Below are 72,089 nucleotides of genomic sequence, written 5' to 3'. Positions count from 1 at the left end.
CTGTTGAAAAAAGACAAGATGGCGAATCGGGACTCCGGTGACCTCCTTCGAGACGACGGTGAGTGGGGACTCCATGTAATTACCCAAGGGGCCCATAATCTCTGGAGGTGGACTGGACTTGCCCCTGTTACCATAAGGCTTTCTCCTTTCTCTAAACAATTACTGATTCCCGGCCGCGCCTGACCCCAACATGGCACCCAGGCTGCTTTTGCTTAGGGCAGGACCTTACGGCTCTTTCCTATCTGGTGACCTCCGCCCTGGATCATCTTGTAGTCTCCTGGTTAACCATAATCTCTATCCAGGGAACTGGCCTATCTTTTAACAACAAAAGACTTGCACAACACTCCCAGCCTCAGAGCTACAGTGATCAACAACCTCGACCTATCCCTGTTCATCACCCTATGCCGGCGGAGTCCGAACCGCATGGCCGATTCCCGGTGGAGCTGCTCTGACAGTTATAGGGGAGACTGGCTCTGGCACACCGCTTTGGCCATCACCTACCCAGCCGGTTTTCGGACATTTGTCTTGTCTTCTCCTCCGCTGCTGTCTCCTTCCTTTGGACTCCCAACTCTCCCTGATCTGTTTGGATCCTGCTTCTCGTTTTCGCTAATAACTCCTGTACTGAATTATTATTCCTCTTACCCCTTTACTCCACCCCCTTTCTCCTTTACGCTCCATTTATCCCTCCTCTTTACTCCTTTCCAATTGAGACCTAGCTGTTTGGCTGATGCCTGGTGATAGCTAAAGAGGAGATGGGCTGTAGACTTCCTCCTCGGCCGTCACCTACCCAGCCGGACTTTGAGCAGACTCTCCTTCATCTCTCCATCCTATCTACCTCCTACCCCTTTTCCCCACCCCTTTTCCCTTCTAAGCTCCATGTATTGTGTCTTCTACTCTCTTGAAATGTTTTTCTAGTAACTGATGTAACGTGTAACTGATGTAATTTTGTAATTTCTGTGGAACCTTATGTAAAGCGCTCTGATACCACCGGGTCTAGCCAGCGCTATATAAAACTCTCAAAATTAAAAAAATCTATATCTATATCTCTATCTATCTATCTATCTATCTATCTATCTATCTATCTATATATATATATATATATATATATATATATATATATATATATATACATACATATATATATTATCTACTGGCGGTCGCCAGTAGATAGTTATAGTTAGGACCGTGTTTCCATAGGAAATCCGCATCATTCTATTTGGAATAACTTTGGCGCCGGTTGACGAATCCTCGCAAAATTTTCAAAATAGGTGGGGCGCTCCGCTCCGCTCCGCTCGTACCCTAAAAGTCTCGGGGGGATTCGTAAAGTGGGGGCTGAGAAAAAAGGGGGGTCCCAAAACACATTTTTCCCATGCATTTTTCCATAGGAACCTTTAGTCCAAGGTACAGCCCAAACGGCTAAACAGAATTATTTGAAATTTGGCAAAGAGAAAGTCCTCAGGTCAGGGATGTGCCTTTTGCATATCTGGAGTCAATCTGTTCAGTAGTTCCTGAGAAAATAGCAGTTAAAAGTACATAGTACCGTACGCGCACCGTACGCATACCGTACGCGCACGCTGCCGTGCGCAAGCGTAATTCTGATTGGTGGTTACATGACAGTAAACATTCCAGTCGGTCGAAATCAGGAAGTGTCGGCCGCCATTTTGTGTGTCTCGCACTGAAAAACAAAGGTGAAGAACGTGAAAAAGGGGCAAGGTAGAGAGTTGCAGACCCCCTAGCCTTTGTCAGGGGGTCCAAGAAGGACCCAGAAGTGTGAAAAATACATTTTTTTTTTTTTTTTTTTAAATCGCGGGGTACACATACTGTGCGCGTACGGAACGCGTACGGCGGTAAAAAAATTTTTTAAAAAATAGAATTAAAAATCAAAATTAAAGGTTTAGATATTAGGTGGCTCTAAAAAGAGCCGTTGTGTTTATGAAGTGTTTTTTTGGTACCTACAAGGGATGTATGATGGTACAACGCGTACCATCACAACGCGGTATGTTACATCGGGGTTTTGACAAAGCAAGTCGTTACATCGACTTGCGTTGGAGGGCGCTGGATTTAGGAATAGTGTGAATTACTATTCCAACTCCAGTCCAAGTACAGTAGGGAAGGTGTTGGAATAGTAATTCACACTATTCCTTAGTCTAGATCGCCCTCCAGTGCAAGTCGGTGTAACGACTTTCGTTGTAAAAACCACGATGTAACCATACCGCGTTGTAATGGTTGCGTGGTAAAGGATGTTTCCCACCTACAAGTAAGTACCGATGCAGAGTCTAAAGTTCAAGAGGAAGACTCTGTTCCCTTCATCATTGAAATGTACACCGTCTCCTCTATAAATGTCTTGCATGTTGTAACGCAAGTTGTTGTGGTATATAGAACCCATACCATAGTCTCTGAGGAAAGCAGAAACAGACTTATTGACGTGCTTTCTTGCTTTGTCAATCTGCGGACAAAATTGGTTGGACCAGTTCCACTTTTGCCTTTGGCATATATTAGAATATACAAAGGCAGTTTGTGGAAAAAGTGACATCAATTGCACAAAGGTGTCCTTAATAAGCATTTCCAGACCTACCCCAGTTAAAGTGCCTAGGTCATTTCCACCACAGTGCACAATAATAAGGTTAGGCTGTGGGAGATGTAGAAAGGTTTTCACTAAAGGCATTAATTGGTGCCACTTTAACCCACTCTGACCAATCCATTTAATGTCTACATTTGGCAAAGCAAGGTCTTTCACAATACCACTTTTTTCTGCAAACTTTTCACTCCAGAAGACATGGCTATGACCTACAATCCACACTGTGAACATCTTTCAAGGAGATCTGGATGCACTCAGAAGGTGTCTTTCAGTAGAATGGCAATATGAAAAAAAAGATAGTTGTAAAATGGAGGCTAACATACTTTTTTTTAAAAAAAAAAGAACTGATTGGCTGATTCAAACCATTTTACAGTTAAAACTAGGCTGTATGTTTAGATTTTTACAAGCATGTTTTGGATTGGTTCAGAAAAATGTGTACCCACAGAACATTACTTTGGATTTGCTGTTAGGTTTGAAAAGTCAAGCACTCTTGCTCTAAGGATTAGAAACATTGTGTGTTGAACTTATGACCTCTCTGCTCACACCAGTGTTCCATGACCTGTTGCTATGGTAGCAGGCAGAAGTCATGTTGGGGGAAGGGATCATTTGGAAAGGGTTGAAATTTCCAACCAATAGAAATGTGTGTTTCCATTTGAAAAAAATGTGGCAAGCACTGTGATTTGGAGTTAACATGTATATGTGTGAAAAAAGAGAGGGAAACATTGCCATTAAATGGTTCTGGTGAGAGGAGAGAGGTGTACAGCTCAGAGATTGTTGCTGTGATAATCTGCTGCTTGAGTGCCACATTTCTTTCTGAACTAACTACTTTTAAAGGTGAGTTATGAATATGAGAGGGGATGTATGTGGTGCATTTTGATATAAATAATAGAAATGTGATTCTTCTTTAAAAGTTGTGTTTCACATTTTGTGTTTTGGGAGATATTTAACTGTCTTGAACTGTAAGATATTATTGAGTATGTCTTCACCATAAGTTAAGGTGTACTGGTATCACCCAGGAATACTGTTTTCTGCCTAGAATCACACCATGAGTCTGTGTGCACACAGGAATTGTTATCAGAGATTTAATTTGTGTTGCTCTTGCTCTGTTAGCCTTGCACTCGCAGGAAAGGGGCAGTTTGTTTTCTTAAAGTGTGATGGTTAGCATTCAGCAGAAATCACTTTCTCACAAATGAGAGGCAAATGCAAACACATTTGAAAATAGCATGGTACATTTTCCTACCACTTTAAAAGTTGTGTTTTACATTTTATGTTAAGGAAGATATTTAAGTGCCTTGAACTTGTAAGATATTATGGAGTATGTCTTCTCTAGAAGTTAAGGTGTTCTGGTATCACCCAGGAATACTGTTTTCTGCCTAGAATCACACCATGAGTCTGTGTGCACAAAGGAATTGTTGTCAGAGATTTAATTTGTGTTGGTCTGGTTCTGTAAGAATGGCATTCGTAGGAAAGGGGCAGCTTGTTTTTTAGAACTGTGATGGTTTGTATTCAGCATAAAGCAGTATTCACTAAAAAAAACATAGGTTTCACACACGTTATAGTTAGGAATTAGCATTTAAAAAACCTTGCAAATTCACTGAAAAAACCATAGGTTTCACACACGTTATAGTTAGGAATTAGCATTTAATAAACCTTTGAAATTCACTGAAAAAACCATAGGTTTCACACACATTATAGTTAGCAATTAGCATTTAAAAAACCTTGCAAATTCACTGAAAAAACCATAGGTTTCACACGTTATAGTTAGCTGGACATTTCACTCGTAAAAAACCAATGAAATTCCCCCGTTATAGTTAGTTCAGCTAACTATAACTCGCGCTCCCGCAATCCACTGCTGACGACGTCACATATTACATCACTCATGACATGGTCAGTGACATCACTCATGACATCACCGATGACATCTCAAATGACATCACTGATGACCTCACTGATGACGTTATCCATGTGATAAATTACCACATCTTCTCACACCCTAATATAACCTTTGATACACCGACTCAAAATTTAAGAGTTCCATTCTCAAAACCATACATACTACAATACCAATAACTACATACCCACTTATTAACTCTTAGGTCTACATACACCTCCACTCATTCACCTGTACAGTCACTCATACTTACAGTCACTCCATACAAAACTATCATATGCATTTATACACCTATATAGACACTCACACACTACCAATCATCCATAGAGGTACTCTCACACCTACTCAGTCATGCAAATAATCACACTCCCATTTACTCACCTATGCGGTTATACACACTCAAGTTCACTTACTCATAAAAATAGAATCACATTCTTACGCTCTTATAGAATCATTGATACATATCATATCATATATAGTCTTTATTATCGATTATATTCATCATAAAAGACAATACAATATAAAAAAGGTATTCCATACAGGAAAAAAGTGAAACATTTCAAGGATAAAAACTAAATAGTAAAACTAAGTAAAACACATTGCTGGGTGCCTATTGTGTCCTATTTCTAATGATCCAAACCCATCCCAGGAATTTGGCCACGGCAATTACAGTACATTCACTAGTATCAAATCTTAATATTCTTAACGCCTCAAGCCCCACTCTGGTGCCCAAATTGCGACATATGGGTTTGAGCCATTTTCCCCATGGGGCTGCATAGGCCGGGCAAACAAAAAATATGTGACCAACGGATTCAACACAGTCGGAACACCAGCGAAATGAATCACTCACCTCTCCCTTCCAACTTTTGGTGAACAATCTGGTGGGTAAGGAACCAACCCTTAATTGGTGATAAAGTTTCCTGTCACTGGGCCTACAAATAATGTCCCAATAATCTTCTAAGGATGGGACATTTTTTCGCTCTAGGAACCTGCCAGTCAAAGACTCTGCTGATGTTTGTGTTAACTGCTTCTGGTGAACCTGGGACCAGTAAAGATCTTTGAATAATTTTTTGGGGGGAAAGGGGTTATTGACGGGGTCGGACCATAAATTTCCCAAACCCATGGATTCCAATAGCAAACTAACTTGCTTAAACCAAACTATATTGCCAGAACCCAAAATGGAACGAACATCCAAAAATACCTTAGCATATGGAGCTAATTCCGGGGTGGTCCATAATCTTCTCCGGGCGATGTCTTCAAAAGAGCGACACCCAAGATCCAGTAAGAGTGGTTTCACTGGGCTTGAACTAGGAAGGCCCGTGAGGTTCCTCAGAAATTTATTTTGCGCCTTGACCAAAGGGGATAGATCCGTAAAACCCCAGAGTTCTGCACCATAAATAATCGCAGAACTAATCCTGGAGTTGTAAATCTTAATTGCTGGACCTATCCTTTTTATCTGGGACTGTTTCTGTTCTTTTACCAAACACCCTGAAAGCTGAGCGAATTTAAGAGTTAGAATGTCGATTTGCGGCTTCCAGCTCAGTTTGTTCTTGAGAACAACCCCCAGATAGGTCATGATGTTTGTACGTTCAAGTATTTCGTTGTTCATTGTAACTTGACCTGCCATGCTTCTTCCTTTGTTAAAAACCATATATTTGGTTTTGGAAACGTTTACTTGCAGATCGTGGTCAAGGCAAAATTTGTCGAATTCATTCAGGGCCCCCTGTAACCCCATCTGTGTCTGTGACAATAATAGGGTGTCATCGGCGAACATGAGCAGTGGGATCTTAATACCACCCAAGGAGGGGGCGTCAGTTGAAATAGATGAAAAATACTGCACAACTCTAATGATGAATAACAGAAAGAGAGTTGACGCTAGGACGCACCCTTGCCTGACACCCCTATTTACTTTAAATTTGTCAGTGACCTGCCCTTGGTTCCCCCAGCGAACTTGAGCAAAGTTTTCATCGTGCAGCCTGATGACGATGTTCAAAAGGTCAACGGGCATCCCTTACCCGGCTAACACCCCCCATAATTTTGTCCTGGGAACTAAGTCAAAGGCTGACCGAAGATCAACAAAAGCGGCATATAAAGTGCCGCCGCAAAGGTAGACCGTTTTCCAGACGATTAGTTGAAACCTGAAAACCTGGTCGATGGTACTAATGCATGATCTAAACCCAGCCTGCAATGGCGATATGATGTCCTCCTGCTCGATCCAAGACTGGATTCTTGCCAGGATCATCCTGGCAATGATTTTTTAAATCGAGTCGATTAAGCTAATCGGGCGATAATTCCCTGGGCACGAGCGATCACCCTTCTTAAAGATGGGCAATATCTCGGCACCTTTCCATGATTCGGGAATAGCCGCCCCCTTAGCTAAGGCAGTGGCCAAGAAAGCAATATATGGCACCCAGTTGCTATGGTCAAATTTAAAAAGGTCCGCCGGGACACAGTCGATACCCGGGGCCTTTCCACTGGGGATCTTACTTAAAGCCATCTCGACTTCTTTACAATCGAACGAAAAGTTTTGGAGGATAGACAGATCCCGAAAAATTGGGGGAATAGTCTCTTCAGCCAAATTGGTGTCGGAGAACTGTGACTCGAAATGCAACACCCAGGTTTCAGGAAGAACATGGTTTGAGGGGACCTGCGAACTCATGGAGTTGCCCCACTTCACAATGTGCCAAAACTTGGTCAAATTTTTTTGTTTACTGGCAGCCATGAGATCATGCCAGTGTTAGTTATCCCAATCTTGTTTAGCCAAAACTTTGGCCTTACTATAGTTACTCCTGGCTGATCTAATATTAGCCAGGTTTTTAGATTTAATAGCGGATTTTAATTTGCCATAGAATTCACGGCACACTTTATTGTACCAGTGGTTACGCTTGGGTTGGATAGATTTCTTAGCCTTACCCGGCTTTGAAAAAAGAGCCTTAAGACCCAAAAACAGATTTTCATGGATACGCGTAGTCTCCCCAATGACAGTTTCATAATTTTGGAGAGAGTGAAAAGCTTCCAACGCACCTGAGACTTGCGAGCCAATTTCAGTAAGTACAGCACTATCAATGACGAACTTTTCCCAACGCACTCTCCGTAAATTATTAGTTAGGAAGGCGTCTGCAGTAACTAGCTTAGTGGGTTCATTTCTGCTGACTGTACAGAGCAAGAAGCTCAGTACTAGGGGATTGCCCTATGTACACGAAATCTAGGAATAAATGAATTGCTCCCATCTGTAGGAGCTGGGGATTCAGACGACATTTAGATGCCTATAGGCTGCTGAAAAGTGATTTATCTCCCTGTACTGTCTTTGCTATTAGCAAGTATCTGGCAGCAGTATGGCATATTAGAAGAATCCATCTCACGGAATGAAATGTAATTGTCTATCATTGACTAGGTCTATGTTCCAATCCATTTATTTATTTATTTGCAACTGTATTCTCCCTAGTTTTTGTGTATCCCTTACTTATGAATGATTTTCTTTTTTTTTTTAAGATAATCTTTGTGACTTCAATGTATTTGTATGTTCTTTTATGATTTACATAATCGAAATAATCTTCTGCTGATGACATATGTGTCTTTATGAAAAAAAAATATTTGTAATATATGTAAAGCTAAAACTTAATGGAAGAAGACATGGGCAAATAAGTGTCTAAATACAGTATTAGCATCAGCAGAGGATTGCGGTCGCGTGAGTTATAGTTGCCTGCAGTAACTATAACGGTGGAATTTCATTGGTTTTTTATCAGTAAAATGTCCAGCTAACTATAACATGTGTGAAACCTATGGTTTTTTCAGTGAATATATATATATATATATATATATATATCCAAGAAAAAAGCACCCAACTTGGAGAGCCTGCATGCGTTGTGTTATTCTTTATTTCTGTAAGGCAGCCCTGCTCGACAAACTTCAAGGCCACAGCATTCATCTCGCCAACAGTACCTTACGCGTTTCGGGCGTCCTCGCGCCCTTGCTCACAGGTGCTGGAAATGAGGACAGGCAGCATACCGCGTCTCTTATACCCGGCATTCTCCGTTCCGTAATGGGTGTATCTCTGCATGGTGCATGCTGGTATAATGAGTTATGCATTTGTGATTCATTTGTAATTGCGGCCGCCATAGACACATCGTTGTCAATGGGGTCTATGGCGGCCGCAATTACAAATGAATTACAAATGCACAACTCATTATACCAGCATGCACCATCTAAGGATAATCTAGTTCCTTATTACAATGTGTACTTCTATTCGTTAGAGCCGCCGTATCTCATTTCTTGTTAGAGAATTAGTATACAAGTTATTGGTCTCTTTTCTTCTAAAGGGGAGACATAAACATACAAATATACGTCTTTGTTTCTATCCCTTAATTCTTAAATAGAAATATGACAGTTACTTCTGCTACACTCCCATACGTAATAGTCAGCTCTGAGTGGTGTTTCAGATAGTAGTGTGTAACGCAAACAGATTCAACGTCACCGAGGCTCATTTCCTTTGCTCTAGTCTAATCAGTCACCCTCTAACACATGGTTATGGTCTCAAGGAGCTGTTAGGACATGTGCTCCTTTCTGCCTGTCTAAACTAGAAGGAACATGTGTCAGGCTGTTACAGTAATTATCACTTGCTCTACCACAGTACTAAATGTGCTTTCAAATTGCCAAAGGAAATATCGCTTTCTGCCTAGAATCACACCATGACTCTGTGTGCACACAGGAATTGTTGTCAGCGATCCAATTTGTGTTGCTGTTGTTCTGTAAAACTTGCATATTCAGGAAAGGGCCAGCTTGTTTTCTTCAAATGTGTTGGTTAGCACTCAGCAGAAATCAGTATCTCAAAAATGTGAGACAAATGCAAACACATTTGAAAATAGGATGGTAGATTTTTCATCAATTCTTGCAATGGCTGAGGTGGTTCCTACATGATGAAAACTCCAATTAACCCTTATCACACATGTACTCTTACACACATGTCTGTACTCTTCATGCAGTTGTGGGAGTCTCCATGCAGATGTCTCTTGCAGCTGACAATACACAGTCTCCAGAAACATACTCTTTGCACACACGCAGCAGCTTCTGCTACACTCCCATGTGTATTAGTCAGCTCTGTGTGCTGTTTCAGATAGCAGTGTGTAACGCAAACAGATTCTAAATCACCAAGGCTCATTTCCTTTGCTCTAGTCTAATCAGTCACCCTCTAACACATGGTCATGGTCTCAAGGAGCTGTTAGGACATGTGCTCCTTTCTGCCTGTGTAAACTAGAATGAACATGTGTCAGTCTGTTACAGTAATTATCACTTGCTCTACCCCAGTAGTAAATGTGCTTTCAAATTGCCAAAGGAAATATTGCTTTCTGCCTAGAATGTGATCATGAGTCTGTGTGCATACAGGAATTGTTGTTAGCGTTTTAATTTGTGTTGCTGTTGTTCTGTAAAACTTGCACATTCAGGAAAGGCTCAGCTTGTTTTCTTCCAATGTGTTGGTTAGCAATCAGCAGAAATCAGTATCTCAAAAATGTGATGCAAATGCAAACACATTTGAAAATAGCATGGTAGATTTTTCATCAATTCTTGCAATGGCTGAGGTGGTTCCTACATGTTGAAAACTCCAATTAACCCTTATCACACATGTACTCTTACACACATGTCTGTACTCTTCATGCAGTTGTGGGAGTCTCCATGCAGATCTCTCTTGCAGTTGACAATACACTGTCTCCAGAAACACACTCTTTGCACACACGCAGCAGCTTCTGCTACACTCCCATGTGTAATAGTCAGCTCCGTGTGGTGTTTCAGATAGCAGTGTATAACGCAAACAGATTCTAAATCACCAGGGCTCACTTCCTTTGCTCTAGTCTAATCAGTCACCCTCTAACACATGGTCATGGTCTCAAGGAGCTGTTAGGACATGTGCTCTTTTCTGCCTGTCTAAACTAGAAGGAACATGTGTAAGGCTGTTACAGTAATGATCACTTGGTCTACCCCAGTAGTAAATGTGCTTTCAAATTGCCAAAAGAAATATCGCTTTCTGCCTAGTATCAGACCATGAGTCTGTGTGCACACAGGAATTGTTGTCAGAAATTTAACCCCTTCAGCGCTGCGCGCATTCCCCCGCGGTGCTGAAGGGTTCTAGCGCGGGCGGGGCCATGACGGAACGGTTCCGTCATGAGCACAGCTCAACCGATGCTCATGACGGAACCGTTCCGTCATGAGCATCGAAGGGGTTAATTGATGTTTCTTCTATTTTGTAAGAGTTTGACTCGTAGGAAAGGATCAGCTCATGTGATAGGATTTGAAAAGTTTTTAAAAAGAAAATGTAATGAATTTAAATTACATAAAGGTATTTTTTTTTTTTAGTTTTTTGCAGGTATTGGTGAGCAACAGTGAAAAAATATAAAGATGCCTATAAAGTCAAGAAAAAGAAAAGAAAAGAAACAACAACTATATTTGAAGACGACTGATAAAAAAAAAATAGGAGGCGAAGCACGTGTTGGAAAACAGAAAAAGTCTTCTGGTAAGCAAACTAAAGAATTTTTAAAAAATATCTTCAAAAAAAAAAAATGATCGAAAGATACATTCAAACAGTGTTACAAGTACAAAACTACAACAGAGTCGACAGCAAAAACAAAATGCTAATATAGACTCAGAAGTTAGGAAGAGTGACTTAACACGGAAAATAGATTTTAAAAACATTCGTCGAAAAATGTTTCAGAGAAGAGTGATGTTAAATTTGCTGAAGGATGTGAAAAAATATAACAAAAAAACAAAATTTTATAAGAAAAAGAAATTTATTGAAAGTATTGCTATCAAGGCTTCAGAAATAAAAAAAACCTATTCATTTTAATTTTGAACAGGATGCGTAGATTAGATAAATTAGTGAATGCAATGAAGTCACAAAGCAAAAGGAAAAGAGAAGTAAAAAAAAAAAACTTTTGTAAAGTGTTCTTAGGAGAATGGAAACATAGTTCAAGTACTGAACCATTTTTTAATGAAGAGAGTTATTTTCAAAGTAATAGTTTGTTGCATGCAGTTGACACCAATGGTAGAGCTTATGAAGTTAAGGATGGTTGTGTAATGGAAAAGGAGAAAATGGTTCCAAGAAATGAGGAACAAGTGATGGCTGATGAGGTTATGGGAAGACGTCCTAAAGCCCCAGTGTACACTTGGAATTGTAGTAGTATTTGTACTGTGCGTCAGGAATCTATTGATAAATTACGTGACTTCCTAAGAGAATATAGTAAAAAGAGTGTTAAACAGAAAATTAAGGTGCTTCAAAGACTAGATCCATGCAAAGTGAGAGAGAATACTGGTTTGCAAGGACATTCTCTGGCTCGTCTATCTAGGAAAGTGTGTCAAAGTGTTTTTCACCATTTTAGGATGCTGGCTGTTCATCATACTGAAATGAGAAAGTTTGTGAGAACATTGTATTTTGCTAAAAGTCCAGCACTAAAGTTAAATGAGTTGAATAATGCTCTGTTCCGTGGATCTGTATCAGATGTAGTGAAGGTTACTGATGAGATTCAGTTTTGTTACTTTGGTCCAGAACAAGAAAGTGCAGAAAATGACACAGTTATTGATGAAAATGTGGAAGAGAATGTAGAACTCACTGTTAGTAAAAATTTTGATGATGAAATGACAAAATTTGCTATCATCTCTAATGAAAGACCAAATATTACTTGTATATGTTGCCGGAGAAGCCATTACAAAAATCAAACAAGGAATGTTGATCTGTATAAAAAAAGTGAAATTGAAGATAATTATAAGTGGAAAGATTTTGCCACATATATATTTCTGGAAAATTGTTTTGATTTGGGTGAAGATCAGCGTATTTGTAAATACTGTTATAACAAGTTAGAAGAAAATAGAATGCCAGCTAGAGCTGTACATAATAATTTAGAATTGGTTGATATTCCTCCAGAACTTTCTGATTTAAATACGTATGAGTCTATACTCATTCAATGTGTCCATCCTTTTCAGACCATAGTGCGTATGGAGCCAAAAACTGGTAAATTACCTCCTTCGGATTTACAAAGAGGTTTAAAAGGAAGAGTTGTGTATTTGCCATTGGATTTGAAAAAAAACATGGAAACAATTGATGCAGATACTTTGGAAACTGAACCATTAGTTATTCTGGTTAATGGTGTACCTACAAAGAATAAGAAAATTTGGCAGGAGCTGGTGGATGTACGCAAAATACAAAGAGCAAATTTGTATTTGAAAAAGAATAATAAATGGTATGAAGCCATTTATAAGGATGAAGATGAAGAAGAAATACTAGAAGACACAGGAATACCAACTGGGCAACTTGAAAAAGTGGATAAGTCAAAAGAAGAAGAAATTTATGAACATTTCAGCATACATCCTCTACATTCTAAAGAAGTTATGGGAAACGCTATTGATCTGTTTCAGATGAAGAAAGCACAAGGAACTCCCGTGAGTGTATGGGAGGAGAGCTTGGAAGCTCGTTGTTTTCCCCAGCTGTTTCCTACAGGAAAAGGAGGACGATATGATGAACGTCCAGTACAGATTCCTGCTTCTGAGTATCGGACTACAAAACTATATGCAGAAGATCCGAGATTTCGTCAAAGTATTCCTTATTTGTTCCATCTTTTATTTGAAAGTGACTTGTCAGCACTATCTTATGCAGTACATCACATTTTGAAAACTGGAGTACATCTACGTAATGTGACTGCAAAGGATTTTATGAACAAAGTGCAACAGCGAGATGATCATTTGGAATCTCAATTGATCAATTTGATGGCTTGTCAGTGTGGGACGAATGAATATTGGTACCGACGCCATGGAGAATTGAAATGTATGTTACGGAATTTAGGAACTCCTACATGGTTCCTTACCCTAAGCTGTGCTGAGTACGCTTGGGATGATCTTCTGGATTTTCTTCGAGAGGCAAATTCAAATATTGAAAACATCCAATACAAGACAGCAGGAGAATTGTGCTCATTGGATCCGGTTAATGTTTGCAGATATTTCAATCATAGATTTGAGGCTATGATGTCCTTCATCTGCAATAAAAAAAATCCACCTCTTGGAGAAGCTGTGTATTTCTTTTGGAGAAAAGACTACCAAGCCAGAGGTGCTCCTCATATTCATATGCTGTTGTGGATCAAGGATGCTCCAAAATTTGGAACAGATTCTGATGATGCAGTTTTAAGTTTCATCGAAGGATATGCAACATGTGCTATACCTAAAAGCACAGAAGAGAAAAATTTAAAAGAGCAAGTTTTACGTTTCCAAAGTCATCGGTGTGGAAAATACTGTCGACGGAAGTACAAGAGTAAAGATAAATTCTACACAAAATGTCGATTTGGATTTCCACGACCTGTTCTTTCAAAAGGAAGAGTAAACAGTTTTATGTCAGCTGTGCGACATACCATTACAAGAAAATCGCCTAAAAATACCTACAACCTAAGAAGAAAAGAAGAGTCAAAATATATAAATGACTACAACCCAGTCATTTTATCCATGTGGAATGCTAACATGGATATTCAGTATGTAGCTGACAATTCTATTGCTGTTGCTCGGTATGTCACATCTTACATCACTAAATCTGAGAAAACGGAATTGAAGGAAATGTGGGAAGAGATTTCTCACGAGAAGACTGTCAGTAAGAAGCTATACAGTTTCAGTTTAAAGATGTTATCGCATCGAGAAATTGGATTCTACGAATGCTCAGATAGGTTATCATCTGCAAGTCTGTACTCCAAATCCAGAAGAATAATTTGGGCAAGTTTAGGCCTTGCAGGAATGCGAAATCGGGTACTGAAATCTATTCGAGAAATTGAATATTTAGCAGAGTTCGAACCAGAAAGTACAGACATTTTAAGAACAAACATGTTGGATACATATTATCCACAAAGAAGTCATTACCTTGAGAACATGTGTCTCTATGAAGTGCTGCAGAACTTTATTTTTAAACGGAATGTAACAATGGAAAATATAAAGTCATTGGTGAGGAAGGATGTTTGGTGAAGCAAACAAAAGGAAGTTTGATAAATCACCGGAAGCTGAGTTGCGACACCCCTAATAAAAAGGAATTTTACTACTTGGCACTTTTGCAGCTTTTTAAACCATGACGTTCAGAGGAGGAACTACTTGGAGAATTTCAGAGCTATGAAGATTCCTTCAATGCTAGCAAAGACAGCATCGAATGCAGTACTTTCACAACTTATGTTCAAATGTTAAATGAAGAAATTGAACAAGAAGCAACAATTGCAGCTGAAGTAGCTAGAGACAGTTCTCAAGACAGTCAAAGTTCTGGGACATTCAGTCAAGATCCTCTAGGACAACCGATCATCGAAAATGAAGCAGCAATAGCTATGAACGGAGTGGATACAGCTATGAATCAAGCTCAGGAAGATTTAGTAGAGTTAACATATTTGGAGGAGCAACTGAATGAAGAACAAAAACAAATTTATGAAGAAGTCAGAGAAAAAATTGATAACGGATTACTACATGAAAATAAAGAGTGCTCATGCACATCTTTTGAACCAATGAGAATGTATGTAAGTGGACAAGCAGGAACTGAAAAAAGTTTCTTAATTAATGTAATTAGAAGCTACCTACAGAAGAAAATGGATTCCATTTTGTCTTGTGTTGTTACTGCTCCAACTGGGTTAGCAGTGTATAACATCAAAGGAGTTACCTTACATCGTTTGCTAATGTTACCAGTAGAGCATGAGAACAAAATACAGTACCACAAACTAGCAGGAGAAGCATGCTTGGAAGTTTCAAGAGTATTGAAGAAAATGAAAGTACTGATTATTGATGAGGTAAGCATGGTATCAAACTTAATGCTTGCATTTAAGAATGCAGCAAATTCTGAAGACAAACTTTGACGTCCTATTTGGAGGAAAACACGTCATAGTTTTTGGAGATCTTTTGCAACTTACTCCAGTTAAAGGCAACCGGTATTCCATACACTTACACATGAAGACACAAAAAAGTCATTAGGAAGTATAGGTAATGTAAATATTTGGACATATTTTGAGTATAAGGAACTCATTACCAATATGAGGCAAGCCAATGATGAGGACTATGCAAGTATTCTGAAAGATATAAGAATTGGACTACTCACAAAACATGGCAGAAAAGCATTACAGAGTTGATTGCTGAGTAATTTGCTTCCAACAGAACAAATAGTTCCAGAGAAAATATACAAGGAAATTGCAGAAAAAAATACTGTAATCTGCTTAATGCCAACACTACATGAATGCTCTGTATTCAATCAAGAACTTTTGAAATTGGAAAATGAAGAGATCATAAAACTGGAAGCTGTGGATACAATAGAACATGAACGAATAACTGTTATATTGACAGGCAAATTGGGTACTAAATTGGATTCTCTGGAGAAAAACATTTAAAAAACAGCTGGTTTGGAAAAGAATCTTTATGTGTGTATGAACTGTAGAGTAATTTTAAGACGGAATTTGGATGTAGAGAAAGGTTTAGTGAATGGAGCTATGGGAAGAGTTGTGGGTTTTATTAATTACCAGAAAAAAGTTGGAATTGAATGTTTAAAAATAAAATGTGATCAGATACAAGAGGTTAAAGACATTTGTCGTTGTTCAGTTCGTTTCTTGCTTGTGAAAGACTTATATGTGCGTAGGAAGCAGTTTCTGTTTTCTCTAGCATATGCTGTAACTATTCACAAGTCTCAAGGATTAACTGTTGATAGTGCTTTTGTAAACATTGGATCTAGTGTGTTTAAAGAAGGTATGGCATATGTTGCTTTGTCACGCGTGAAAAAATTATCTGGTTATTTCAGGATAGACTTTGATGACTCAAAAGTAAGTGCTGATGCAAACTGTGTAAAGGAGTATAATAGATTAAGAAGAAGCTATGCTCCTCATTTAGGTCAGTATCCTGTGTTTAAAAAACGTGTTGTTTGTCGGAAAAGGAGATTTGAGGATTTCTGTAATGAGGGTGTACAGAAGAGAAAACAAAAAGATAGTGATGTGACTGCAAGCAAAAAGAAAAAGGACAATCCTGAAGAGGTTGTTGGTTGTCATTTTGAAAATAGCTCTGGTGTCAACTGCTACGCAAATGTAGTGCTGAATGTTGTATTTTATCTTGAATTTTTGCAAGAGCAGATAACACTAAATCATGAAAAAAGATTCCGTTCTTTGCTGAGTCTCCTCTATGAGAAGCTGAGTAATGATAAAACTAAAATAGAAAGTGCTTCTGATGTTAGAAATCTTTTAGATGTATGTTCTGGACGTACACAGTTTACACAAAATGTCCAGAAAGATGCACAGGAATTCTTGATGTATATCCTGATGGTACTGGAAGATGAAGGGGTAGAAGTAGAAAATGTATTTGGTGTCTCTGATAAATGGGAACATTGTTGTGATAACTGTATGAACACAAGCAGTAGTAATGTTGATTCTGAAAGGTTCATATATTTACCATTACCAGAGAGTAAAACAGTGACTTTAGTAAATTAGTTAAAGATGCTAATCACAACATGGAATGTTCTCAATGTAAATCAGACATGTTGTCAACGTTATTTTTAAAGAAATATGGACAGTATGTAATTTTAATGATGCAATGTTGTAGAGCTGATGGTTCAAAATTGGACACTTTAATAAAGAAGTTTACAGGACAACAATTATCAATATCTGGAAAAACTTTTGTTGCAGTTGCAATAATTTTTCATGATGGACCTTCTATAACTTCTGGTCATTACAAAGTTTATCTTAAATGTGAAAAAGGATGGACACTGTGTAATGATTCTCAATTGATTTTCAAGCAACGTTTGCCTTATGATTTACCCAATTATTACCTAATTTTTCTGAAACCCAAATTTTATATACTAACATCATCATTGGAAGAAAGCATTATTAAAATTTAAAAGGATTTAAATTGGATATTTCACTCAAAAGGGATTTTAAACTTATCATTTGGCCGTAAGGAAAGGTAAAACAAACAATTGTGGACTTCTTTGACAGATATTATTTTGGAAAATGTTCTTTTGCAACAAGGTTTACAGACGTTATTTTTTAGAAATTGTTATTCTTCTTAAAAGGTATTTTTAACATTTCTATTAAGGCATGTTTTAGTGAGGATACATTTGGGCCTTTTTGAAACAATCTTTCAGATTGTTTGTTTTTTTGCCCGCTGTTAAATGATGAATACAATTGATTTCACTATTTTCAGTGAAAATCAAAACATTCTGAAAACAGCAAAAAAAGGGCAAAAAATTGCTTTGCTAAATATGAAAAAACATGTACTGTTTAATACAATGTATTGTTGAATATTAATACTTTTTTCTTTTTTTCAGAACTAGAAAGAAAATTTAGAAGATGTTATTCAGTTATCTTTGCAATTGAATAAAAACATTTAAATCTAAATTATTTATTTTGATGGTCAGGTTAAGTTTAACATATCTGTATGTGTCACTGGTTTCGTTTCATGCTTCCTTTTCTTCACCTCTCCTTACTCTACTTTTCTCATTTCTCTTCTCACTCTCTCTTCCTGCTTTACTACTCTTTTGTAACTTCCTCACTCCTTCTATACTACTCCCCTACCTTTACTACCTCCATCACTAATTTTTCATCCATGTTTCTTTTTCTGTATCCATATGTCTTAGTCTTTTTAACTGCCTTACTCCTTGTCAGTTGTTTGCTCTCTGTGTCTGTATCTGTCACTCTTGGTTTGTCTGTTTCACCCTTAATTTCCTTAACATCTCTGGGGCACATTTACAAGCCACCTGCGCCACCACTACGTCAATTTTGTTGACGAACTAGTGGCGCAGGGTGCTCCTCCATATTTACAAGGAGAGGATAAGCCTCTCTGTGTGTCTCTTCCTCTCCTTGTAAATACACCCAATTCAAATGCAGCACTAAAATGAGCTATTATGTTTTTTGGGTACCTATACATAAATACTGATGCAGAGTTTAAAGTTTAATAGGAAGACTGTCTTACGTTCATCTGTGAAATGTACACCATCTCTTTTTTAATTATTTTGCCACTCCCTTCTCTTTCTCAAGGAGTTCCTGAAGGTTTCTAAAGGTGAAAATTCTTTTTTTTTTTTTTTTTTTTAAAAACCCATTGGGTGCGCGCACTCTAAAAAAAAAAAAAGAAATAGATTGTAAAAAACAAGTTGTGGTGTTTTGATTTTAGGTGGCTCTAAAAAGAGCCCTTGAGTTAATGTAGGGACAGAGGAAGAGAAAAACGAAAAAAAAAATAAGAAAATTATGGCCTCTCGCAAGGATGCTCCTCAAATTTTCTTTGAATGAGATCAATACTGCTCTCACCCAAGTAATAAGACGACCACAATCCATGCAGTGAGTACTCATCCTCAAAAAACAAGGACAAATATCCAGAGGTGTGGTAGAAGGTGAAGGCACCACTGCAGAAGAAGTGCTTGCCTGAGCTGCCGAAGATGTGCTCGGCTGAGCTGCTGCAGATGTCGTCGGCTGAGAAGGTGGAGGGTTTGCTCCAGAAGCTCGACGAAAAGTCACTGGATGCATTTTCTCAACGTGCCTCGTCATAGTATGAATACTAAAAGAATACTTCTTGTTAGGATTCCCACGTGACAAGACGCACTGACACAGTTTGCAGGTGACCTTTGGTGCATTCACCTTCTTTTGTCCCTCTGGAAAAGTGAAAAACTGCCATATAAAGGAGTCTTTCTGCTTCCTCTGCCTCTGTCTCTCAAGAGTGTCCTGCTCACTCTCAGAAGATGGCTGCTGCTCTGCCATTGTATCTCAACACACAGATTAGCTCCTTCTCCTAGGGAATCAGAACTAACAATGAGGGGGGTGGGTGTGATTTTGGAAGAATCTGGAAATGAAAGTACTTTGAACCAATGAAAAGTGATGTTTCTGGATCACATGACTTGCCATGAAGGGATTGGGTTTGGTGTTGAAACAATCTGAAACTGAAAGTAATGAAAACCAATTAGAAGTGTTGTTTTATTCATCACATACCCCGAGGTGCGCGCACCGAGCAAGCTCCCTGCACGCACGGTACAATTACAAATGCGCGAACGCGTATGCGCGCATGCGCTTACGTACTATGCGCGTACGTAACGCGCATACACAGCACGCGCGTATGCGTAAACGTCAGCGCGCGTACTCTACGCGTATACGGAAGTGTACCGCGTGGAGTACGTACGACGCACGTAAGCATGCGTACGTACGCGCAGTAAAACGTATGTATGCGTACGTAAATAACGTACACCGGAATTCATGAAAAATGTACGCAAACGTACTAGGTGCGCGCTCTGAGCGCGCACCCCAAGAATTTATATAAAAAAAAAAGTGGACATAACTTAATAGAAGATATTAACTATGCTGTTCAACTTTAAATTAAATAAAACTTTTAAAAAAAATGAGCCACACCAAATTAAAGGATACAGATAATATATAAATGTATACATAGGGAAGTTTTTAAAAAAGAAATATTTCAAAAATATAATAAAAAAATAAAAAAAATTAGCATTTACAAAACCTTTGAAATTCACTGAAAAAACCATAGGTTTCACACACGTTATAGTTAGGAATTAGCATTTAAAAAACCTTGCAAATTCACTGAAAAACCCATAGGTTTCACACACGTTATAGTTAGGAATTAGCATTTAAAAAACCTTCCAAATTCACTGAAAAAACCAGAGGTTTCACACACGTTATAGCTAGCTGGACATTTTACTCGTAAAAAACCAATGAAATTCCCCGTTATAGTTAGTTCAGCTAACTATAACTCACGCGCCCGCAATCCACTGCTGATGACGTCACATATTACATCACTCATGACATGGTCAGTGACATCCCGACGAAACGCGTCGGGATGGACTTCACTATTCGAGCTTAGCAATTTTGTATCACCTATGCTGCAACCTTCATTAAAATTTTGGACAAAAAACCTCCTGTGGTGGCCTCTCCTCTTCGGGCAACCTTTACGATGATGTGTAGCGGCCATGCCTGGGCCGCGGTGAGAGCCCCGCTGTGTTAGCAGCCCCTTTGTTGCGGCAAACACGTGACAGCTGGGGGACAGGAGCCGGCAAATGGAGGTGGTAGAAATGCAGCAGGGGTAAAGACTTTGGCCTCGCAACCCACTGGGGATCATTGTGAACTTTGAAACGAGGGCACAGCAACTCACCTGAGAAAGAAGGCACTACAGTTACCATCAGGCCAGAGTGTTGGCCACGCTCACTGAGGCGGAGACTGTGATGTATTTCAAATGCCGGAAATCGCTGTTGCCTACCTGCAGTTCAGAAGCCATGAGCCCATGATTAAGTGCTGGAAGCACGAAACGCGTCGGGATGGACTTCACTATTCGAGCTTGGCAATTTTTTATCACCTATGCTGCAACCTTCATTAAAATTTTGGACAAAAAACCTCCTGTGGTGGCCTCTCCTCTTCGGGCAACCTTTACGATGATGTGTAGCGGCCATGCCTGGGCCGCGGTGAGAGCCCCGCTGTGTTAGCAGCCCCTTTGTTGCGGCAAACACGTGACAGCTGGGGGACAGGAGCCGGCAAATGGAGGTGGTAGAAATGCAGCAGCGGTAAAGACTTTGGCCTCGCAACCCACTGGGGATCATTGTGAACTTTGAAACGAGGGCACAGCAACTCACCTGAGAAAGAAGGCACTACAGTTACCATCAGGCCAGAGTGTTGGCCACGCCCACTGAGGCGGAGACTGTGATGTATTTCAAATGCCGGAAATCGCTGTTGCCTACCTGCAGTTCAGAAGCCATGAGCCCATGATTAAGTGCTGGAAGCACGAAACGCGTCGGGATGGACTTCACTATTCGAGCTTGGCAATTTTGTATCACCTATGCTGCAACCTTCATTAAAATTTTGGACAAAAAACCTCCTGTGGTGGCCTCTCCTCTTCGGGCAACCTTTACGATGATGTGTAGCGGCCATGCCTGGGCCGCGGTGAGAGCCCCGCTGTGTTAGCAGCCCCTTTGTTGCGGCAAACACGTGACAGCTGGGGGACAGGAGCCGGCAAATGGAGGTGGTAGAAATGCAGCAGGGGTAAAGACTTTGGCCTCGCAACCCACTGGGGATCATTGTGAACTTTGAAACGAGGGCACAGCAACTCACCTGAGAAAGAAGGCACTACAGTTACCATCAGGCCAGAGTGTTGGCCACGCCCACTGAGGCGGAGACTGTGATGTATTTCAAATGCCGGAAATCGCTGTTGCCTACCTGCAGTTCAGAAGCCATGAGCCCATGATTAAGTGCTGGAAGCACGAAACGCGTCGGGATGGACTTCACTATTCGAGCTTGGCAATTTTGTATCACCTATGCTGCAACCTTCATTAAAATTTTGGACAAAAAACCTCCTGTGGTGGCCTCTCCTCTTCGGGCAACCTTTACGATGATATATATATATATATATATATATATATATATATATATATATATATATATATATATATATATATATATATATATATATATATATATATATAATATTACGCTGGGGAGTCCAAAGCAGTGTACTGCACACAAGTCACAGATCTGCTTTCCCCAAAGCCATGAAAGGTAAGAGCAGCAGAGCTTGCCATGTGATGAAGCATCTGACTGGAACCTGACACATTTCGAGGGCTTTCTCTTCTTCAGAGGCAAACAGTCAGTGAGAGCATATCGGGTGCCGCCTCCCTTTTAACCCAGCAATCATGTGCCGTGAATCGGCAGCTCTGAATGAGACAACACGTAGGGCTTATGGGAGGTGTAGTCCTCAATGTTTCTTTTAATGGAGGCTCTCTTGTAGTATTGCATTTGAGGTTCACCCCGAGCCCCCGGAGACGGTGCTGCTCAGAATCCTTGATCCGTGCTCCACATTAGCTCCACAAATCAGGAACCTGTGGCCCTCCTATATTTGCGGGGTGGTGCTAGCTCTGCGGCAGGATGGCCGCAAATAATGGCAATACGCTGGGGAGTCCAAAGCAGTGAGCCGCACACGAGTCACAGATCTGCTTTCCCCAAAGCCATGAAAGGTAAGAGCAGCAGCTCTTGCCATTTGATGAAGCATCTGAGTGGAACCTGACGCGTTTCGAGGGTTTTCTCTTCTTCAGAGGCAAACAGTCAGTAAGAGCATGTCGGGTGCCGCCTCCCTTTTAACCCAGCAATCATATATATATATATATACCCTTAATTTCTGCAATAACACGCGCTCTCAGAGTCCCGTATAAAGGAAGATTTATTACAGGTTCAGGTTACGCGTTTCAGAAGCAGACTTCCTTGATCACACAGTGAACCAAGTGAAGGCATACTCATTACATAGTCTTAGTACTGGATATCGAGAACGGACTAAACTTTGTACAATTACGGAAATTATGGCGGCCATTTTTAAGTGTCAAAATGAACAAATAATTACAAACTAAATGTTCAAAATCAGCACATTTCCACACATGGTACGTCCGTATTCATAGGTACTGTATTATTATCTTCATAATACATATATGCAGGACATGATCGTGACACTATTAGTTTACTGACCGTGTTTACTCTAAGTAGCCATGCAACAAAGTGTGTTTTACAGTAAGAGCACAACCGGCCATCTTAGAGTATCTAAAGGTGTCCGGTATGTATATGGGTACTGAAACATACCATACTGTAAGAAACCTAATAGGCATGGCGAGGTTGGAATTCACTAGTTGTGTAAATTCAAGAGCTACATGCAGTGAAAACTACTTGTACAGGCGAGTACATTGCACAAGTAGTACCTGGCCCCGGTAGTTGCCATTGTAAGCATGCCCCTATCTGACAGGCATGTGTCAAAGATCATATTGCCTACAGCTCAACAATACTAGCTCCTAGTGGCGGTTTCTGCTGTTGCAGAGAAGGGTTAAATGCCCATTCTAAACCATATTATGCTCAATACTAGCCCCAAGTGGCTCTGTCTCGTTATACCCCAGTACATTTCAGAGACAAGTGACAATAACAGTGACTGTATGTGAGATAACTAGATTTCAGAAACAAGAAAGAAAAGTCTTATCTATACATCCGTAGTGCACTCATCAAAGAGGTGAAGAAAAGGGTAGGTAGCCCGTGAAGTGCCCGCAAGTGTTCGGTGGGCCCCTTCCTTTCCTCCTGTGAATAGGAAAATAAAATAAAATACAAAGTATTAGATTAAAAACCATTTCAAATATAACCCAATATTCTCATATTGCAAGTATGTAAAAATGCAATTTTAAACATAAGCATTTAGAAAAGATACGTATATACATCAAGCATCATATATATATTTATTAGGAAGTACAGACATAAATGGTTATCCATTATTCATCAATCAAATGTGTGGCCAATTCTTCGTCCACATTGTGTCCATTGGGGTACCGGGTCTCGAGCTTAAGGATCCATTTGGATTCTTTTTTCCTAATTATAAGCTCCCTGTTCCCCCCTCTTGGACTCCCTAGTACCTGTTCGATGACACAATACCTGAGGAGCGAGCTATTGGATAGGTGATATTTTGCAAAATGCCTTGCAACAGGGTAGTGAGGGTATTTGTTGTTTATAGCCCTGTGGTGTTCAAGGACCCTTTTCTTAGCCATGTGTGTTGTGCTCCCTACATAGCGTTTGCCGCAAGGCCATGTCAGAATGTAAATGACATATGTCGAGCTGCATGTTAGAAATTGGGAGATGACGTTTTTCTTATCCGAGTGTGGTACATTAAAATTTTTCACCATGTGGCTTGCCTTACACACCTTGCAATGACCGCAGGGGTAGAAACCCTTGAGGTTATGCATAGATGTTTTTTGACGTTCTCTAATGTCCCCGTGCATGAGAATATCTCTGAGACTGCGACTTTTACGGTATGTAATTTTAGGTCTGTCGCTAATAGTGGGTCCCACAATGTGATCGCTTTTGAGGATATTCCAATTCTCGATCAGAATTTTTTGTATTTTCCGTGAGCTGTTGTTATATGTTAGAATGACCCGTGTCTCATGAGAGTCAGTGTTCTTATCTTTTTCTCTCAATGTGCTCTGTCTATCGATGTTTTTTAGTTTAGAGACAGCTCTCTCAGTACCCACTCCGGATAACCTCGTTCTTTAAATCATTTAATCATGATTTCCTCTTCTGCCTGGTAGTTTTCTTCTGTACTATAGTTTCTTCTCGCTCTCAGTAACTCCCCATATGGAATGCTCCATTTAAGCCTATCTGGGTGGTGACTGAGAGCATGAAGAGTGCTGTTCCCAGCTGTTTCATTGCAAAATAATCTGGTTACCAGAGTATTGTTACCCCGCTTTGACTTTAACGTCAAGGAATTCTATTTCCTCTCTATCAATGTTTTGAGTCAGTACTATGTTGTGTGCATTGGTGTTAAGTTTGAGGACAAATTCATTAGCTTCCTCCTCGCTACCCTCCCATATTACAAAAAGGTCGTTGATGTAACGCAACCAGGTTTTTACTTTTTTGAAGTACTGGGATAGGCATATATCATTCCTGATCTCTTCCTCCCATAGGCCCAAGAAAAGGCAGGTAAAACTGGGGGCAAAACATGTGCCAATGTCAGTCCCCAATATTTGTTTATATAGTTCCCCATTGAACAAAAAGATGTTGTTTTGTAAACATAGGAACATCATGTCAATCAACATTTTTGTGTGTTCTAAATACATAATGTTTCTCTCATTTAAAAAATGTGTACATGCATAAATGCCTTGATCATGAGCAATGATAGTATAGAGACTTGAAACATCCTTGGTGATGAATAAATAGTTTGTTTCCCATTGAATTCCATCAATTTTACATAAAAAGTCTTTCGTATCTTTGACATACGAGGGGAGTGTGGTGACATAGTTCTGGAAAAAATAATCTACATACTTCGAAATGTTTTCAAATACACTCCCCAGTGATGAAACGATAGGTCTCCCAGGGGGCACTAGGGGGTTTTTGTGAACCTTGGGGAGAAAGTAGATGATAGGTAATTTAGGGTTGTCCTTTTTCATAAATAAGTATTCCTCCCAAGTAATGATCCCCTCTTGTTGCCATTTAGACAATTTATTCCATGTTGTAACAATGCTGTCATTGTATGTCTTGGAGTCAGTTTTCTCGTAAAATCTACTGTTTTCCAGCTGCCTAAGTGCTTCTGTAATGTACATGGTTTTGCTGAGAAGTACAATGTTCCCTCCTTTATCGGGGGGGCGAATGACAATGTCTCTCTCATTGGCCAATGATGAGATAATTGATCTTTGTTTCGGTGTCAGATTCCCTGTCACAAAAGTATGGGTAGATCTTGCATGTTTATATTCCATAAGAGCCTTGGTGACGGCCTCATGGAAAGTATCTACATTATCATGCGGGAGATTAGGATAGAAGATAGAGTGAGGTTTAAACAGAGTTTCAGCAGCTCTGTCTGTGGCAATAGCTTCAATTTCATTTGTATAATTTGAGCTGTTGTTTGTATGTTCATTGTTGCATGCCAGTTCTTGCATGGTACAGAGTGTGTTGGTATCTCCAATTTTAAGGTTCGTCGGATCACTGTTTGTCATTGTTGGTGGGTAGTGTGTGGTATTACCCTTCAAAGTATGCCATTTGGTAAGTTTCAGTTTTCTAACAAACTTAAAAATGTCTATTATTGTGTTAGAGTAATCAAATATTTCTGTTGGACAAAATGAAAGACCTAGGCAAAGTGTTTTCTTTTCGAGAAAAGATAAAGTACGGATGGTAAAATTAATTATTGTTTTGTTTACCATGCTATTGTCCATCATAGTTACTTCTTTCTCATGCCCCCACGTCCGGTTCCCACTGGCTTTGTTCCGTTTCCTTTTCTGTATCCTGTGCTTTCGTCGACTGCGTTGTTGCATGCTCCTCCCCTGCCTCTTCCTCTTCCCTGTTGTCCTCTCCCTCTCGGTGTTGATTGAGTGGTTATGTTCGCCGTTTGTCGCCTCCTCCTCAGGGTCCGGTACTCGTCTAAAAAAGTGGCCTGTCTGGTTATAATTTCCACTTCTGAGGCCATGCTTGAAGTATGTACCGAAATGTCAGTGTCTGAGTCACTGGTCATGGTTGTAGGTACCAGTGTACTTATATCCCTTTCTTCCTGATTGGTGCTGCATTCTTTAGGCTGGAAATTATATAGATGATCATACTTCCTAATATATGTCAAAATCCGTCCGCTCTCGTAATCTCCACAGTCCCTGTAGAGATTACGTTGCTTCCTTAGTTTTATATCGTCCTCATATTGTGTCATTCTTTTTTTCAAATCTTCTTTGAATTTGGTTATCGCTGTTTAATCTGTATTTTTCTTGAATTCCTCCTCCAATTCAGCGTTTTCTTTCATAGTCGTGTCCCTATTTTCCCATGCATTCTTGATCAGGATGCATAGCATATTCTTCGAGCTACATGCACAATTTTCTGCCTACTCCTCCAGCATGTGTGGGTTGGGCGATTCATACGAGGGTGTCGTGCATATGTGTAATCCCCGTGGGACCATCTGTTTATCTCCATAGTCCTGGAGGGAGACCGCCTCCCACCACTTCGAGGTTTCAGCTTTTTTCAGTTTTTCATATTTCCTCAGTTGCATGTTGTAGAGATGAGGTGGTCTAGTAGCTGCGTGGGCGGAGCAGAGTGGGTGGAGTAAGGGGAGGACTGCCCCGACAGGAAGGGGCGGGGAAGGGGAACAGCCAGGGAGTGGAGAGCAGGGCCATGCTGGTGTGAGGACAAGAAATAAAGTGTCCTAAAGAGAACCCTTCGTGTCTGTCATTATTGGCGCCGTGAAGACACGACAGCTGGCGACGAGGGTGGGATAGAGCTAGATGCTCTCCCAGAACACCAGCACGCTGATGAGACTGGCGAAGGGCTGGTCACGAAGAAACCAGCAGAAGCGCCGCCACTCGCGACACACACCCGGAGCGTGTGAGAGCCCCGCAGCAGAAGGAGCGAGATCGCGAAACGCGCCCTGCATTGGGAAAGGGCCGGCACCGTGAAAGGCAGGAAAGGAAGCGACGACGCTGACACGCGCGTCCCCAGGCCAGGTCAGAGCAGCGAGCGCAAAGACTCCCTCACCCGCCTACCTGTTGTAAAGCCTTGAGTGAAGCGGACGACGAGAGGGGCCGCCTGAGCAGCGCGCAGTCCTGGAATGAATGAATTGAGAGCCCGGCACCACGTGTGATGTCTATGCACGTTATCCAGCCGGCGGCCATCTTGAAGTCAGGCGGATTTCCAGACGCCCCATGCAAACAGACCCGGGCGGCCATCTTGAAGTCAGGCAACGCTAAAATTTAAACAAGCACAAGCAAACACAAAAAAAAAAAAGAAGGGAAACTACTTGAAACGGCGCACAAGATTCCCATAGGATTCCCAGGGCCTGTACTGCGCTGAAGCTGCGCTCACTTCACGTGCAACACGATGTCGAACCATGGGTCCCCAGCCCAGTCTCCAACTCGCCAAGAAGCGAAGCCGATCATCATGGGGCTATCGCACCTGCGCCCCCCAGAGCCCTTAGCGCTCGTGGTCGGGAGCAGCATGGGCCCTCGCTGGGAAGAGTGGATTGAAGACTTTGAGGACTATATCAAGGGCTCGAAGGTGACAGGGGACGAGGATCAACTGATCGCACTTCGAAACCTCGTGGGTAAGGACGTCAGCAAGATGATAAAGGAACTCCCCGCCGCAGACGCGGGAACGTATGCGAGAGTGCGTGCAGCCCTGGATAGGAAGTTCGTACACAAGAAGAACGTAGATTACGAACGGTACGTGTTCCAGAGAGCACGACAGGAAAAGGATGAGGTCATGGGCTCATACATCACACGGTTGCGGCGACTGGCGCGCCATTGCGAGTTCGACGAGTTCTCGACGGACGACGCCATACGACTGCGTGTGATCGACGGCTGTCAGTCGGAGACGTTACGCAGGAAATTACTGAAAAAAAGTCACACCTTGGATGAAATAGAAGAGATCACGAGGCTCCACGATCAGACTGAAGAGCAAGCCAAGACAATGGAGGCGGGACGCGTGGATCGCAAGGAGTTGGTCTGTCAAGTACGCACCGACCGCCCCCGCCGGGGGTCGAGAGAGCGGGAACGACATGCCCGGCCGCCATCGAGACACCGCCGCCCTGGCCATCGACGGCCTGATTCGGGGAAGAGAAGCAGGCGTCAGGATCATGGGAAGAAGGCGCCACTGAGAAGGTGCTACCGATGCGGGTACGATTTCCCACACATCGGAGCGTGCCCGGCTCTGGGACAGCAATGCCACAAGTGTGGCCGCAACAATCACTTTGAGACCATGTGCGGGGACTACCGCCGGGAGAAAGAAAAAGACTCCACGAGGTTGCCAAGAGGCGAGACGCGCCGCCATCACGCGCGAGCGGTACGCGACCGCCGGAAGTCCTCCTCCAAATCCTCCCAGTCCAGCAGGGAGTCACGGTCTTCAAGGTGGTCTAGAAGATCACCGTCAAGAGACTCTGAATCACCATCAAGTGAACATGAATATTCCGTAGAATATGCCAACATGATTGCAGATCCAGACCAGCTTAAAAAATACCCTCGACTGGACATCAGCGTTGGCACGCATCCCACGAAGTTTGTGATGGACAGCGGGGCATCCCTCAACTACATCCCAGTGACGGAGTATAAGAAGATGAACCCTCGGCCTCGGCTCAATCCCGCACACGTGCGTGTCTACACCTGGATGTCCAGGAAGCCGCTCCCATGTCTTGGGAAGTTCTCGACGACACTGAGGCATCAAACAACATCTATTCCAGCCGTGATTCACGTCATCGAGGGGCCGGAAGCAGACTGTCTCCTCAGCCTACCAACAGCTGAACGATTGAAGCTGGTAGAGATCCTGTACCGCGTCAACAGTGACAATGACACCATACACAAGTTCCCGAAGCTGTTCTCCGGACTCGGCAAAATGAACAGAGGCCAGATTCGCCTCCACATAAATGACCAGGTCCGCCCGGTTGCCCAACACCCGCGGAAGGTACCGTTCCACCTCCAGCAAGCGGTAGAGGATGAGCTGCAAGATCTGCTGGATGCCGACATCATCGAACGGACAGAGGGCGCCACACCGTGGGTATCTCCGGTCGTGATAGTACCGAAGAAAGGAACACCAGGGAAGGTCCGACTCTGTGTGGACATGAGAATGCCCAACACCGCCATTGAGAGAGAGCGTCATCCAGGACCTCACTTAAGTGACTTGATCGCCGCCCTCAATGGGGCGAGGGTGTTTTCTAAATTGGACCTAAACAAAGGCTACCACCAGTTGGAACTACACGAGAGCTCCCGATATATCACGACATTTGCAACGCACCTAGGGTTGTTCAGATACAAGAGACTAAACTTCGGCATCTCATCAGCCGCAGAGATATTTCAAGAAGCCATCCGACAAACAATCCATCACATCCCAAACACGCTGAACTACAGCGATGACATTCTAGTCTACGGGGCAAACATCCAAGCCCACGACACGGCCCTAGACAGGGTTTGCCATGCCCTCCTGGAAGCCAACCTCACGCTCAACAGAGAGAAGTGCGAGTTTCACCAGTCGCAACTGAAATTCTTTGGCCACATCTTTTCAGGAGCCGGAATGCAACCAGACCCTGACAAAGTGAGTACTCTGAACAGCACCAAGAGTCCACTTGACGTCAGTGATGTGCGGTCCTTCCTAGGCATGGCGAGCTACTGTTCAAGATACATTAAGGACTATGCCACAATCAGCCACCCTCTTCGCACTCTCACCAAACAGGGACAAGTGTTTGAGTGGACATCCGAATGCGAGCAGGCATTCCAAGACATAAAGAAGGCCGTGGGCACGGTGGAGAGCCTGGCGTACTTCAGCCCGGATCGTAAGACCGAAATAACAGTGGACGCAAGCCCCGTCGGGCTGGGTGCCATCCTGGCTCAATACGACAAGGACACGGACCAACGACATATTGTGGCTCACGCCAGCCGGAGCCTTTCCGACACGGAGAAGGCCTACTCCCAACCGGAAAAGGAAAGCCTTGCGGTGGTGTGGGCGTGTGAACACTTCCACGTGTTCATCTACGGGAAGCATTTCACCATGGTGACGGACCACCAAGCGCTCGTCACCATCTATGGCAATCCCCGGTCCAAAATGCCGCCCCGCATCGAACGGTGGGGACTCCGTCTGCAGGAATACACGTTCACCATCGTGCACAAGCCGGGGAAGGCAGCCAACCCGGCCGACTACATGTCGCGCCACCCGGAAGACTCACAGCGTCACACACCGTCCATGGCAGACGAATACATCCATTTTGTGGTGGATCAAGCGCGGCCACCAGCGGTCCCCCTAGAGGCCATCCTGGACGCCACCCAGCAAGATACAATGCTGCAACAGGTGATCCGAAGAGTTCGAACGAACCGGTGGCGACACGAAGAGTCGGAGGACGAGAGGGGTGACACTACAAAGCGCCAGGAGTGGCAAGCATTCCGGAATGTGTGTGAAGAACTATCTGTTACACCGGACGGCTTATTGTTACGAGACAACCGAATTGTAATCCCTCAGCAACTGAGACAAGGAGTCGTCAACCTGGCACACGAAAGTCATCGAGGAGTGGTCACGACGAAAAGGGCCCTTCGTGAACGTGTCTGGTTCCCTTTCCTAGACAAAATGGTAGAGCACACTCTGAAAGACTGTCTGCAGTGTCAAGTGGTAAGGCAAGGAGACCCGCCAGCTCCACTCCAGATGACGCCCCTACCGCCAGGAGTATGGCAAGAACTAGCAATGTATTTCTATGGCTCCATGCCGTCGGGCAAGTATGTATTGGTCATAATAGATGAATACTCGCGATTCCCCATCGCCCGGTTCGTACCATCCACCAATGCGGCCGCCACGCTCACCATCCTGGATGAAGTCTTTGCAGCTTGGGGTATACCCACAGAGGTGAAAACAGACAATGGGCCCCCTTTCAATGGCCGGGAATTCAGTGACTTCCTGACACTCATGAATGTGCGCCACCGACGGATAACACCACTATGGCCGCAGGCCAACGGCACAGCGGAAAGATTCATGGCCACTCTCAAAAAGACATTCCAACAGGCTGCTCTGGATAAGAGAGACCCGCAAGCGGCACTCAATGATGTACTCCGAGCCTATCGGACGACACCGCATGCCACCACAGGCAAATGCCCGGCTACGCTCATGCTGGGACGCCCAGTCAGGACCCGGATACCCACCTGGGAGGGAGCACTACGACCCATTTCCCCCAGCCGCGTCCATCGGGAAGTGGAAGCCACCGACAAAGCTCGCAAAGAAAGCATGAAGGCGTACGCGGATGGCAGAAGACGTGCTCGCTCCCTCTCATTCCACGAAGGAGATTGCGTGGTCGTTAAGCAGGAGCAATGCAAGAAGACGGATAGCAAATTCAGAGCGGAACCTCTAACGGTCACTCGACAGAAAGGCACCATGCTGACAGCGGAGTCAGACAGCAGGCGCGTAACCAGAAACGTGTCCCACTTTCAGAAGTGCAGCCCAGTTCTACAAGAGACGCTTGAGTCGCGAATGACACCTTCAAGAACTCGACAGTTCGAAGCACAGAGCGACGGTGACAGCCACCCGGGACAGATACCCGGCGCCGGCACCACTGCAGTGCCTGAAGGACGCACACTCAGACCACGACAAACAATCCGCCAGCCCAAGCGGCTGATTGAAGAGATGTAATTCTTGGTGACTCATTTCTTTTGCTAACAAAGGGGGAGATGTAGAGATGAGGTGGTCTAGTAGCTGCGTGGGCGGAGCAGAGTGGGTGGAGTAAGGGGAGGACTGCCCCGACAGGAAGGGGCGGGGAAGGGGAACAGCCAGGGAGTGGAGAGCAGGGCCATGCTGGTGTGAGGACAAGAAATAAAGTGTCCTAAAGAGAACCCTTCGTGTCTGTCATTATTGGCGCCGTGAAGACACGACACATGTTTAAAGTAGTATCATTGTTCTTTGGTATTGCCACGTTAGTCTGTACTTTCCCTGGTGCCCGTGCTAGTAGTGTTTGGGCTGCCAGCCGTCTTTCCGACTCTTCATCCATGATGCCACAAGAGATTACGGCTAGATTTTACACCGATTTTGGTGCCTTAATTAAAGTTTATAGTTTGCACTTTCTTCCTGTTCCTTAAATATCTACGGGGTTCCCGTCCTGGTATGGAGGTTTCGACTGCCGCCTTCTTTAATCGTCTCCTTTCTGGCACGAAAACAGAGGGCTGTTATACTTGTTAGATTAACAAGTATTCAAGTTAGATTTTCATCTTAAATGCTGTGAGCGGCATTTACCACGTAGCCCTCCCACCAAGATACACCTACAGCGGCCAACCAGAGATGCCTCCCCCCCGGTGCCGCACTCAGAAGAGACAGCGCGTGTGACCGTGCTGACCCCCAAGCGCACCCCGGTACGTGGCTTACCTCTGGGACGCCGACTCGTGTGTTCCTCGGAATCCGTGATGCCGATTTCGGAGATTTCTTCGTCCTCACGGTGAAAACAGGTTTGCAGCAAGGTGGCCGGCAGGGCTCCCTCCGTTAGTAGTTTCAAAACAGTCACTTCTCCCGGGAGCTCCGCCCATTGTCAGATGGCGCGATGACGGCCGGTAGAGCAAACCGGCAATTCAATCCTTAATTTCTGCAATAACACGCGCTCTCAGAGTCCCGTATAAAGGAAGATTTATTACAGGTTCAGATTAGCTAGCTTTTGCTTTCTGTGTTAATCAGATGTCTTTCCAGCAGATAGGCTATGGCTATTGGCTTGCATTTGAAGTATGCGTGAATGCTGTATCTCTTAGTGGTTGTGGCCAAATCCCTTGCATTCCATGTTAGAATGTTGCATTTGGTAAGTGTGATTTTTTTTTTGTCTGCCATGACCACTGCGAGTGCCCTGCACATTCTTGTGCAGCCTATTGATTTTCTCTGCTTCTCATTGAGTGTAGGCCTGGGTGTAAAATGCTGCTCTGCTCGCAGATTTTGCAAAGTGTTGCCCACTCCGCACCCCGCATAGAGCACGGAGTTGAAAAAAACTCTGCGAAGCAACGAGAAGCTGAGTTTTTCCTCTTGTGCGGCTCGCCAATATTAAGTTGGCAAGCGTGAGCAAGGAAAATCATACACTAGACCACCTGCCCGCAAGATTTCTCAATGAGGGAGGTCGTGGCAGGCCGCTACAGCTCACGCTGGGAAACCTGCCGCTCATGTTGAGGAAGCTGCTGCTCGAGTAGAACATCTACTTCGGCAGCAGAAGGAAGCAGCACCCTCTTGCCCTGTGCTTGATGCCGTTTACACTGATTTTACAGTGTGGGATAAACTCCCGGCGCTAAAAATCCACATGAGCAGCGTGACTTACCGCAATCCACTGCTTGCAGAACTCCACGGAACGCGGCAGAGTTTTTTCGGCCCTTCACGGAGTTCCACATAGCAGAACTCCTCCCAGGCCTAAGTGGGTGGTCCCATACTGTTTTAAAGATGCAACCTTGGCATGAGAACCAACAATCCCAACTCTCACTCCCAGGGTAAAGGAACAGTGTTTACCGTGCCAACAACGACCATCGAATAAATCAAGAAACATAACCGTCCATATCAGAGATTCATAAAAAAACTGTATTTTACTCCTAAATGCTCCCTTCGACCCCATTCAACGTGCCAGTCCCTGGTTTCCCCACTCAACTACATTTCCTTATTCAATGCAGTTCCTCTTATTAACGTATGGTACTTACAATGCTCTGCGTGCATGTCTTTTTAACGACAGATTCAGCTGACATCTGCATAAAATCATGTCCTCAGTTTTCTCCAAGTCCGAGACACCAGAGTCTTCTTCGCCCAATCCTGTTTCATGCTCAGATGTGGACGCATCTATATGGGACCCATTTTTAAGTAGAACGACACCACCACTTACCGCCTCGTCTCTGGTGGATTTTTCCTGGGTCCACCTTGTCACGCCTTCTTCTGGTGTACTCTGGTGTGGTATGATGTTTCATTATCCATCCAGTGTCAGGGCCTTCGTATCAGCTGGAATGGTTACTCCTCTCGCCTGGAGCCACAACCAGGCCACCTGTGCTATTGAAAGAATAGCGTCTTGTCATCTGTTTTAATTTGAACTTTAGCTGAATTCATGAGAGCATATTGGAGGCCTATATGACGTAAATATCTGTTATCTCGTATAAAGGACCCCCTTTGTTTTTGTACTTTACTCGTTCAGTCTAGGTAGATGTTAACTGCTGCAAAAATTTTCTATTGGTTATGTGTGCCATTTATTTATTTTTATAAATATGTTTATTTCAGAGAGTTTAATGTTCACATAATCCGCATCATAAATATTAAATATAAGACTTTGAATGTGCCATTTTTATGGTGTCAGTGTGTGAATGAGTGTCAAAGTCGTATGCCTCCTCCACATGTTTATTACCCATAGTCCCCTGCCACCATCCGCCCGCTGTTATTAAATACCAGAGAAAAAGGTCCCAGCAGTAGGCAGCCCATGATCAAATAGTGACCTTCCCTTTGACTTATGGTACAAGACGCCCTTGCTTCCACCTCAGACACTTACAAGGTGCAGGGCAGGACGTCTCCAGCATCCAAGGCCTATTTTAACATGCTTATAGCACAGGTTTGTATTATTTTGTGTAGCTTTTAATATGTAATGACTGCCCCGCTGCAGTACAGGTGGCATCAACGTGCATTTATCTTTTCCTGAATAAGACCAAATGAGCAACAAATTCCTGCATCCCTCCACTTTACACTACAGGCATACTTGGAAACAGGCAGCACTTCCCACACCCCAGGAAAATGCGGGGGCAAGAAGGCAGAAGCAGCAGGCCTTTGCCCCAAATCATCTCAAAATGGGGGACCCCATGATAAAAGAACTCTCACCCACCCCCCCCTGCATTAAACATCATGACAAGTGCCCGGAGGATTCTGGGTACACAGTGATTCACTGAGTCATCACCACGACCATGGGCAAGTGGTCTGTGAGCATGTTACCTCCTCCCTAGCCACTCTTATGGGCCAGGGGGATGTGGTTTGTAGGCATGCTGCCTATCCCCAGCCACCTTATGACCAGTGAGGTGGCTAATGGGCATGCCACCTACCCCCAGCCACCCCAATGGCTAAAGGAAGGGGGTCCCTGCACCTTGTTCTATGCCTGCTATTGCCCCATGACAAAGTGGGTGATCTCTGCTCATTCTGCCAACTTCTGTCACTCAGTGACCAGTCAAATAAGTAATTTGACTAATAGTAGATAGCCTTGAGCATTCACCAAATGACCAGTGGGAGGTGAGTCCTGCACATGTCACTCCAAAGACTGAAGGAAGGTGATCTCAGAGCTTGTTATGCGCTCCTTCTTTTCCCTATGAACAGATATGATTCCTCTGGGCATTCTATGTGCTCCCACCAAGCTGATGAGCGAGTGGCTTTGGAATGCAGATTGCATCAAAGTATCTCTTAAGACCAACGACAGGTGTTCTCTGGGCCCTTCTGTGACCCTGAGATCCCTCATGCCCCCTAATCCATCGTGAGACCAAAGCTGTTAGTGACTGGACATACGGGCCCTCCGACAACACAGCAGACGGGAGGGGGGGTGCTCATGAACCACAGCCTGCAAAAACTGCACCCTTACCAGGGTTAGGTTGCCTCTGAGCAGGATGCCAGTTACACAGCTACCTCTTAACCTGTTCATTAAGGGAGAGGGTGAGTCTCAAAAATATTTTTGTCTGGGTGCTCAGCATAGAAAAGTCTGAATGCCGGTGCTGTAGAAGGTCTCTTGATGCTGTGAAGTGGCAAACCGGGTATGGCCAGGTGACGGAAAGGCAAAACTACAGCATGCTTAGCACATGAATATCCAAGTTTCCAATATATTCCAAGCTTTTAAATGGAATTGGACCCCCTCTAATTATTTCCTTCCTCCTTCTCTCACACACACAGCTCCCATTCTCCTCCATCTTCACACATTCCAGTTCTCCCTTTAGGGCTTATTTACAAGCCCCTTGCGCCGCCAGTATGTCTAGGGTGACCAACCGTCCGTAAATTTCACGGACCGTCCGTAAATTGGACCTCACGTCCGTTGTCCGTGAGATTCCCTTTTACGGACGCCTTTTGTCCGTAATTTTGGGCCTTTCAGGGAACAGAGCTGTTCTCTTGTGAAAGGCCTCAGCTCAGTGATGGGGCCCGACTCGCACTCCTCTGAGCACAAGAGCAGCCCCTCCCCGCCCATTGTCATTCTGTGTGGGGCTGATCGCCACATACAGAATGACAATAGGTCAGTCTGGGCTGCCACAGCATGTGGTGGCCTCCTCCAGCCTCGGTCCAGGGCAGGGCATTTGGTCACCTGGAAGTGCAAAAACACAAATGCTGCTGCTAGGTGAGAATTCAGTTAATCAAATGAAGTTGTTGAAAGAAGTTCAAAGGAAAGGATTATAGTTCTCTCAGAGTCTCATTGTTTTAGAACTGACACATTTTCAATATTATAATCAAGGAAACCATGGTTGCTGCTGTTTTATTTTATGCAACTAACAACTATTGACAAAGCCAATAGTTCTGGCTTGTTGTAGGTGTAATGTTACTTGTTCTAGGTGTAACGCTATTTCTTGTATTATATATCTGGATGCAATGAAAAAAGCAACAAACAATACCAGTCGGGCTGCACATTATGCTAAGCACAGATTTTTAGCTTATGTGTTTTAAGCCACGCTCTTAATTACATCGAGACCCCCCTAGTTTTTTCATCCCACTTAAAACTCTGGAAACAACACCATGTCACAGTCACCCCACCTCCAGGCACTGTGCATCATGCATGGCTCATGCCTTCCACTTTTTCAGATTACCTATGTTCAGGGGCATAGTGAACCCTGCCCCACCCCACCCCTTGCTTTAGAAACTACAGTGAGGGTGGAGTTCTTGATGGACTCTTCTGTCTGCAACTCTGCAGACAAAGGCTCAGCTCATAATTAATGTGACAAGGTGAGTGAGTGAGTGAGTAAGTAAGTGAAGGGATGGATGGATGAGTGAAATGATGGATGGATGAGTAAAAGGGTGGATGATGGGTGAGAAAAAGGATGGATGAGTGAGGTTCAATTGACGGATTTATGAGTGGATGAGTAGATGGATGGGTGGGTGGGTGGAAGGATGGATGGCTAAGTGAAAGGGGAATTGAAAGAGAAAGGGAGGATGGGTAAATAGATGACTGAATGGGTGAATGGGTGGAAGGATGAGTGACTGGGTGGATGAATGAGTAAGTGAAAGGATGGCTGGATAGGTGAATGGATGGGTGGAAGAGTGGATGGATTAGTGTACGGATGGATAGGGTGAAAGGGTGGATGGATGGATGGATAATGGATGGATGGATGAGTAAAAGGGAGGATGGAGGCATGGATGAGTGAAATGATGGATGGAAGGATACGTGATGGTTAGGTTTGTAAATGGTCGAATATGGACATGGATGGGCACACAGATGGAAGGACAGAATCGATGGTGAAAGACTGAATGATGGATGAAAGTATGATTACACATTGTAAGCCTCATTATCTTAAGCAACATTTCCTATACATTAACTTTAACATTTATATGAGTGATTGTCTCTATATAATATGTGTGTTGTAATGCACTCCAACACTCTGCCCCACATACTTGGGATGAGTAGCACTATAGAAGAAATTAAATACACACGTGAGAGGCTCTATGTGAAGATGAGGGGCGCCATTGGAGGGTGGTAGCGAGGCCAGACCGGCTGGACCGGGCATCAGGCGTTTTCTCTAGGAGCTGGAAAGGTGGGGGTGGTTTTGTTACCACAAAAAGACCTGCACATTTGCTTAAAGCTGCGCGCATACTGAAAACCCATGAAGTACACAATTGTCTCAACCTAATATAAACTTACTTTCACTTGTACTTAAGTGGTTGTCTATTTACTTACTTATATACTATTGCGCAACCTCCTTTGATGTGTGTGTAAAACTTACCTTTTGTCCTGAATTTTGACCTCCTGTCCTGAATTTTTGTCCTGAATTTTGACCCTTTGTCCTGAATTTTTACACTCACTGTCCTGAATTTGCACCCATGCCAGTTGGTCACCCTAAGTATGTCACTTTTTCCTATATTGGAAGTTAACGAGATTTCACCTATTTCACACGTCAATGTAGAGCGTCCATATTTTTGCAGTACTCAATCTTGTCACCTGAAGGAAGCATTGCTCCATAAAACTGCTCTAAAAAAAACTACAGTGCTCCTTGCTATTAATGCCATTATGGATCGAGTCAATGCCTGACAAGCCTTTATCGGAGAATACAAACACATAATTCTCAAAGGGAAAAGATGGAGCCTCTACTCAAGAAGTGAGCACTTATTCTGAACTAAATGCAAATAAGTATGGGGGAGGTAGAGATCAGAGGTGGCGTCCTGCAGCATAGGTAGAGTTTATGGCCTTGGGACTTCGCCAGTCAGTATTGTACCCCAGCGAGGGTACTTACACTAAAAGGGCGCCTAGGTTAGTTAGTGAGTCGCTCTCCTTCAATGACTTATTTTTACACTGCCTACATACAAAAAATAATTACGATTAAAAAATTATACGTTTGGCAACATACACTTCTTATCAAACTTAGGTTTGACAGAATTCATAACTTCAACATAGTATATTTTGTTTATAGCTTTCCTTTCTCAATTCAAAATAGGCTGCAACATAAATAAATTAAAACGCTTACATGAAATTTTCTGTGGAAACCTTTTCTAAAGAAGGACAAACTTGCACTGCGATGTATGGTTTTCATTACATTGTTATTGTGTTATGTTGTTTTCTACTTGGTATAGCGCAACGAATCATACTAGGAGGTATATCTCAGCACTGAGCCAGCACAGAAACACAGCAACACCTAGGATGGTCTTCAAAGATTTTTTTTACTTGGTAAAGTCTGAGGAACAACGCAGATGGAACGAAAGTTTGTTCCAGGCGAAAAGGGCAAGAAAGGAGAAAGCTCTTACCACCCAGCCTGGTGGGGGAGAACAGTCAATAACACCTTATCGCTTGAGCTAAGCGTTCTTGCAGGTTGGCAGTAACACAGTTTGGCCTTTAGATAGGAGGGGCATCCTCCATCAGAACCCTGAGTAAGGCAGCATTGGTGATGATTAGATCTAACCAAGGTTCACCCCAGTTGCAGAAAATACTTTGCACCATCTCTGGATGGAGACACCATTCATAATCTGCTAGGCATAGACAACTGAGTTCCTTCACCTGATGTTCAGAAAGCCCAGCACATGTTGAACGACCAGGAAGATGTCCTGACGTTCCAGCCACGTCTAGAGCGACAAGGCCTCTTGATACAAGGTCCTCAAACCCACACTGCCATACTTGTTGCAGTACCACATTGCAGTGATATAGTCCATGAACACATGAACCAGGATCTCTTTGATAGACCTTAGAAAGGCTTTCAATGCCAGGTGGATTCCTCCCTATTCCATCAAGAAGATGTGGAGCTGAGACTCTGTCGGAGTTCAGAGTCCTCTGATCTGCACCTCACCCACATGGTGGCCCAAACTCGGAAGGGACACATCTGTCAACACGGTGAGTTCTAGGCGGTGAATGGAGAAGGGTTTGCTGCTGACCCAATCGTGATTCCCTTCAGTATCTGGACCAGTTCAGAGAAATTCCTCTGATGCTGCGCCAACTGGGATTTCAGGTCCCACTGCAGAGCCAATGTTTGCAGGGCATACTTTACCAGCAGGAAGTCGGAGGCCACAAGCCCCAGCAGCCTTATAGTCACCCCCACCGAAATCCAGGATAGTAGCTGAACCATCGAAACCATTGCCTGACTCACGACTCCGAAAGGTAGGTGCAGAACTGCACTGTGTCCAGAATGGCTCTAATGAAAGAAAGCATCTGAGAGAGAGTCAGGTGTGACTTTGACCCATTTATAGTGAACCCCAGCAAATGCAGGAGGTCTATCATGAACAGAAGGTGGATGACAACTACCTGGGGTGAGCCCGCTTTCACAGTCATTCATCGAGGTAGGGAAAGACCGGACCTCCTGACCTCCGCAAATGGGCTGCAACAACCACCATCACCTTTGTGAATACCTGAAGGCCACTGGTACTGCGAAAGTGGAGCACCGCAAACTGAAAGTGCTTGTGGCCCAGCATGAACCGCAGGTAACGCCTGTGGGCCGGCTGGATGGATATATGGAAATATCATCCTGCAAATCTAATAGTGCCAACCTGTCTCAAGGGCAGACAGGACCAGAGCCAACGTGAGTATTTAGAATATCTTCTTTTTCAGGAAGTAGTTAAAATGGGATAGATCCAGTATATGGTGGAGGCCTCCATCCGTTTTCGACCACAAAAAGAAGAGGGAATAGCAACCAGGACCTATTTCTGATGTCGTTACCCTATCAATAGCTTCTTTGACCAGGAGACCTTGTACTTCCTTACGCGACGCGACAGGGGAAGGTAGTCCACCATCAGCCAATCTAAAGATGGAGGCATGGGCGGAGAGGTTTCTTGAAATGGAAGAGTGTAACCTCACTGAACAATTTGGAGCACCCAATTGCCTACGGTTATATACTGCCATTGAGGCAAGTGGTGCTGGATCTTCCTGCCTATTAGATGCCCAAGATGATGAGAGGGCATATTAAATGAGTTTGGAGGTTGCAGCTGCTGGAGGGAAGTAAGGGGGGAAGTGTGGGAGGCAGACTGGGCAAATCTCTGGCTTTTTGTTCAATGAGGCTTGTGGGAGACACGTCCATGGCCACAAAAGCCCTTGTAAGCCTTCTGGGCGGGCGTAAATAGATGCAGATGAAAGCCCCTACCATGGCCACTGAAAGGGGGAAAAGGCAGAATGGGGCTGTGGAAAGTTCAAAACGGCAGGGCTGTGGCTCTGCTGTCCTTAAAGCGCTTGAAAGCTAAATCTGCCTTATCATCAACAAGGTGAATGCCGTTGAATGGCAAGTTCATAAGATAGGCTTGGACATTCTTCAAAAAGCCAGTTGACCTCAGCCAGGTGTGGCAGTCATGTCCAGTCCACGCAGTATTGTGAACTTTGCTGCATTCCTGCCATTGGCAGTAGCCTGGACAGGATGGCATGGGCCTCCTTTGAGACCATGGGAATTACCTGCACAACTGAGTCCCAAACTGTGTGGGAATACTGCCCCAAGAGGCATGCAGTGTTCACGCATCACATTGGAAAGGTGGTGGAAGAGAAACCTCTTTCCAAAAGTGTCCGGCGTCTTCCCTATCCAGTGATGTAGTAGTTAACATGTCAGGGTAAACCTTTGACGTTGAGGCCTGGACAACCAGGCTCTTCGGGTAGGGGTGCTGGGTGTGGAAGCTAGATCCCCAGAAGCAGGGCAATGGTGCCCAGCAACTGCCCTGTGCACAGGAGCACCTGTGCATTGCTTGGCCCAGGCCTCCTGCAGGACAATAGTGAGGGCTTCATTAAAGGGTAGAAGATTCCCACGGCCCTAGCACCTAGACAAAACACGCAGATGCAGCTGTTGTTTCGTAACACATACTTTTGTTATATAGGTATACACAGATAGGTAACACACACACTTGAAGAGGGACCTTTCCAGGGAAAAGATCGTGACAGCACCTGAGATGTAGAACTTTCATCTGTGTATGCTAAGGTACGGGGTCTGATGCTAATACCCAGAGATCTTCTGATATATAGTCATTTTGCTTCTGTAGAAGGGGAGAGACATAAGGCTACCCTGTCTTATATAATGACAGCTCCTTTTATGAGTTATGGACCACTTACTCTGCTGACCGTATTTGTCTTAGGCATTTTCTTACTCCTTGTGATACGTATACTGCATACTAGAGCACAATAGTTAAAATAAACGTTTTAAACTTTCCTCGTGTCTCTGTCAGAACTTATTGTGGACTAGTGCCAGTGTGAGAGCGAAAGGGTATGTCCTGCAACCACAATTCCTGAGAGGGTCGGAAGGGGTGTGTTCTGGGGTGTCTAATCACTTGTGAGTAGTAGGGCAAGAGAGACACTATAGCTAGTCGGTCTCTGGCTCATGAGTACTCAGGTGGTAGGATGACTCAGTCCCTTCCTACTAAAGTTCTATGATCCAAAGCATACTTCTGTGACTCCACAGAATGCCTGCAACACCAGTATGCGGTCCCCTCCTCGGGCACTATGCGGCCCGACAAGTCAGGTGCTAGACGGACTTTCAGTAGAGACAAGCAGTTGATTACCTATTGCGTATTGCAACGAGAATACCTCACTCCAGGGCTATTAGCAGGTACTTCCATGTGGCTGATGCAGCATACCCTAGATGCAGAGAATTAGATGTTGAACTCCTGCATATGTTGTGTTCCTGCCTCTCGCTCCATGATATATGAGAGGAGGTTACTAGGACAGTTGCCAAAGTAGTGGAGAGGGCGATCACATGCTCCCCATGCCGGACATCTGGACATGTACCTTCTGGCCCCAAATTGTGTCCAAGCAAGGTCGAGACACACCTGCACTTCTTAGCAAATTACCAGATTTATGGCCCAGTGACTAGGCCCAGATTTCTGTTTCCAAAGGAATGTACAAATTGTTTTATGACGCATCATGTAATGTATGCAATTACAGCCAAAACCAATGAGCTTTGAGACAGTTTTCAGTTCCGACTCTGTTGCCGGTTCTCCTAGTCGCTGAGTTTAATTAGACCAACTGTTGTTGTTTTGCCAAATGCCTCCTGTCTTTCATTTTTTTCAAGGTAAATTCATATTCGAGAAACATAGCCTCAAAGATCCAGAACTTGCTTCACCAGAAGTATCACCCGTGGGGTCACCTGTAGAGGCCAAGCAATAAGACTGGGACTCAAGTGGTTATAAGTTAGAAACTCCAGGCACCCTACACATTTAGCCACCACAGAAGAACTTGTTCTACCATATGTATGCTGTATGTCTTCTTGCGGGGGGTACTCGGCATTGAATACTGTGACAATACCTATGCAACTCTTAATGCAACTCATGGGGGGTTCAGAAGAAAAATAAGGGTTACCACTGCATGTTTATGGCAACATCTGAGATATCTATATTGCAACGTAACAAAGGTACCCCTAATTTAGCTTCCTATCTAAGGGTTTTTTTAAAGTAAATATTTGTGAAAAAATATATAGGAAACAATTATTAAAAAAATGTGGTAATGTACAAATCATTTAACATCATTGATCAAATATGACTACCAGAAGATAAACTAGTTGAAATTTCTTTCTTTATTGCTTGTTATTGTGAGTTTTTGTATTAGAAAATTACATCATTTTTTTCCTTTTTCTTTTTTTCAAAACATTTTTTATACAAAAATACTCATATAGTGTCCTGGCATATCTTTTCTAAACCTTTCTTTATCAACATATGGTTTGCAGAACACAATATTGTTGCACATTTGATCAAACAATTACAGCACAATCTATCTCAAACAAAAAAAGTGAATATTAAACATGGCTTAATTTAGTCTACGCGCGTTTCGGCGTTCAGCCTTCCTCAGGCGGCCATGATATTCATAACTCCTAGAACATAATAAAGAAAAAGAACAATTTGTACATACCTAATGATTCAAGTGCACATTTCATTAAAAAGGCCCTACATTGACCCAATACATATATACATCTTATTTACAAAACACAAATAGCAAACTACAGACATATGCCATCTCCAATTACATTAACAGGACTCAAAAGAGATTGTCCATTGCAGTAACTAACACACTATATATTTCACATTATTACTTCTCATTTTATTTAGCCTGGTTGCTCATGTGTATCTCAAAGGGATATAGAGACTATCTACTCTATTTATATCTATCCTGCGTTGATATTTTGAGTTCATGGGGCTTAAAGTATGGAGCTAAGAACAAAAAGCTCAGTATCGACCTCTTTTACTCGCTAATGGGTCAGAGAATGTCCCAGTATTTCTGTAAAGCAAGGCGACCAACCCACCGTCTTTTAGAAACAAAGTAACTTAATCAATAATGTAGGTGAAACTAATTTGGATCCCCTTGCTACATTCATTGTTACAGTATTAAGCTACTGATGTTACCTTGGCTATTCTCACGTCCCCGGCTTCAGATAGAAAAAGTACACGTTCCCCTCTACTCGATAGATATTAGATTCTATCCCGTTATATCGTGTCAAATATTGATATTCCTTGGATGAGGCAGGCACGAGCGTGTCTATCAGGCAGTCTCCATACAAGCGGCCATGGATATACTAAAATATCACCAAATGAAAGAGAACAACGCATGAAAATTACAAACACAATACGAACTCCTTTAGTTACTCATAAATCTTATAGTGCTGAAACGTACCAATATTCCTCTAAAATCAGCCGAACTACGAATTCCGATTTACTCACCTGTTATCAGGAGAGAACCCAGGGCTGCATCTTTTAGCCCAGCACTGACCCGGAAAAGTAATTCTAAGCGTACTTACCAGTAACTTGTATTTACTTCCATAGGAATCCAGTATGTGGTTTTCACCAGAAAAGTTTCCAAGTGTCCAATTTTGAAACGTACCAATATTCCTCTAAAATCAGCCGGACTACGAATTCCAAATTACTCACCTGTTATCAGGAAAGAACCCAGGGCTGCAACTTTTAGCCCAGCACTGACCCTGAAAAGTAATTCTAAGCGTACTTACCAGTAACTTGTATTTCTTTCCATAGGAATCCAGTGTGTGGTTTTGAGCAGAAAAGTTTGTGTCTATTTTCACAAACTAAAAATAATCCTAAAAAATCGTCTGACTTAAACACATTCTTTCAACTGTTTACAAGAGATTGTCCAGTGCTGGATCCAGGATCCACCACTGAGTAAGAAAAAGTAACGATAACACTACTTACCTGTTAAGTGAATTTTATGCCATAGGATAACACTGGTGATTGTATGTGAAAATATTTCGAAGTGTCAACTTTTAAAATACAATAATAATCCTTAAAAATCACTACTGTAACCAAAACGCTTTTACTCAACTGTTTACAGGAGATGTCTAAGGACAGAATCTAGGATCCAGTCCTGTGGTTAGAAAAGTAATCCATAAAGTAACTAATTGCATTTCACTAGAAATTCACATTGAGCTCAATGTTGCTTTGTGTTTGAAATTGTGTTGCCCATTGCAACAACTGTAACTACTGTACTTAAAAGTCTATTGCCTATTTGCAAAGTATTTAAACTAAAGTAATTCATTCTGAGAAAGTATATTGTGTATTGTAATGTATAGTGTAATATGTAAAAATAAACAGTTTAAACAATGTAGTAAATCAGTGTCAAAAAAATCAGTATAACAATTATTACATTAAAAATTGTCATTTACAAAACCTTTGAAATTCACTGAAAAATCCATAGGTTTCAGGCCTGATATAGTTAGGAATTAGCATTTAAAAAGCCTTACAAATTCACTGAAAAAACAATAGGTTTAAGCGGTGTTATAGTTAGCTGGACATTTCACTCGAACAAAACCATTGAAATTCCTCCGATATAGTTAGTTGTACTAACTACATCTCGCGCGCTCGCAATCCACTGCTGATGATGTCACATATTACATCATTCATGACATGGTCAGTGACATCACTGATGACATCTCAAATGACATCACTGATGACATCACTGATGACATCATCCACGTGACAATCAGATACACCTCATCATACACTAGTATAACCTTTCATCACTCACTGTAAAATACAGAGTACCAGATTAAAAACCATTGACACACCAATACAAGTTTCTAAACACCCACTCAGTGATTCCTAGATCTATACACACATCTAATCACTTACCTATAGATTCACTCATACATGCTGTCAATGATCAATAGAACACTATCAAATATACTTATACACCTATATCGACATTACACACCAGCACACATCCTAATCACTTATGAAGTCATCCTACTCACTTATACAAACAATGGATCATACTTACTTTTACTTAGCTATACACTTACAAAAACACCACTTCATCTATTCATATAGATAATAACTCATACTTAGTGTGATATAAAATCACTAATACAACTAAACAGTTATACAGTCACACATACAATCACTGAGTCTTATGTATACTTATTTATATACAACAACTGACACATACACTGGCTTTTATTTTTCTAGTTTTTTGGACATGTACCATTGAGACATATATTTGCTCATCGCCACACCCATAAAAATATTCACTCACCCAAACAACTGTTATAGCATGTAGTTTTAACCTCATATACCTACTGAATCAACTATTCACACATCTTTGGGCAGTCACACCCCCCCACCGAACCACACACACATTCACTCTCTCACACAAATACTCAGTTAACTACTCAATATATAATATAGACTTTCACATAGCTAGTAACCAACTAGTGCAGCAGTTTACACAACAACTGACAAAGTGATACAGATATTCACACAGTTTAGTCACTATCCAATATATTTAGTGAGACACTATCAATTAATCAAGTAAACAGTCAATCACACTGCTACTAAATCCTCCAGCCAGATATTTATATTTATATTTATATATCCACTCATTCTTCAATGCAAATTGATATATATATAATACATATTTAAATAACGAACCAAACCACATTCACTGGATGATGTCATCAGTGATGTCATCAGTGATGTCATTTGAGATGTCATCAGTGATGTCACTGACCATGTCATGAATGATGTAATATGTGACATCATCAGCAGTGGATTGCGGGCGTGCGAGATGTAGTTAGTACAACTAACTATATCGGAGGAATTTCAATGGTTTTGTTCGAGTGAAATGTCCAGCTAACTATAACACCCCTAAAACCTATTGTTTTTTCAGTGAATTTCTAAGGTTTTTTAAATGCTAATTCCTAACTATACTGGTACCCGTGAAAAAGGTCTGAGGAGAGACTGAAACGCGTAGGGTTTGTTGTCGGTAATATTGCTGCAAAATAAACATAATTTCTAACCTTCTTCTAGAGCATTTTTACTTCTGGGATGAATCAAGAACCACTTGGATTTTAACTGTGTAGGAAGACACTACCAACCTACGAGTTTTCCTAAAGAAAAAAGTCACTTACAATGTGGATGTGGGCTCTATCATAAGGATCTAAATAATAAAGGAAAGCATTTTTCAGGTTTACGTCCTAATACTGGCTTGTGTATAGGGTCATGCCCTGGAACCAACTGCTTTGGAGACACCCCTAAAAGGGTGCCTCACCTTAAACATTTTTCTTGCAAACAATGCCTGCCACAGATTCCAGCTATCTCTCGTTCTCCCTATCAGGCAAAACCCCTTCACAAAAACCACTGTTCACATACCTTCGACCAGAAACTGACTCATACAGACATACACCTTACAAATGTACCCATCACTGACATTCTTCCAGAAGCAATGCTAGATTTCAGATAACATATATCAGATATATCTCAGTCTTGCAATGTGAGTTTAACTTAAAAAGTGGGTAATGGCAGCAGTGGACATGCAGCATCTTCTTTAGCGGGTGTAGAACATTGAGGCTATGATGCAGCTGTCACTGGATGCAGGGTGCATTAAAGAACGCTGGTGTGCTTCCATGTCACTCCACATGAATAATACGAGAGGTTCAGAACGTGGGCCTTGCCTTCCGTCTCCTGACTGACGATTTTAAATATATGATTTCTTCTACTGCTTTTCTCAGTCAAACCGTAATAACATCGATATACGATGCATTGTTGCCAGGCCTGAAATCCAAAACAAGCACCACTCATCTTCTAAAGAAACCCAAAACAGGAACGGAGGCCCTACCAAAAAAAAGCCCAATAAACACTGTCCTTTTATATAAAAGTGAAGTTGCATCGAAGGTATAAAACAACATGAATGTAAAGAAGGAACACTGAACTTAAATGACACAGAGAGAAAGGCACAGACACAACATTTAAATACACATATCTACATCCAACAAACTTGATTTTATTAATTGCCTTAAACTTCAGCTGCAATTTCTTCAGGAAAAAAAGCATATTTTCAATGCCGTTCCCAATAACGAATTGTTACTTATAATTGAAAAACCCCATTCTAAGATGGCCACCATGTTGACATGTTATGATGTCCTCCTATATGTGCTGACTCCTATTTATGGCATTCTAGGACATTCACAAGAAGGAAACCCCCCCTACGAAGACGAAAGAAGTAAAAAGAAAGCTTGCTTTGCGTTGACTTGGCAGGCTACAGGTCAGTACACTAAGAGGATTCCTAACTGTGCTTCCAGACGCATTCCACGATTGGTTAGAATAAAAGTACCTACCCCAAAAAAGATCGATGAAACAGGACTGAACGTTATCTCACCGAACTTGAAGACCTGCTCCAAAAATTACAGCCCAGCTGCGGAATTACAGCCAGTCTTCCTAGTAGTGTGTGTGAGCTGAGCATTTTTGAATGCTGGAGAATGTCTGTGACGGTCTCGAGGTGTTTGAAGAAATAGTATGGCTCAGTGGTATCAAAAACCACAGAAAGGAGCACTCTGTCTGTAGGAGAAAGTTGAGAGCAACACATTAGGAATAAGCAGCAATGAGCGAGGTGGTGGGGGGATGGGTCTCTCTCACTTTGAAGTCAGAGAAAGAAAAGTAAGCGCCCTTGGGAAACAGCGTCTGACATTTGATCTCCGTCTTTGAATGTACAGCAAATGTGACGAGATAAGAACAAGAATTACAGCCCTGTTTACAGAAACGGAGCAAGTGAAAACACGAGCACTCGTGTGAACTGCTCTTAGACGAAGGAAAAAGTAATTCCTAAAGCAGTTGATAAAAAGTGTAAGGCTACAAGAAATAGGGTGGTGCTCAGTGGGATTGAACTAACTATGAAAAGGAGGGACAAATAGGAAAAATAACCACTAGCAAGGAAGCCTTTTTAAAGGACACTTGAAATAACAAAATAAAAGCAATGGGCGGGCTGTAAGCCCACAGAGTGTATACAACATGTCTTGAAGAGTCAGGGCAAGCACTGTCTGGGCTCGACATAAAAGGATGAATCCCATTCCGGAAGACAGCCCCAAACCAAAACTAGAAACATCTATTTGTAATAAGAAAGATCAATAAAATCACAACAATATACTAAAGGTACACAGGTCAAAGCGCTTTTCAGTTCAAGGAAAATTCCGTCCTGAGATGGGCCCCCAGAGGATTTCACTGCAGATATCTTTTTTTTTGTAAAGTACTACCATGAGAGCAGCATTGTTGAAACAATCATGTACAAATCTGCAACACCCACCAAAGGCCAAAAAAGCCCTAATGTCTTTCTTGTTGGAAGGAAGGGTTATTTGGTCGCAAGCTTTGATGTTGCCTTTCTTGGGTATCATTCTGCCATTCTCTAAGAAATACCCCAAATTCCGGACCTCCTGGGCTGCCTAAACACAACCCACCAAGACCCAAAGGGTCAGATTTAACATTCTTTTTATGCAACACAGCAAGACAACTTGCTATGTTGCGCTGCATGAAAGGGAGAGGGCAAGAATGTGTCACAACTATCAAGATATGATTTATTCCTACTCTCCGACTGCGCTAGTGCACAATCTGCTGTCTTGTGCCAACACAGGCACCCTTGCGCCAGGGTGCACGGTTGCCTGCACTGCAGGCAGGATTGTTTTTGTGCAGGAAGGGACACCTTCTTGCACAAAAACAATCCTCAGCCATTTTTCTCTTTCCACGTTTCCTGCAAAATGTAGCATACTTAAAAAAAGAAAACAACCAGGAGAAATAAAGATATTCCTCCTTGTTGTGTCTCTCCTGGGTAGGAGTAGCATTTTGACACATTTCCTGGTCTACCAGTATTGGTAAATCTGGGAGTGTGCCAAAATTCATGGGTGAATGCATGGGAACATCCACGCTTTCCATAGAATGCCTGTTGTAAATTACAGCAGAATGTGATTAAGCATTTACTGAAAACATTAATGCTTCCCCTCTAGATCATGTTTTCTTCGTTATGTTGACCGAAGTTCGGACTCCATTTTGTATTTTCATGTTGCCACGTGTTCGCCATGAGGAGAGTCCGACCTCTGTGTTAGTTGCTCTTGTAATCTGCCTAGTAACAGTTTATAAATAGCTCTCTTGTCCATCTGGCGCATGCCCAGACTTGACCACATCTGTTATAATTAGCTTTGCTTGACCATGTGTTTTCGCGGGCTCAAAGAGTGTGTTGGCTCCGCCCATGTATTGATTCAGTATCGAGAATGGCCATAAATGGTAATGTTCTTCGACCCCATGTTGTATCCACCCACTTATGAGCCCCTCTGTTGTGTATAAAAGGGGACTATGTACGCAAGTTCTTTGTGCTACTCCATGCAATACTGAAGAGTGTTGTGTGGATTGTAGGACCACCCTTAAGGGTTAATAAACGTTGTTTTTGTACTTTGCAGTTTCCGTGCCAACTTCCTTATAGATTCCGTTACAGAAGAGCGAACCCTTGTGCCTTGCGGGCCTAGCTGGGGCCTGTATTCATCAATTGGCGCCCGTCACGTGGGGCTCATCGGCGACTCGGATGCTCGAAGGACTGGTCGCGACGAAGGTGAGGAGTTTGGCCGGGGACGTGATCACTGCCAGTGGCGTCTTAGCCCTGGCATCCCGAGGTTTTTCTTCCTTCCCTTCCGAGCTGACCGTCTGGGTGGCGCCGGTCATCAACTGAGACCTCTTCTGTCGGTCCTGCCGTGAGAGCCGTTTGGGCGATTGTGGAGCTTGGCAGTTGGAACCTGGACTCTTGATTGGTAAGAACCGTTGTACGGTACTTGCTCCGAGTTTTTGAAGCCTGGGTTGGCTATTTGAGTTTGATTGATGATGACTAGTCATATTTTGAATTTGTCTTTGTGAAAATATATGCAATGCAACACATATAGGCAGGTAATGTGGAGAAATTTCTCCGGAGCTGTGTAAACTTTGAACGGCGCAACGATTAAGTGCCATTTTTCTTTATAATATTGCATATTTTGCATTATTCCTGAGCATGCCTGCTTTTAGCGCACTCCGTAAGTGGTGTTGCTGCTTTGGAAACCGGTTGAACCTCGAGGAATCTGCTCCAGCTCCCCCAGAGGGGACTCCTAATAGGGATATGTACGTGAAGCATGGTCTTTCTTCCATAATGTACAGCACGCTATGGAGGAAATACACGAAGAAGGATCCTGAGTTGCGATGGCCTTTGTATGGATCGTTTGATATACGTAAGATTGAGTATGTGGAACAGTGTATGTGTAAGCGACGTGCTCGTCAGGATATGTTTGAGTGTGTGCGATTATGGGTGAAGGAAGTGCGTGAGCGAGAGAAGCGTGAGAAAGCGCTGTTTGATAAAGAACAACGGAAGAATGATCATGTGCGAGCGCAGGAAGCGAAGCGTCGGGAGGACAAAGAGCAAACGGACAGACAAGAGAAAGAGCGTAGGCTCCAAGTTTCGGGTCAATATGTTGTTCGTCAGCCGCTTTATCCTGTCCTTAATAATTCTGATGATGATTTTTATTTGCTAGATCGCTCTCCGCCCCCTTATGTTGGCGCGTCTGCTCCACGGCCGCAAGATTCTGACCCGGCTTCGGGTAAAGTAGACACACGGTCCATGCTGTCGGCCGAGCAAATGGCTGAGCTTCGGACAATTTCCTTCCGTGCGCTTAAGGGCAAGGTATCCATGGAGGACTTATTTCAAACTTGGGGGCCGTGGCAGGAGAGAGATAAAGTGTATTTTCTGGGTCATTTCGCGGATGAAGTGATTACTGCTTTCCGAAAATATTCTAATGTCCTAGAGCCTGACGAAGTGTCTTCAGATGCCAGAGCAATACGTAACGGTGTTTTTTCTCCCTCTAAGGCTCCTGAGGCGGCTCGGCGGCTGTTCGCCTTACGGGACGAGGTGCTGGCCCTTAGAGAGAAAGCACGCCAACAAACGGAGGAGGAGAAGCAGTTGGATTCGTTTGCGACAGGGGGCCACCCATCCACCTCCCAGTCAGATAAGGATAATGTAGTGCATGCTAAACCAATGCGAGAGGCGGCGCCTTTGTATGTTCCTCCTAAGGGAGCGGGGACTAGCTCGGACATTAACTCCGCCGATGCTAGGGGATATTTTGTGTATAATTGGGTTTACACTCCATGGCATAGGGCCGATGTTATGGCATTAAAGAATGCGTTGCCTGACCCCCGCAAGAATCCAGCGGCCTTCTATGAGGAAGTCGAGGGGGCCTTGAATTCTTGCATTATGACCTTAGCAGATATAGACCTGTTCTTTGGCCTTATTCTACCACCGGACACGTGGCGGTCTGTCCGGAAGGTAGATGACTCGGTTGCCTTCAAGGCCCGATGGTCTGAGCTTGAGGACGAAGACAGGGAGAGGAAGCCCGCACAAAAACCACCCCAGAATATTTTAGATCTTCCTGCGGCTATTGTGGCTAAGTTGAAAACAATTATTCCCCCTAAAAAGATTGACTGGAATATGTTAGCTGCATGTAAGCAGAAAATTGACGAGTCAGTTGCGGATTTCTTCACGCGCTTTGAAGAAACGTTTCATGACTTTAGTGGCCAGTCGCTTACTGACGAAACGGGCCGCCACCTTTTCGCGGACAAATATGTGGCTAATCTGCTACCGGCAGTTGCGGCCCGGTTAAAAGCGAGTGAGAGTTCTTGGTCCTCCGCGACACCGACGGCCCTTCTGACCATCGCTCAGTATTATGAGCGTCAGGAGCATGAGGTGAAGGGCCAGGAGGAGAAGAAATCGAAAGATCTCAAAACCAAGGTGATGTTAGCACAAGTATATGGCCCGCCCCGCCGGGGTAATAATAATAGAGGAAGGGGCGGATCTTATGGTCCCCCTTCGGGCCGATCTGATTTGAATAGGAACCAGTGTGCGTACTGCAAGCAGTTGGGCCATTGGGCCAGGGATTGCCCAGTGTTGCGTGCTTCGCGTCAGGGGCATACTCCGGGTGGCCCGAGAGGTAGAGGGGGCTCCTCGAACTTTAGAGGGAATTCTAACGATAATGTCCGTTTCGATACTGCCGGGCAGCACCGAGATAGCTCAAATGTTTTCGATCGCCAGCACCAGTATCATGTATCGGACATCGATCGATCGGGATATCATGATTCTCAGCATGCATAGGAATGCGTTGGATGGGGGTCCGAATCAGTTGAGGTGCCGGTCGATCAGACGGGTCCTTATGTATCGGCTGAGGTTTTAGGTTCTACTGATCAGTTCCTAGTGGATACAGGAGCGACACGTAGTGCATTGTCTAGGTACTTGGTTCCGGGGGCTCCCCCATCCGGCTCAATGGTTACATCGGTAGGGTTTGACGGTACACTCTCCCGAAGCCCTCTTTCACAGCCCCTTACATTTAAGGTTGATTGTTTTTCTGCGCCCTGTCCGTTTTTGCTTGCCCCGTATACACCGGATAACATTATGGGCCTTGATATGTTAAAGCACTTTAGGGCCACAATCCGCTGCTCCCCCGAAGGTGTGAGGGTGATCTTAAATGACAACTATCCCCGGTCTGAGCGGATGTGTACGATATCAGAGGATGCGTTGTTGGCTACCCTCCCCCGAGCTTTATGGGCGACTTCGGACACAGATGTGGGACAAATGGTGATTCCTCCGGTCCACATTAGTGTCCAGGAGGGGGCGGTGTTACCACGCCTCCCACAGTATCGTATTTCCCAGGAGGGCGAGGAAGCTCTCATACAGATTGTGCAAGATTTGATCGCAGTAGGAGTAGTGGAAGAAGTTCCCTATAATATCTGTAACAGTCCGATTCTCCCTATTCTGAAAAAGGACACGGATGCAAAGGTCTATCGGTTCATAATTGATTTGAGGGAGCTGAACAAGATCGTGATACCTCAGTACCCGGTGGTCTCCGATATCACGACGTTGCTTACCTTGGTCCCGCCTACGGCGACCACGTTCTCAGTGATTGATTTGAAAAATGCCTTCTTTTCTATTCCCATTCACCCTGATAGCCGATTTCTTTTTGGGTTCACATTAAACAATAGATCTTATCGTTTTTGTAGAATTCCCCAGAGCTACACAGAAAGCCCTAGTATTTACAGTCAGGCTTTGAAGCGACAGTTGGACTCCTTTGTTTTACTCGAGGGGGTCGCCCTCATTCAATATGTCGATGACATCTTGTTGGCGGCTGACACCCTGGAGTTGTGTGAGAAGAGCACGTTATCCCTACTTTCCTTTTTGGCATCCCACAATCATAAAGTATCTCGGAAGAAATTGCAATTCTGTAGACCAAAGGTGACTTATTTAGGTCACCTTTTGTCTAAGGAGGGGCGTGCACTCACACCAGATCGTATCCAAGTAATTTTGGACACACCGAGACCATCCACGCAGAAGGATGTGCGTGCATTTTTGGGCCTTGTTTCTTTTTGTAGACAGTGGATATTGGGGTTTTCACACATAGCTAAGCCATTACTAGCTCTCTTGACAAAAGACACGCCTATCCCAATCCCTTGGTCAGATGAGTGTGATGCTGCTTTTCAGCAATTACGACAGGCCCTCTGTTCAGCACCAGTGTTAGGGACCCCTGATTATGCAAAACCCTTTTCGTTGTATGTGCATGAGAAAGATGGATGTGCATTATCAGTTTTAGTACAGATGCATGGCGATAAGCAACGCCCTTGTGCATACTTTTCGGCCGTACTTGATCCTGTTGCCCGAGCATTACCAGGGTGTTTTCGCTCGGTTGCGGCGACAGCTGTGTCAATACGCCAAAGTGAAGGAATTGTGTTATCCCACAAGCTGTTGGTGTTAGTTCCCCATGCTGTTGATGCTCTGCTTAATCAAACAAAGACGCAGCATTTGACCAGTGCCCGCTTAACGGGATATGAGCTGACGCTTTTGGCTCCTCATATTACGTTGAAAAGGTGCGTGACATTAAACCCGGCCACATTGTTGCCATACCCCGAGACCCAGCCTGAGGCGCAGAAAGCGCATGATTGCATTCTTGTGACTGAGGAACAAACAAAGGGTCGTATTGATCTCCAGGATACGCCCTTTCCAGATGTAGATGGAGAACTGTGGGTAGATGGATCATGCCTGAAGCTACCAGATGGTACGACTTCAGCAGCGTATGCAATTACCACATTACAAACGATAGTGGAGACAGCACGCATACCACAGAAATCAGCTCAAGCAGCGGAACTGATAGCATTAACACGAGCATGTGAGCTCAGTACAGGATTGTGTGTGAATGTTTACACAGATAGCCGCTATGCCTTCGGAGTAGCGCACGACTTCGGCCTACTCTGGAAGGAGAGAGGGTTTCTAACGTCACATGGGGTGCAGATAATGCATGGGGAGTTAGTCCACAATCTTTTAACCGCATTGACATACCCGAAGAAAATTGCCATTGTTAAGTGTAGTGCCCATAGGAAAGTAGTTGATAAAGTTGGAAAAGGGAATGCGTTAGCAGACCGAGTAGCACGGGAGACTGCGATGCAGCCCGGCGCTACTGCCATGTATGTAGTAAAATCACAGAGGGAGAGATGGCGTGATGCAAAGGAAGAAGTGCGAGAAATGCAAAGGACCGCTTCTGATAAAGAGCGGGAGCAATGGGCTAGCGAGGGAGAGTTGGATGATGAGGGTTGTTGGAGAAATAAGCAGATGGATAGATGGAAGTTACCCACGGCTTTCGTACAACCTATGGTTCAAATGGCACATGGGCTAGCACATGTTGGAGCTTCCGCAATTGTGAAATTGCTTACCCAAGTCTGGGAGCATCCAGAGATTGCTAGCACGGCAAAGAGGGTGGTGCAGACCTGTATGATCTGTCTGAAGTATAACCCAGGGAAAGGCACTCGAACTCCAGCAGGAGGATTTGCGACGCCCACTGCACCCTTTGAGGTTCTGCAGATGGATTATATCCAGCTTGAGCGCTGTAACAATTTGAAGTATGTTCTAGTAGTGGTTTGCGCTTTCAGTAAATGGGTTGAGGCGTACCCTACGAAAGACAATACTGCGATGACCACGGCGAAGCTACTGCTAAAAGAGTTTTTCCCTCGATACGGCGTCTGTAGACTTCTGTGGAGTGATAATGGCCCTCACTTTGTAGCGGATGTTATAAAGTATGTCTTGAAGGGCCTAGGCATCACTCAGAAGTTTCATGCCGTGTTCCACCCTCAGTCTGCAGGACTAGTCGAGAAGTATAATGGTACCCTGAAGCTTAAGATCGCCAAAATCCAAGCTTCAACGTCTCTGACTTGGCCAGATGCTCTACCGCTGGCGTTATTGTCGATTAGATCGGTACCACACTCTCGAACTGGCCTTACACCGTACGAGATTGTCTTTGGACGCCCAATGAATATTTGGGGTCCACCAAGGCCTAAGGCTGTGTATGATGTACCTTGTGTAATGATGAGTGATTATCTGGCACAGTTAACGGATAACTTGGTTTCTATTCATCAACAGGTCCGAGAGGCGCTCCCTGATCGGTCTACTGGCGAAGGACATGGTCTCCGGCCTGGAGATCATGTCATGGTGAAAGTCTTCGACAGAACGAACAGTTTGGAGCCGAGATGGGTAGGACCTGAGCAAGTCCTCCTTGCAACGAGGACGGCAGTGCGAGTCTCGAACAGGAAGAATTGGATCCATTCCTTGCACTGTCGAAAGGTACCGCCCGGATTGGTGGAGTTTGCCGTGCTGACCGATCAACGAGAAATCCTAGCAGCAGAGACAGGCCGTGCTGCGGGGCCGAATGACACTGAGGAGCTCTTTCCGGACCACACGACTTCTGGAGGAAGGCGATATCATCTGCGACCAAGGAAGTGAGGTTTCCAGTACCGGGACATACTGTCAGAACGGCCCTTGGGTTAGTGAAACGGAGAGCCGATGAGGCAAGGGGGGGGGATCAGCCCTGCATTAGTGTAGTGACACCCGTCTTGGCCCGCTGGTGAAGAAATCAACCGCTGCCCAAGGGGAAGAGTTCTGACAGACCTTTTTAGTTTCAGGAAGATATCAGGGTATTGTTTCCTCTGACATGGAGAAGAAGAAAATCCTTTGCGCATTGGGGTTCATGCTCACAGTAGCTATCGTTGGCATAACCACATGGTTTGTGGAGGAGGTAACTCCTGCTCGGAAAACACTTGTGTTGACGACTCCAGTGCCTGCGGAGCACTACTTTTATACATTACCATATCAAGAGTTGAAGCATCGACAGTCCTATTTGAATAACACTTTCATTCAGATGCTGCATCATACCCACGTTGCTACGAACGCTACGAACTGTTGGATATGTGGGATGATGCCAGCTCATCAGAAGAAAGGAGGTACGCCATTCATACCACTTCCTTTCTCTCATAATGGCTCTTGTAGAGCATGGTATACTTTGCTGTTTGCCACTCGGAAACCGACAGTGGGACGATTGCTTTTCAGACTTAATAAGGAATGTCATCAGGACAAAAATGGGTATCCACAGGCGAATGGGACAATTTGGGAATGGGAAGAGTACCGACCAGACAATGAATCCATTCCCTATATCTTCACGAACACCAGAGACACTGTGGGGAAGGACAAATTCGTGATCCAAGTGGCACAAGCTCAAGCGGACCTGTGTGTCCAGAGTGTGGGATTTATCCCTGTTGGTGTCAGTGATTGCATAACTGTATTGAACATTGACGGCTTAAATAACAGTACCTTCCTAGCGTCCCATAATACCTACTTTGTATGTGGAAATAAAGGTTATTACCGTTTGCCGGCTGGGTGGTCTGGGGTATGCTATGTATCATTCCTATTACCTCCTGTATTCCTGGCACCCGCGTCATATCATAAGGATTTGAAATTGTTGAATAATGTGACTGTAAATAGATATAAACGTACTTTATCGATTGATGATGTGGATCAAACTGATACCAGCTTGCAACAGTATATTGATTTTAACTTAGGACTGTTTTTCTTTGTTGGAGCCGCTTTGAATAGTAGGAAGATCTGAAGATTAACAAGAGTGGTAGAAGCTGTGACTAATCAGACTGCTGCTGCTCTTGGGAATCTTACGGAAGAGTTACAAATAACTAGCATTGTTGCATTGCAGAATCGTATGGTATTGGATGTAATGCTAGCTGATCGAGGTGGAGCCTGTAAAATTATTGGGAGTAGTTGCTGTGTGTTCATCCCTGATCATACGCCATCCGTTTATAACGCCATTAACAAGCTGCATAAAATAGCAGCTGAAATCCACACAGAAGACGGCACTTGGTCCTTTTCTGGATGGTTTTGGGCGTTGGTTACTGCCTGGGGATGGAAGGTCTTAACTGGTCTCTGTATTATTATAGCAATTCTGTTCTTTTTCTGTATGTGTGTTCAATGTGGACCATTGTGCTGTTCCGTATGCATTTCATTCTGCATTCCAGATAAGAAAGCTACTGCCGATGTTGCTCACCAGAAGGGTCTAGCTAACGAGGTTAAAGGAATGATGATAATTGATATATATGATGATTATTCTTGGAAACCGGATGTCTTCAGTAAATGCTGAAAGGGTCGTCTGTTGTAAATTAAAGCAGAATGTGATTAAGCATTTACTGAAAACATTAATGCTTCCCCTCTAGATCATGTTTTCTTCGTTATGTTGACCGAAGTTCGGACTCCATTTTGTATTTTCATGTTGCCACGTGTTCGCCATGAGGAGAGTCCGACCTCTGTGTTAGTTGCTCTTGTAATCTGCCTAGTAACAGTTTATAAATAGCTCTCTTGTCCATCTGGCGCATGCCCAGACTTGACCACATCTGTTATAATTAGCTTTGCTTGACCATGTGTTTTCGCGGGCTCAAGGAGTGTGTTGGCTCTGCCCATGTATTGATTCAGTATCGAGAATGGCCATAAATGGTAATGTTCTTCGACCCCATGTTGTATCCACCCACTTATGAGCCCCTCTGTTGTGTATAAAAGGGGACTATGTACGCAAGTTCTTTGTGCTACTCCATGCAATACTGAAGAGTGTTGTGTGGATTGTAGGACCACCCTTAAGGGTTAATAAACGTTGTTTTTGTACTTTGCAGTTTCCGTGCCAACTTCCTTATAGATTCCGTTACAGAAGAGCGAACCCTTGTGCCTTGCGGGCCTAGCTGGGGCCTGTATTCATCATGCCTTCCCAGGGCAAAGTAACGCAAGGCAGTGACTTATTCTGCCTTGCATTACTCCAGATTTGCCAAGCACTGCAGGGGTATACTAGGTGGCCTTGCACTTTTTGGTAACCAAACGTAGGTATTGTGTTGCCCTTGCGACACCATGCATGATGCAAGGGTAACGCAATACTTTGATAAATCTGCCCCAAAGTGTTCAGGACTGGTTCTCGTTTTTGCAGATGGGTATTCTTTTAGCAATCTTGTAGGTGAAGCACACAGTGAAATCTTTTCAGTTGTTTTTTCCATCCCCTCTTCCTATGCTATGTTGAGGTGTGCTTCATAGTGGGAACAACACTGGAGAGACCTTGACCTAATTTCAACTATATCAGTTAGCCAGTTTCCTCAGCATCTACTTGTATGGAAACAGCATTGACCAAGCCATCGGTTTGAGAATCTGCTGAAGTATGGGGTTACCCTGTGTCCCTCAGAACCTGGTTTAGTTACAGCATATAGATGGAACATGATTCTGTCAGAAGACTTAAATACTATTTTACAATATAATCCAGAGTCCAAAATCTGCAATTTTACCGTGCCGCTCGTGCTTGGCTACTGGAGAAGTGCCTTTTTGCTGCTTTAACCCTGAGTTTTGGGACTGCATAAATCAGCAGGATTACCTGCTTGGACGTCTCTCCGATCTTGGGCTGGACTACGACCTGTTTCCTGCCAGCGGGACTGCGAGGACCAGACTGCCCAGCGGCAGCTGGCCCTCTTCCCGCTTCTACTATCGGCAAGGATAAGACCTCTTGCGGCCCCCGCTCCGCAGGTGCCGCTCGTGCTTGGCTACTGGAGAAGTTCCTTTTTGCCGCTTTGACCCTGAGTTTTGGGACTGCATAAATCAGCAGGATTACCTGCTTGGACGTCTCTCCGATCTTGGGCTGGACTACGACCTGTTTCCTGCCAGCGGGACTGCGAGGACCAGACTGCCCAGCGGCTCCTGATACGCCGCAGCTAGCCCTCTTCCCGCCTTCATCTTTCCCTATTTAGTCTCCGCCTTCCCCGCGCACGCGGGACACGCGCGGGCATCCGCCGGGCGAAGCCCAGGCCAGGGGCGGGCCCGTTAAAGTCCGACTAAGGCCGGGCGGGGCCCCCCCCTTTAACTCCTGCTACTGTGTGATTTGTACGTATGTTTTCATTCTTCGTAATTCTTTTACAACACAGAGTTGTTCAGTGATTGTGCGTACTTATTGTACCATTATGTCCACACGAGAAAGCAGGAGCAAAATGGCTATGGGAGGAGCTCAGATAACAGGCCCATTAAATAATTTCATCGTTAGGGCAAACTCAGTCATAGATCAAGGGATTGCCCTCATGGAACGAAGAGTGTCCCAAGATCTAGCATTGGCTAAGCGATCGTCCTTGGGGCATCTCGCGACAGCTAGAACCCCTGAGCATATTAAAGAATCAGGTCCTATAGAAGTCCACGCAGACGTGCATAGATTGCAAAATGTGGTAGATTTGTCAGCGTCAGAACTCCTATCCGATTCACATTTGAGTTCGGCATTAGAAAAGACCCCGGAATTAGTGATGAACCCCACGCCAGATGATACTAGTATTAGGCAGTTGAGGGGAAGGAGGGAGGGCGCCATATTGAAAACATCTAAAAAAACAAAGAAAATAAAAGCGTCAGTGGATAAGGGGATATGTGAGTTATCAAAAAGGCATGGGGAGGGATCAGAACTACAATTAAAGACAGGGCGTGACCCTATGCATATAGATCCGAGTAATGTGGTTTTGGGTTCAGGAAGTGTAGAGGCATCGGTCAGTCTAATTGGAAATAGTAATGTTGATGAGGCCGATAGCCAACTCTTAGAAAGAATGGGGGAGCTTTTCAAAATGTATCTCTCCCCGATAGAGACCAGACTAGCGTGCATAGAAAAGCAGTTAGTTGATCTGACTGCTTTTTCTAAGAATCCTTCTAATCCTGGGGTACCAAAGGCAGGGGGTAGTAAGTCAAATAACAACAAATTAGTAGGCTTGCCAGCGAAAAATACACCTGCACTAGTGGTAAACGCAAAACCGAAGATCCTTATGCCCCCAGAGAAGAATACTGTAGATAATCCTAAAACCCTATTGTGCACACTAGACAGGAGGATAATATATCTAAGGCCTCCGGACTGGACCCCAACAGGGATTGTAATTAGGGAGCTCCACTGGGTAAACTAGCTGTTAATCTGCCCCCAGAAGCAAGCCCTTTTGTGGTGGTTATGACCGGGGTCCCAGAGCTGGCTGATTTTACTGAGGAACCTAGTTGGTCATTAAAGAACAAGGTCCAGCATTGGCTTAATATCAACCGACCGCTACCGCCCCACCGGTTGAGTAAGATCTTAATGGTGCGTAGGGTACCCTGGGTGGGGCACGGGAGGAAAACAACCCAGGGTGATTGTGTTCTGGTCAATTTTGAGGATCCACGTACGGTTGACCATATATGTTCATGGGGTATGCAGGGCATAAATGAAGGCATTGAAACAAAATGACTTTCCTTTTTTTATCCTCCCAGGAGTCGTTTTGGTCCAGACTATGATAGGAACTGGTGCAGAGTAGGCGACCAAGAGAGGGGAGGAGACAGGGGGGAGTGGGGAGGGCACCCTGTTAGGGATGAAATATTCCGGGATAATTGGAGAGGAATCCTGACTGCCAACAGGTATAGTTGCCTGGAGATGGTTGATTGACGGTCACCGATCACCGGGGCCCTGTATGGTTGTCGGGAGGGGTTTAGTAAGCCTAATAGGAGAACTAATCAGTCGGCTTACAGCAATTTAATAATTTCCCCTGAGAATAGGGATAAAGACGTAGCTGTGGCCAGTACCACCTTCTGTCCATTGGTAAAGGGGCCAGATAGATTAGAGTCTGTAGTGATTACTCATACTGGTGGTGGCGAAGAAAGAGTGCTAGCTCAACAAAGATCCCTAAGTACAGCTGTGGGGGGTGCTGGAGATAGCGTTGTATCTGCATCCCTGGAAATAGGTAACTGTGCTGCTATTGAATCAGCCCCAGGGACCTTACTAGACGATCAAAGGGGGAGGTTGGCTCTCCTATCCTGGAACATAGCGGAATTGTTAAATAAGGTAAAGGACCCCATCTTCTTGGCTTTCATTGACAATTTCGATGTAATTTGCCTTCAGGAGTGCTGGGAAGAGTTCGAAATACATCTAGCCGGGTACCGCACTTATTTTTCTACAGCGTTGCAGATGACGAGGAGGGGCAGACGTTCTGGCGGGCTTTGCACCTACATTTCAAATACTGCCAATTTGACCATTAAGTGTCAGAATACCGGGGGGCACAATTATTATCAGGTACTCTCCTTTAAGGTGGGAGGAAATCAGCATATCACCCTTGTTAATTTGTATAAGAACATTCCAAAGGATGACCAAATAAGGGTCTTGGAAGAATTAAATAACTCTTTATGTTGCGAGACAGGTTCCGCGCAAAATGAAAGGTGCATTATAGTGACGGGTGATTTTAATTGCCATTTATGTCCCCATAGTAATTCAGGAATATGTGGAATGGTCAATCTTAAGGGTGATCCTTGTACACATTTTGAGCACTCCATGCTGGGAAATTTGTTTAATAATTTAATACATGAGTGGGACTTAGGATTTGCGAACGAGTTTTGTAACCCCCAGGTTAATTTTCAACCCACCTTTAATGGGCGGGGCCTGCGGTCTGTCATAGATTATACGCTAGTTACCACAAGTTACCACTGCAGTGTCCTGTCATTTAAAACAGAGGACATTGCACTTAGCGATCACTTTCCGATTAGTTCGACCTTTGATTCTGGATTGAGATGTAGACAAGTGTCTAATGTAGCTGAAAACTTATATTTTTATGGCATATCGTTGGCTAGAACCAATGGCTATGCAATAAAATGGAGTAAGGTTGACCCTATAAACTTCCTGCAGAGTCTAGTAGCGGGTCAGTTTAACGACTTTATGACGTGTCTTGAGGAAAACCCTAATCCAACTGTGGTTATCGCAGCATTTTAGAAGATCACAGCACAAATTGGCAGCAAATTGACAGGAAAACTACGGGAAGGTGAGAGACACAAGGCTCAGGGCTGGTTTAATTTGGAGTGCAGCAAAGCGCACTCTTACTTAAAACAGACCCTAAAAAAAATACCCAAAAATCAGCAAGATATAAGATCTGCTAGAACAGCTTATAAATCTACCCTACATAAATGGAGAAAAGAGTTGAAGGAGGCTGCGTGGGATGCTCTACTAAAGGCGTGTTCCCTGAGAGATAACACTGCCTTCTGGAGAGCGGTAAATGGCCCTTTTTTTGTTGAAAGGAAATCTGACCTGGTAGAGATTGCCATAGAGGAGCCTGTATGGGTCAATCACTTCACCGAGCTATACAAAAAAGACGATCAGTCCAGAAAGCCCTAGCCCTGGCCCGTTGACTGTTATAGAGCCTGTCCCTTCTGATTTGTTCCCTTTGGGGATTTGTTTTCCATTTCAGAGGTGGAATTGGCAATACTAGAAAGCTCTAACAGTAAAGCTCCAGGACCAGATGGAATTCCAATGGACATTTATAAGGATAATATCTCCTTATGGGCACCGCTCTTGACGAACGTGCTTAATAGCTGCAACAATAAAGGATTTCCACCTACGTGGCAGGAAGCAATAGTAGTGCCCATATTTAAGAAGGGAGATCGAAACGACCCCAAATGTTATAGGCCCATTTCACTACTTGACTCCTTGATGAAAGTGGAAGGTAGAATTATATTAAATAGACTGCAAACATGGGCCAAGGATGAAGGTGTCCTCTCCAAATTCCAGTATGGATTCAAGTCAGGATTAGGAACCGTCGAACAAGGATTAAATTTGGCTATGTTAATTGGTAAATATACGGTGGCAAAAAAGGGCAATTTATTTATGACGTTTATAGACCTTAGCTCAGCTTTTGATTGTTTGAGCCATAATGTTATGTGGGATACTTTAACAGGGCTCGGCATTGATTTAAATATGCTTAATTTTCTTAAAGAGTTGTATAGAGGGGCATGGGCAAAGGTGCGCTATGGAAAGAAAGGCAAATGCACAAATAAATTCCCAATAACGAAAGGTGTTCGTCAAGGTTGCATTCTGGCACCCTTTCTTTTTAATTTGTATATTAATAGAGTGGCAGATTATTTAATTAAATTAGGTGTAGATTATCCCCAAATTGATGGCTCCGCGGTGCCCATTTTATTGTATGCAGATGATGCGGTCATAATGGCAAGAACCCAAGTAGGTCTTCAGAAGGCGTTAACTAGTTTCTCAGTATTTATGGGATCTAGGGGCTTAAAAATTAATATCGGGAAAACCTTTACCATGTGCTGCTCATCAAAATATAGGATTTCTTGTAATACTTTTTTAGAACAGTCTAAAATAGGATTAACTAGTACCTTCTCATACTTGGGGATTGTTTTTAATAAAAGAGGTACCTGGACCACAGCTGTTAGTACTAGGAACCTAGCATTCGCACGTGCAATAGGTGCAGTGAAACAGTTCGTTAATGAACTGGGGGGTAGGCCTGTTCGTATTTTGATCGATATTTACAAGGCCAAATGTGTGTCAACTGCTATTTACAGGGCTGGTATTTGGGGGGTTGCAGACTGTCAGGGAATTCAAATAAAGGAAAATTCTTTCCTGCGATATTTGTTAGCTGTCCCCAAATCTACCTCCACCCATGTTTGCCATAAGGAACTTGCTTTGGTTTACATATCAGACCTAATTAGGTTAAGTCCGGTGCTGTTATGGCACAAGATTTGGACCTCTATGGCAACTGATTTTAACAGGGCGATTATTACGGACTGCATCAAACATGAGGGAGCCAAAAATATCCAGTGGCTTTCCTATGTTAAGGAATTTTTAACAAACTTAGGTCACCCAGAATGTTTCAACACACCCTCCTCATTATCTTTAATTTCCAGAAAAGCACTAAAAGAATGTTGCCTTGCTCTCCTGGAAAATCAACGCTGGGCTGTGGAGGGGAAGAAGGCATCTGTTATCCAACATTAGTCATTGCTGCAGGGACCTGGCTTGCAGCTCTATTTATCTCCCGAGCAATCCAGTTATAATAGAATGTTATTAGCTCGGCTGAGAACTGGTATCTATTTTAGGTTGTTAACCTTTCCAGCTATTAATGATTGGTCGAAAAACTTAATAAAATGCCCGTGTGATGATTTTTCAACGCAATCAACAATCCATTGTGTTTTATTCTGTAAATTTTACGTATGGGGGAGGAAGAGATATTTAATACCTTTGTTAAAGATCTGGGGTTTGAGACAGTGTAGACCCGCCTTATTCTAGTTGCTCTTACTACAAGATGAAATGACCAAAAGTGCTGTATGTAAGTTTTTAAAATTTACAATTAGATGCAGATTTTCCATGGCTTAAATTTAAATCTGACTTGAACTGTAAAGAAGGTCACTTTATTATGCTGTTGTACTAACGCAAGCTGAAGTGCAGAATTAATGTTATTTAAAGAGTTAGTCCCAGTATGAATCACTTAAATTGTTACATATTTTGATCTGTATTATTGAGTTTAATTGTATGTATTACATTTTAATGTGCTTTTATGATTTTTATACTGAAATCGAATAAAGCTATGACTGACTGCAATTTTACCAACAATTTACTTAACGCAAGAACAACCAATTATCACTCATATGGTGGTGTCTACTTCATGAGAGTTTAAGCGGCCTATGATATCCATGCCAATCCTCTGGAAACCAATTTCCAAGATGGTAATGGTTGTAATAAACCTTCCTTATGGCAGGAGGATTTTTGGTTGCCATACACGCCTTTAGTGGCATCAATGGGGTGTTTCAACATATACACCAGGCCAGTACAAATGCTGAAGCTTCGTCTTTCCCCTTATGCACTGGAGTCAAGTAGCTATGGACCCGCTGTAATACTTTTTTGATGAAGGATTCTGAAACTGGAAGTTGTTTTGTCCTAACTGGTGAACATGCTGATGAACTAAGACTTTCATCTTTTTCGTAAAAATTTACTAGTTTTAACCTGGATGGAGTAGGGTGCATTAGAGGCTCTAGAAGTCACTTGACTTGTATCTTCCAAAGTATGGCAGGATGATTGTCTGTGTGGCCCACAATAGTTTACTTTCGCACTGCTCTCTTCTTATTAGGTCTCTACTTGTATGCAGAGTGGTGGGTTCTACAACATGTATTTATTCTTCCTCGCAAATTGAACTTTTTTCAACCCCTGTTGAAGGGGGGAGGCACAAAAATACTTGCTGGGAGGATGAAATGTCTGTTCTAACAACACATGGTTGTGGGAGGGTGGGAGAGTACTCCCACCTCCATGGTGTGGGTTCTATGAAACAAGCTCCATAAAAATGGTCTTGCATGTGCCAGAAAAACATCTGACTTTCAATTATAATGTATGTTATTCTTAATGATAACTAAGCAGAAACACGTAGACCTGTCACTGCACATCTGACTATATACATATATGTAAGACCACAAATGTCATGGTGGGATTGGTAAGGCAGAAACTCGGGCAATGGGCCGCTATCTAAGTTGCAGCTGTGGGCTGCTTTTTTGGCCGATTTGGGCTGTGGCTGTGCTGTTCAGATGTTGTCAGAGGCCAAGTGGGGGCCTGAGCAGCCTTTTTGGAGGTAGATGGGCCTCTATTACCTCCCTTTTACAAACAGGCGGAGGTGTCATTCCCAGTCTCTTGCTAGGCTGGCCCAATAATGTATGCAGATTGAGCAGGGGCAGGTGGCCTGAGCAGAAGTGGCCTCACTTATATTCAGGTGTGGTTCACCATTGTGCACTAATCCGTGCACAAAGAGTCCTGGAAATATCTGCATTTTTTAATCTCAGTGAAGTTAAGAAAACATGGCTCTTTTAGAAATCCCCCTCCTTCTTTTTATAATACTTAAAACACTGAGTCAGTGTTTTGCGAAAAGGGGCAATCTGCAAATGTGGGTCACTTTTTTTTCAGGGTGCCCGGGCCTATTTGTGACCCTAATCCAAACCTCACAAATGTTATTGGGTCACTAAATACAACATTACAACACAAATTCAAAGCAGAAAAATGAATAAAACAGAAAAGATAAATTGTCTCTTCATCTCAGTGAGGTCCTGAACTCCCACTTTTGCAGTTTAATCGGGGTGGTGTTGACACTCATAGTTATTTATGAGCCTTTCCTATCTGTAGCTCTGCAAACAAGAGCTCTAAAAAATAAGGGACACTTATAACAGAGGTCAAGCCAGGAAAGTTAATTACAACTAAGAAATGAAAAGGAAAAGAGAGGAATAGAAAGAGAGAGAGAGAGGGTTGGAGGGAAGAGTGAAATGAAGGGCATCTGAAAGAAAATAAGGAAGAAACTGTGACGGGAAGGAAGAGTTAAAAGGTTGAAAGGATGGATGCAAGGGCAAATAGACTGATGGATGTAAGGATAAAACAATATTTGCATGAGTGTGAGAAAAAAAAAGAGGCTGGAATGCTAAAAGTCTGGATGAATGGGTGCATAGATGAGTGGTCGCCTGGATGGGGGTGTGGAAGGATGGATTGATAAAAGGATGGTGAATTGGTGGATGGATGAAGAAGAATGGATGGATGTATGGAGGGGTAAAAGAATGTATGAATGTGTGGAAGTGTTAGCGGAAGGATGGATGGATGGAAAACTAATAATGAAAGGGTGCATGGATGAAATGGTTATGTTATGTTATATGCATTTCTAAAGCACAGCGGTTACCCAAAGGCGTCCTGGCGCGAGCTACTATTCTCTGAGCAGTGAAAGCTGTGGAGATGTTACAAGTTAAAAAGCCAGGTTTTAAGTCCTTTCCTGAATGCCTAGAGATCAGTGGCATTTCTCAGATGGAAAGGATGGTCATTCCAGGCCTTTGCAGTGAAAACAATAAAGCTTCTTACTCCCGACCTGGCTTTTAAAATTGGGGGTACTATCAACAATTTAGCTCCTAAGGAGCGAAGGGTTCTTTTAGAAATGTACCATAGAAACCACCGCTTCATATAATCTGGTCCTGTTCCTTGTAGGGCCTGGAGAACGGTGCATAAAGTTTTAAAACACACCCGTTTTTTTTGATTGGTAGCCAGTGAAGTCTTTTGATTTCCTTGGAGATTGAAGCAAATTTAGGTGTGCCAGTAAGCAGTCTAGCTGCCACATTTTGCAACATTTGAAGTTTATTCAAAAATCGTTCTTGAATGTTTAGGTAAAGACCATTACAATAGTCCAACCTTGATAGTAAAAGTGATGTAACAACTGTCCACTGACTGTCTGCCGGCAGAAAGGACATTATTTTCTTGATCATTCTGAGAGCATGAGAGGTGGCTGACGCCACAGTATTAACCTGATCACCAAAGATTAGTTTGTCATCAACTATAACTTTTCTGGTGGGTTTAGGAAGAGTGCCCAGTTTTTTGGCCACCAATTTGGGGTTCAAAAAGTTGGTGAAACAATGGATGAGAGTATAAAAAGATGGATAGTTGGATGTTTACATGAAAGGCTTAAAGATGAGCGGAAGGGGTTACGATGGGACCTCATCTAGAGTCGGTAGGGCTTACTCGCTTCGCTCACCCAATGGCATTCGAGGTATGGATCAAAGTGAGGGATATTTTAATTTGCTGGCTACTCCCTTGCTTCATCTTTCCTTCTTGATTCAACTTCACTTTCAAAAGGTGCCCATGCCCCCCAGCCCCTCACCCCCCACCCTACCCCCCCCCAAATCACCCTGCTGCATCAAAGCAAAGGCTGTGAAGCCTTTGACTTTGCTTTGGGGTAGTAGTAATTTTCTTTGCCGGTTTTGCTGTGAGGGCCTTCTCCTCGACTTGCTCTGTTTTTGTTCATGGTTGTCTGGAGAAAAGTATTTTGACGCACACCAGTGGCGGAGCAAGTATGCTAAGCACAGCAATACCAGTGAGGAAAACTGCCCCTTTGCCCCAGTTAAGTAACAAAGAGCCATAATCGTGAATTTTGTGTTGCAAAATAGAAAAATGAAAGACTATATAGCGAGGACTTTTTAGGAATTAAGAGTGGCTTCGTCAGCCACATGATGCTTTGTCGTTAATTTCCCCTCGGTTTATGGAAAATGTGCTTTTGTTGTAATGTCGTGAAGGCTGCTGTCATTTGATGCAATAAAATTAAAACTCTGTGCTCGGTAGAAGTGTAATTTTCATTCACGGTAGAGATCTTAGATTGCAAAACATACCATCGTCGTCGTAACGGCAGGGGCGGCTGGTGGAAATTGAAACTGGTGAGGCTTATAAAGAACGAACCAACGTATGCGAGCGCAGCGAGCAAGGCCGACAGCAATAAGGGAGGTTCGGGGGGTTCTCCCCCGTGAAGATTTGTTTTTTTAAATTGACATCTTTTTGGTGCGATTTTCAGCATTATTTCTGTGATAAATGGACTAAAAATTCAGTTCTTCTAGGCATTCATAAAAGAAAACTCATACATTATTTCAGAGAATTTCTGGGTTGCCAAGCAAGTATGAATTCTGAAGAGGGCTAGGGTACTAAGCAAGACTGCTTTGGCTCTACCCTTTCAATAGAAAACACTAGTTAGCGATTTGAACAAGTTCAATGGTCAAATCTGGGGTCTAGGGAGAATCCCTCTCCTGAGAAAGAAATTTAAAAAAGATTGCCAAATGGTGCATTTTAAAGCAAATGAATGCAGCGAGAAAGCAAGGCTTATTAAGCAGTGGAAACCTATAGTCTTGAAATATTAAACACATTAAAAACTGCCCCATAGCTTCTTTCATTAGTTTGTTCAACATTTACTGTAATATGTCAATTGTTCTGCGTGACAACTTTAGCCCTTTAAAATGTTTGCTTGCCCAGTGTCTTGCACTGCATGCAGCATTAACTTTGGAAAAACATTTTCTAACCAGACTTTGGGAAGCACCCATAGCTGCTGGCTGTAACTAGTCATATAGAAATATGTGCAGACAGGTCTTTAAGAGAGATCAAAAAAGTGGGTGCTCCCAATAAAGGAACATGCCAAATACATTTCTGTGATTCCCATAGTGTGCCATCAGACCAGTATTTTGGTTTCTCTCTGAGATATAATTTTATCCAGATTAATGGCACAGCAACTGACATACGCCTAAAGCCTGTCAGTATGATTGGCTTTGTCACTGAGTGTTAAGTGTTTAAGATAAATGAGTAACAACAATGATTTCTTATAAATAATTAATAATTGAAAATGTTTATATTCTGAAATAGTGAGTCTGTGAATTAAATAGCATTGAGGCCTGTTGAAGGAGTTTTGGCCTTCAATTATGTGTGCTTTATGTTAGATATGTATCCTCTTTTTCTCTGCATATCTTGTCCATCTGCACATCTTCAGCCCCTTCTTTTCCTCTTCAGCATCCTCTTTTCACTCTTCACCAAATGCCCTTCCTCACTGGTCAACAGCCTTGTACTGCAAGAACACAAGGGTATAACCGAGTGCAGGCATGCGCCGATTTCTAACTCCCTAGATAAGACAAGCAGGAGTTCTGTCAGCTGCTCCAAACTGCAAGTGACACTGAACAAGGCTTAAACCCAGAGCACTGTGTTATGGACTGCACAAGTTGAATACTGCAGAAAAAAATATCCAAATAAGAGGCAGAGTTACAGAACATCTTAGCATGAAAGAAGCCAGAATAGACATGTGTTGGGAATGGGTGAAAAACAAGATGAGTATTACAGAACATATACAACGTGAAAGCAATTATTTTTCTATGCCAAACTGCACTTCGGACTGTTGTGCTACATTAAGGCTGTACTGTCCTGAATAAAACCAAAATATGAAAATATAAACACAAAACACATGCAAAAGATTGGCTTATTTTATATCTGGGCCAAGGCAATGAGCTCCATTCCTATGGGCCCAGTCGTCTTACTTCAAATATTAACTTGTTTCTAACTTCCCAGCTGAAAGCAATTTCAAACACGGGAAACAAAGGAACTGTTCTCGGACCAAATGAGTTAAAAAATGCAACCACAGACTGCAAAACAAAGTGTTCCTAGCATGCACAGCCCTCGAAACGAGCAGGCTGGTTCCCATTTACAAGCTGTAAACTGTTCCATGCAGTCAGAAGGCCTGCCTGATTGGATGGGTGGATGTTTGACCCTCCTTTGGAGATACGGATTCTGGTATCTTCACTTTTTTATATTTGCCTCACATATTGGACGAACCTTGACTTAGACCGTCCTTCGTTTTTCGTTCCAAACCGGATGTGGGTTCTTCAATCAATTATTTGGCCTTGTCAATTTGACATTTGTTTTTCTGACACGAAAAACATTGACCTCTGATCTTATTACTGTGGATATCTGCAATTGTGAGGAAACCGCAAGACGAAGAATAGTATATGAAGATACCTTTAACGTCACATCAATTTTTTGCCCTGAAGAAGTCCTTTGGTGGACGAAACGCGTCGGCTGTTCCGGCTGTTCTGGAAAACTTTGGGTTTTAACTGTAAAAGTTACCGTAAAATAAAGAAGAATCTGTTGAGAAAACATAAAACTACTCAAGAATCTGAATTTGATTTAACTTACAGTGTTTAAGTGGTGCATTTGGTTTGGTGTTTGTACATGTATTTTCCAGTTCTTGGAACGACATTGTGCTGGCGGGTGTCTACCAAATTTGCACACTTGGGGTGATTGGATTATATCACCAAAACTGACATTGAGTAATTTTAAATCCGGTGCTGTTCTAGAGGGCTACC

This window comes from Triturus cristatus, chromosome 12 (genome assembly GCF_964204655.1).
Source record: "Triturus cristatus chromosome 12, aTriCri1.1, whole genome shotgun sequence".
Lineage (NCBI taxonomy): Eukaryota > Metazoa > Chordata > Amphibia > Caudata > Salamandridae > Triturus > Triturus cristatus.
The sequence above is the reverse complement of the archived record's forward strand: the minus strand, read 5'-3'. Positions refer to the sequence as shown.